Source organism: Taudactylus pleione, unplaced genomic scaffold, assembly GCF_031769625.1.
Source record: "Taudactylus pleione unplaced genomic scaffold, aTauple2 ptg000064l, whole genome shotgun sequence".
NCBI classification, from domain to species: Eukaryota; Metazoa; Chordata; class Amphibia; order Anura; family Myobatrachidae; genus Taudactylus; species Taudactylus pleione.
The window spans coordinates 9,621,636-9,693,724 of NW_028284466.1; the positions used below are offsets into that span (position 1 = coordinate 9,621,636).

At 43.8% G+C, this 72,089-nt stretch overlaps 1 protein-coding gene across 1 annotated transcript; it reads left to right on the forward strand.

The window, feature by feature from the left end:
- The first annotated feature begins 7,131 nt into the window (after positions 1-7,131).
- On the forward strand, positions 7,132-59,075 carry F9 (coagulation factor IX). Its single transcript, XM_088465813.1, has 8 exons — positions 7,132-7,198; positions 17,377-17,540; positions 25,461-25,485; positions 30,947-31,060; positions 43,523-43,657; positions 45,928-46,154; positions 57,511-57,628; positions 58,525-59,075. The coding sequence occupies exons 1-8, from the start codon at positions 7,132-7,134 to the stop codon at positions 59,073-59,075; spliced, it is 1,401 nt and encodes a 466-aa protein (XP_088321939.1).
- The last annotated feature ends 13,014 nt before the right edge of the window (positions 59,076-72,089 follow it).

The window sequence follows — 72,089 nt, forward strand, 5'->3', positions numbered from 1 at the left end:
GCATTTTCACCCCACTTCAACTTATTTGTCCACACAAGGTCTATCTTGGCTAATCCCTAACTTGAATTTATCTGTTTGGGTCGGTAATGGCATCCAAACCTTGTGGGACCTATATTTTGATAATACACTTCTGTCATTCGCATAATTGCAGTCCCATTATTCCATTACATCTGCTGACATTTATAAATATCACCAAACACGACACTAGATTCAGTTTTTCCCCTCTTTGGCTGTAACTTCATGTACTGTCCCCATCCCTATCTTAACTCAGGTATCCTCGGCTTCCTGTAGATACGGCACATAACAGATTAGTAACCCTACTACTGACATTTCGGCAACCAGATAAGACACTGGGCCAACTACAATTGGAACGGGAATTAGATATATGCTTAGATCCAGATGATTGGTCCCAACTGTTTATTCCTATAAAATGTCTAAATACTTTTCTCACATTGAAATGTACATGTTGAAGTTCTACCATAGATACTTGACTCTGGCCTTCCTAGTCTAGGTTATGTTGACGAGGTTGTGGTCAGGTGGGAAACATTTTACATATATTTTGGAGGTGTCCTATTATCTGGCCACTCTGACTTTTGCCAGACATTATAACTCGACATCATAACTAATAGCTTTCTGGTAGCAACATTATGAATGTTGACATAGTGACTACGTATTGGCTGAGTAAGTGTATAGTGAAAATAGTTGAAATGTAACTTCATTATTCTTTTACTAATACTTTAGAAGCTCCTCCTTCTTTCACTTTAATTATTCAATTTTTGTCCCCAATAATCCTAGTTCCAGTCCCATGTGTATCTATCCCCCGATACCGCTCTCTTATATATGCTATCACGACTTACCACAGTTACCTTATGAGCCATATCTTTATTGCTACACGCACTAAAGATATGGCTATAACTCAGTGCTGGAAACAGGACAAGACTCCTCAACTTGCTTTAGTCATGTCCAAAATTAAATACAGCTTTCTGATAGAGATATAGCAAATAAATGAGCACTAATATACTGAGTGGTACCTAAAAAAGAAATTGGTTAAGAAAGGCATATACAGTAAGTAATATGATCTTTCTAAAAAATTATAGCTCTTTTGAGAACAGCGTGGGAGATGTATGAAGAAGCGGTAGGAGGGAAACCGGTAACCATGCACGTTAAGTGATGCAGTTATCGCTTCCCAGCATGTAGTAATGCAGGGAATCGAGCAGAATGACAAGGGCACTATGGGTGCTGATATACCGATATGCTAGGCAAGCAAGCAGAGCACAGAGCTCATCCACTCCGGCCGAGGTAAAGCCAGAGACATTGGACTGGACGGTGAGTAGGGTGAAGTGTTTTGCAGTTAGAGAGTCTGCTATACTGGCGGGAGCCAGACAGACCAGGGAGGTGGCAGAGTTTGTCGGGTAGGGGCAATGTGTAAGAGCCCCTGGGCAACCGTCCCTTTCATCCTGCTTATAATCCTGCCCTGTCTGTCCATGTCGACATTCATGATGTCGACATTTTAACATTGTCGACATCATAACTAATAGCTTTCTGGTAGCAACATTATGAATGTTGACATAGTGACTGCGTATTGGCTGAGTAAGAGTATAGTGAAAATAGTTGAAATGTAACTTCATCATTCTTTTACTAATACTTTAGAAGCTCCTCCTTCTTTCACTTTAATTATTCAATTTTTCTCCCCAATAATCCTAGTTCCAGTCCCATTTATGTTTTAAATGAATTATGTGAGTGAGAAGTTAGCAGACAATTATTATTTCATGTGTCATTTCTTTGTATGAATATTTTTATCACTTCAACACTATGTGCACCTGGATAGATAAAATGTCATCCCACTGAAAGTCCAGCAGCAACTTCTGATTACTGGCACCTCCTAAGCACCCATAAAATCCAAACCTTTTGCAGCTGGAAAGAAACTCTGCAGCCACCAGCAAATCAGATATTTTTCCTGTTATGTCTAATTCATCCTTTTAATATATATAAATATATATATAAATTGACCCACAAAATGAAAGTTTATTTTAGTATGTTGAAGCATTTTGAGGGTCATATTGGTTGCATATATATTTTACTTGATTTTATTCTTAGAGAATATTAGATTTTTAGAAATGAGTTACAAATTTGTTCACTGAACACTGACCTGCACAAGTATTCCACAAGTTAGTAAAACTGTATATGCATAATATATGACTATACTGTAAACAAAGCCACTTTCACAATGTTGTTAGCCTTTTACCAGAGTGACCATCATCACTACTCTTCCTATAACCTACTGTTTGTAGTGACTAGCTCATTGCATTTACCTCCTGCCCATTTTTGGTTCTTCAAATGCAAGAAAGTTTTTTTTTAAAAAGACGACTTATGTTAAATTTGCAGAAAATAGTGAAATAAAGAAAAAAAAAAAAATTGAAGAGTGTAAAAAAATCTAATTTTTTTCACCATAGGAATATTTTTTTCTAAATCAGGTATAATAAAGTATTCTAATCCCAAACAATCTTATAATTAAATAGTATTTAGCTCATAAAGTTCTAAATACTATAATAATAATAATAATAATAATAATAAGATGAAGAATATATAAACTATAGTAGACTAAACTAGATGAAAATGGAATGTAGTTATGAGACAGCAAGGCTGCTGGTCTCAATCCCGACGCTGGAATTCCGACTAGGGCGTTAAGATAGGCATTGAAATACCGACGCCTATCTTAATACCGATGCCGCAATCCAGGAGAACACATGCCCAAATTACGGTAAGCTGGGGCGCCCTTAATGTTAGCTGCAGCAGGGGAGGGGGGAGGGGTAGGTTTAGGTAAGTTAGTGGGGTTAGCGTTAGGTTTTGAGGGGGAAGGTTAGGGTTAGGCATCCCTACGGGAGAGGGTTAGGGTCAGGCACCACTGTGGGGGGGGGGGGGGGTTAGGCACTAAGAGGCACTAAGAGGGGAGGGTTAGGTTTAGACATGAAGGGGGAACTTAGGTTTAGGCACAAATGGGGATTGTTAGAGTGCAGGGTGGGGAGGAATAGGGTTAGGCTACAAGAAGGGAGGGTTAGAGTTAGGGGGAGAAGGGGTAAGTACATACCTGACCCCTGTCGGGATACTAACCATCGGGATGCCGCTGTCAGAATTATGACAGGAGGCATCCCGACAGTCGGCATTACATACATACTCCCTCAGAAATAAATGCTAAAATACTAGATCACTAATGACCTGTATTTAATTTAAAGTATGATATAATATATATATATATATATATATACACACATATACGGTGCATCCGGAAAGTATTCACAGTGCGTCACTTTTTCCACATTTTGTTATGTTACAGCCTTATTCCAAAATGGAATAAATTCATTTTTGTCCTTAAAATTCTACTCACAATACCCCATAATGACAACGTGTAAAAAGTTTTTTTGAGATTTTTGCAAATTTAATAAAAATAAAAAAACTAAGAAATCACATGTACATAAGTATTCACAGCCTTTGCTATGAAACTCAAAATTGAGCTCAGGTGCATCCTGTTTCCACTGATCATCCTTGAGATGATCCTACAGCTTAATTGGAGTCTACCTGTGGTAAATTCAGTTGATTGGACTTGAAAGGCATACACCTGTCTATATAAGGTCCCACACTTGACAGTGCATGTCAGAGCACAAACCAAGCATGAAGTCCAAAGAATTTTCTGTAGACTTCCGAGACAGGATTGTCTTGAGGCACAAATCTGGGGAAAGGTACAAAAAAATATCTGCTCCTTTGAAGGTCCCAATGAGCACAGTGGCCTCCATCATCCATAAATGGAAGAAGTTCGGAACCACCAGGACTCTTCCTAGAGTTGGCCGGCCGTCTAAACTGAGCGATCGGGGGAGAAGGGCCTTAGTCAGGGAGGTGACCAAGAACCCGATGGTCACTCTGTCAGAGCTACAGCATTCTTCTGTGGAGAGAGGAGAACCTTCCAGAAGGACAACCATCTCTACAGCAATCCACCAATCAGGCCTGTATGGAAGAGTGGTCAGAAGGAAGCCACTTTTTGGTAAAAAGCACATGGCTGCCCGCCTGGAGTTTGCCAAAATGCACCTGACAAAATTCTCTGGTCTGATGAGACAAAGATTGAACTCTTTGGCATGAATGCCAGGCGTTATGTTTGGAGGAAACTAGGCACCGCTCATCACCAGACCAATACCATCCCTACAGTGAAGCATGGTGGTGGCAGCATCATGCTGTGGGGATGATTTTCAGCGGCAGGAACTGGGAGATTAGTCAGGATAGAGAGAAAGATTAATGCAGCAATGTACAGAGACATGCTGGATGAAAACCTGCTCCAGAGCGCTCTTGACCTCAGAATGGGGCGACGGTTCATCTTTCAGCAGGACAACAACCCTAAGCATACAGCCAAGATATCAAAGGAGTGGCTTCAGGACAACTCTGTGAATGTCCTTGAGTGGCCCAGCCAGAGCCCAGACTTGAATCTGATTGAACATCTCTGGAGAGATCTGAAAATGGCTGTGCACCGAAGCTTCCCATCCAACCTGATGGAGCTTGAAAGGTGCTGCAAAGAGGAATGGGCGAAACTGCCCAAAGATAGGTGTGCCAAGCTTGTGACATCATATTTAAAAAGACTTGAGGCTGTAATTGCTGCCAAAGGTGCAACAACAAAGTATTGAACAAAGGCTGTGAATAATTAAATTTTCAAAGATCCCAAAAAAACTTTTTACACGTTGTCATTATGGGGTATTTGGTGTAGAATTTTGAGAAGGAAAATGAATTTATTCAATTTTGGAATAAGGCTGTAACATAACAAAGTGTGGAAAAAGTGACACGCTGTGAATACTTTCCGGATGCACTGTATGTATATATATATATATATATATATATATATATATATATAATGCAGTATATATGTGTGTGTACAGTTCACCTTGACAAAGGGGCTTGTTTGTCCCGAAACATTGGTTTCCGGTTATGTGACTGTCTCACAGTAAAAAACGTTTCTAACCTGCTGGAAGACTCTCTCTCTCTCTCTCTCTCTCTCTCTCTCTCTCTATATGTATATATATTACAGAAATGCAGTATACTGTGTATAAATACAGTATATATATATATATATGCTCATATTCTCTGCAGATACCTTTCCTCTGGATACCTATGTGGACTGATTTAAGCTGGGTACACACCTGGGCGACCAGGCGACCTTGGGACGCAGCAATACGATGTAACAATATATCCCATCACCGTACACACTGCGTGATCTGCTGTATGATGGTGCTCTATATTGTTACATGTTTATTGCAATTATGCAGCATCATCTGTGTCATCATCCCATCTAATGTGCAGCACATCCGATGGAAAGATGCAACCACCTAATTCATTGTACAATAAATTAGGTGATTTTGAGGGTACACACTATACAATTGTAGTTACAACCTGTCACTTAGGATATATCGAATAGTGGGCCTGGGGCCTGATTCATTACCGATCGCAACTGCAATTACTCACGCAATCAGCTGATTGTTGCATTCTGTGCATGAGTATGCATCGCAGTGCACGTGTGCAAAGTCTCCACTGCGATCTTCGATCGTAATGTCTATGCAGACCCATCGCAGAGTGATTGATTGGAAGTACCATTTGATGGTGCTGACGGGGGGGGTTGGCAAAACGCATACGTAGCTTGGGCCCTCACTGCGTGCGATGAGGTTAGCAATTTCTGAGAAAGGTCAGAGCTTGTGCAAGTGTGCATGAGGCTCTTATTGTACTCAATGTTACCAATGGTTTCACAGTATTGCCAAGTATTACGGACGTGTGTAAGGTAAAGTGGACGTCCGTATGTTAGGCTGCGTGTGGTATTGTGATCGCAGACATTAGCATATTTTCACAGTGAGACTGAGTGCGTAATCGCTATTGCAATCACAGTAGCGGGCCTTACTGAATCAGGCCCCTGATTCAGAGATGTAGGCTAATACCATGGTGTCTGCAATCCTGTACGCAGCTCCTGTGCGAAAATATGTAAATGTCGCAGTCGCAGGCACGGCCGTGCCCTTATAATATCTCTCAAATCTATCGCTAGAATGTATTACAAATTGAGATATTTGACACGTGACTGTAGTGGAAGACTTTGTCATATGCATATGCGTAACAGTTCTCCAGTTTTTAGGACCATTGAAAGAACTTGCAATTAGCCTCTCGTAGGTCCTGACCAATGGCGGCTCCAGGGGCGGGGCTACAGTGCAGTTCAAAATTCAAATAGGGGAGTTACACCAACTACCATTTCAAACAAAGCCAAATGTCACTGGCTGGCAGTTGGTGTATTTTGAACTGTGCTGCAGCCCCACCCCTGGAGCCACCACTGGTCTTGACACATCGGTCCTTTGTCTGCAGCGGTCATAGAGGTTATGAAGCAGCATCACCATCACCACATTACATGTCTGACACCTTTCTCTGCAAAGAAAATCTAACTGTAAGTACTGAGCAAATCAGCATGAGATGAAATGCATGGTACAAAGTGGCAGAGCCTGGAGTGTCTCTGACACAGTATATATATATATATATATATATATATATATATATATATATATATATATATATACAGTATATACTGTATATTTTCCATCAGGTTATATAGTTACAGTCTTTATGTGTTGCGGTAGCACAGATGGATAATACGACTTTTGTAAAGTACTGTACACCATTATAGTGAAATGCATTGTATGCCAAACGTGCTAAGAACCTTATTTCTCTTCCATGTTAATTGTAGAGTTTGTCATAATTGTTTTATTATCAATAATCTTGTTGCTTAGAATGTGTACCTGCTTTTTTTTCTACATAGCACTACAAGTCTCAGCATGGTAGCACCTCCTATTATGTTTAAAATGAAGATGTGCAGTCCAGGCTCCACCCCTATTCCTATTTCCTAATGCAGTACAATAAATAATTTTTTTTGCAAGGATAAGGTAATATAACAGTGAAGGCGTATTCAGTGAACATACATCCCTTCCAAAATAGAAGCCCCCACTGCAATGTTACATTACTGTAGTTGTAAAGCAAAAGTAAATAAAGCCTCTGGACTTCGGAGTCATTGCCCTCGTCCCAGCTCCAGCCTAATTTCCAGTTACAGGGCTTTAGAGAGAGAAGATGGCATCTGTTCTAAGCATTCTCGTTATTTTTCTCCTGGGCTACTTCTGCAGAGCGGAAAAAGAAGGTTTGTTATTTCTAATTATGTTACAACATATCCTTTTATATGTAAGCAAAACAGTACGTTCAAATGATTATGCTGGACAAAACAATGTAGCAGGTTTGCTGGAACAATCTAGCATATTACTGAACCTAGCAATGGCGTGATATAATTGGTACGTATTAAATATTTCATTTCAGGAACTGTATAATTTTCCATTTTCACATAATGTCCTGTACTAAGATAAGCAGCAGTCATTTAACTATATAATGTAGTAAGACTAATGGAGCAATCACACGGTCAGATTTGTCAGACTTGTCAGATTTGTCAGATGAACGACTGAACGATTGAACGATTTGAACGATTTTACCAAAGTTTTGAACGATTTGAACGATTGAACGATTTTTGACTGCATTAAAATGAATGGAATCATCAAAGTCTGACTGCAAACCCATCAGATGTCAGATATCGTTATCTGACAAACGGGAACGCGCATCGTTGATCGTCCATCGTTCAGGCATGTCAGATATGAACGATTTTCCTTCAGATATGAACGACTGAACGATTTTTAAATCGTTATCGTTCATATCTGAAGGAAAAATCTGATCGTGTGTATACACCATAATACATACAATTTTATTTATTTATAATACCGTGTTAAAAGATAAATATTTTTAATTGCTATTTCACAACCTTGGTCATCTACAGCTATAGATAGTTTCATTTGCCAGTTATTAATTAATTTCAACATACAGTATTATCTACAGTAAGTGTAAATAGGTTATAGAACCAACAATGAACTAGAAAATTTTAGGGCAGAGATAGGCAACAGTCAGCTTGGGGGCCACATGAAAAGGTTAAATAGGTGACATACTACAGTAATTTCCCTCCTTTCTGTTGGGAGAGTACTACGCTCCGTGCTGTCTCTTCCACACTGCTGCATCTGAGACGAAGGAGCGCTGGCATCACAGCACGACCTCCGATCCAAGTGTAGAAGTTATGGAAGGTGACCAGTGATCCCGGGGAGCACCCCAACCCAGATGATGTAGATAAAATCATGGGGACCATAGACTTAGCTGTAGAGCAGTACATGTATTCCCTCATTCACAGGAAATGTGGTTGGCTTTACAGGTGGCTTATGAATACAAAGGCCTAATGAGAAGAATCAACCGAGACACCCTCTGTATGGCACAAAGAGCCTGATTTAGAGATTTATGTAAATCTGATATTTACATAAAAAATTCCAATGTTTAATGAACTGCGCATGTGCAGATCTGGCCCTGCAACGTCGTTTGCAGTGCTCCAAAAGCCACACCATGTTTGACATACTGCTGGCATTAGGGGGCGGCAACAGAGAACATTCCAGAATATTAGGGCATTTTGGCCCCGTTTTTGGTGTGCAATGAGCAGTGGCAGCATAATTAGCGTGCATCTCTGAATGAACCCTATATGAATGAACCCTATATAGCTAGGATGCTGTCTATCTCTCAGCAATTGACATCAGTTGGCTTCCAAGTAGATGAGGAGGTTGCAATGGTGATGCTGTAAAAATTTAAGCCAGAGTATGATTTTCTAGTAGCAGCTTAGCTTTGGAGTTATATGCTGCCAGGTTATCAGCGGAAACTATACAGGCCAAGCTACAGTAGTGCAGTTTCAAGAGCGCATTCCTGCTGAGCCCAATGCTGAGAATTCTAGTTTGCTATCAATGAGTATAAAACTTAAAAAGCCAAAGTAAAGATGTGTCCCTCAGGTCCCATGCGACTCCGCGAGCGCTGAGCATCTTTTTGTGTCTTTTCTGCTGAAAATGTGTTTAAATTGCAATGCAATGCAACTAGAACACACCAGGAGACTGCACTGACTAATTTGATATGCAACACTTGTATATCTGTGTGTGACTGAGTATCTGAATCTATATACAAAGTGCTCCAATGCAGCATTTAGCAGCATGGAACAGCAATTCACGCCATCATGTGTACAGACGGCGCAATGTATCAATCCATCGCATAGTGTGTACCTAGCATTGCACAAACTATTAGTGCAATAATTACAATACACACACTTGGTACCAAATTTTTGGGAAAGCCTAAATAAAGATGCGGGACAATTTATTTTAATAATGTCTTTCTTTATTGCACATTACTTAGGCTGGGTACACATTAGGCATTATTTTGGACAATATGTTGTTTTAAGGCAAATTGGAACAACATATCATTCACATTGCATAGTACTGTATGTGTACGCTCAATCATGCGTGCACGAGTGTCGTTCATCGCATCTTCCCATCTCCTGTGCTGCACATCAGATTGGACGATGTAATGAACAACACCATGCTGCTAAATGCAGCGTGGAACAGCACATCGCGCCATCATACATAGTATTGTGCAGTGTGTACAGATTAGAAATTAAAAACAAAACCCCATGTTTTGGTTTTGGATCCAGATTCGTCTTGTTTCAGTTTTAGTTTTGGAACTGGATTTAGAAAAAAAAAATCTAAAATCATGTAATTTGGCCAATTTGGACATGTTTACAAGCAATCCAAAACCCGAGTTCGGTTTTTAAATCCGAGTTCAGAACTGACTGCAGAACCAAACCGGGACTCTGGGCCTAATTCAGACCCACTCGCCAGCGCTATGCGCTCGTGAGCGGGTCGATGTTAGGCCGGCTCCGACGTGCACATGCGCGAGACCCGGCTAGCGACAGGCGCTCCGTCGCTCTGGGTCTCACACCAAAAGGGGGCGGCTGTCGATTTTGATCGACAGCTCACACCATTTTGGAGGTGTGGCGTGGGGGTGGCTTCACAAACGGAGGCGTTCCCATGCGAATACCTGCCATTTGTGGGCGGCCACACTGACATCACCAGTGATGTCAGTGGGAGAGCTTCCAGCTCTATTAGAGCCAGAAGCTCTCTGGGGCTTGCGGCCACGAGACCCTACCACAAGGGTCTCGTTGCAAGCCCGATGGTCGCGATAGTCTTGGGTGGACAGCTATGCGAGCGACCAGGAGGCCGCTCCAAAAAAAAACGCCCTGATTCAGAGCGAGCGCTTTCAGAGCGTCCGGCTCTGAATCAGAGCCTCTGTTCGACTCGAAAGCCCAAAGTGATTCTGAACTCTGACTCGGAACCCCTAAAAATGGTTGTTGTCGGTTCTCTGGGAACCAGACTTGCACTTCTCTAGTACAGACAGCGCAATGTATCGTTCCATAGCATGGCATCCCGTCACTAGGTACACACATTGTGTACTTGTATCCAGCCTTGCACAAACTATTTGCTGGTTTGTTAAAAATACCTTTTACTTTTATTATAAATACATTCTTTACTCCTACTCTACAATATTATTATTCATAGAGTACTATGACATTAGATTGTTTTCATGCTTTTATTATTATTTGTTATTGTTTCAATATATTTAAAAGACAAGATTTTACAAATAAAAGTTATGTTTTAGACATGTGGCTCTACAAGACAGTCCCTTTTCTTGTTTTCTATTAATGCTTTCATTGATTGTTGATTGCAGCACCCCCGAAAAGGTACACCATTGGGTATAACATGTAATACAGGGTTAATCATAAATTGATTGATACTATACACATGTGCAAAGGTTTTCTTTGTTTTTTTGTGTTAGCAATTTTAAATCACTGCTGAAAGAGAGCAATGGGCTGCTGTAAAATTTATCCTAAGACAGCAAAATTATTTAAATTCCTTGATACTAAAGTTTGTAAAAGATGGAAATTTGGAATTACAAGCCTTCTGTGATTGGTAAACAGATGCAGATGACATTCCTTCACCGGATACCCATCTGCTTTGGCAGGTGCAGCTATCATCTGGGCTAGTAGGAAACAGCCTACAGTTGCCTTATCCACTACTGAGGCGGAGTACATGCATTTGACACGTTGATGTGTCTTGCATTGCTATTTTTGATTTGTGTATACCCTGTGTTTCGGTTACAAATGAAACATCCAAAAATGTGGAATGTTGTGTTATGTACCCAGAGACAGCCTTGAACGTGTTAGGAGAGAAGTGCACACCATGCTGTCTTTCCCTCTCTGCCCGGTTCAGGACTACTTACCTGAGACAGAGGGTGATCTCATATCAAGCATGCTACTGCGCATGTGTGGCATCTCTGTGTGTCTTCTTTCGCTATCATCCATTAGAAGAGGAGGTGCCCCTGAATGCCTTGTTGCACCAGAGACTATACAGCGGAGATACTACATAAAGCAGGGATAGGATGCTGGAGTCCGTGACCTATTAACTTGTGGCTGCATCTGTAGACTGTTAGAAGTATGTCACAGAGAAAGATGTGTTATGGTTCAGCACACTGGGTGGTGTTATATTTGTCCAGTTAGAAAACAATGCACTTGGCCAGATTGTATAATGATGATAAGCATGTATGTGGGTTTCAGATAGCAGTTAGGCAATACTTAGTACAGCTTAACCAGGTCTTAGGTTTATTTAACCAGGCAGAAATAACATATAGCAATGAGATACAGGGATGTACAGGTATAGTAACTGTATAGAGGAGCCAGGAGGGTATTGCTGGGCATTGTAATGCACGGGGTGGTATGATGACAACACCCTGGTAGTTAGTGGCGCTCTGCCCCTCTACTAGGGATGTGCGCCGACCCTCGTGTTTTGGTTTTGGATCTGGATCTCACCTGGTTTTGGATCTGGATTGGTTTTGCCAAAACCTCACCTCCGTGTTTTGTTTTCGGGTTTTAGTTTTGGATCTGGATTTTTTCTTAAAAAAAAAAAAAAAGCTAAAATCACATAAAATTGGCCTTTGTTTGTTCCTACAGTATTAATAACCTCAATAACATTTATTACCAGTCAATTTTGACCACCTCACAATATTATTTTTTTCATCTAGTTAAGGTCAAAAGGTTGCATCCAGCTAGCTGGCTGACTAAGCTAAGTGACACAGTGGGTGGCACTAACATGTGGCAGTTCAGCTTCCAATTTCCAACACAGATACAGTGTGTTATACAGTGTGGGTTGGATACACCAACAGTGACAGCAGTGTCGGCAGAGCGGGATTGCTGACGATGTCCTCAGTACATGGAATGGCAGTGTTACGGTGCTGGCAGTGTCCTCAGTGAAGGGTACCGGCGATGTCTTTAGTGCCAGTGGTGTCTTTAGTGCAGGTTTGCTGACTGCGTCGGCAGTGAAGGGGTGTTCTCAATGCAGGGTGTCGGCAGAGCGGGGGTGCCAGCAGTGTCCTCAGAGCAGGTTTGCTGACTGTGTCGGCAGCGCAGGGGTCTTCTCAAAGCAGGGTGCCGGTGGTGTCGGCAGAGGGGGGTGCCCTCAGTGCATGTGTTCTGACAGTGACGGCAGTGCAGGGGTGCTGGTGATGTCCTCAGTGTGGGAGTCGCTGACGGTGTCCTCAGCACGTGGGGCAGCAGTGCAGGGGTGCCAGCAGTGTCGGCAGTGGTGGTGTTGGCAGTGGGGGTGCCGGCGGTGACTTTTGCTTCTTGACTGTGTGCATATTAACTGGGCTTAACGCTGACAGACAGCTCTCTCAGCCAATCAGCGTTAAGCCCGCTCAATACAAAACCTTGCGACCTGACAGCGGGATCGCAAGGTTTTGCCTCGGGTGAGGGATCCGGGGCAGGCAGGGAGATCCGAACTAGGCTTGGATCACCCCGGATCCCCGAAATTCGGGTGGGTTCGGGTCTCTGAGAACCGAACCCGCTCATCCCTACCCTCTACGGTAGCAGTGGTGATTTAGTGCACTTGCAGTCAGAGCTGTAACAGGGCTTAAATGTGCCCCATGCCAGCCCTGCCCCCTTAGCGCCTGATGTCATTATGCCATGCAGAGGGGACAGGGCTGGCAGCATCAGTAAGTGCAGCGCTGGCTTGAAGCATTCTGAAGATGCTCCAAATCAGCTGCACACACTGTAGGGTTCCTGTTTGGTGCATCTAAAGGACGCTATGGCAGCGCTGCTGTAGTGATCCTGTGCAGTGTGCAATTCCAGGCACCTTGCTAGCCAGAAGCAAGGGCCGTGGGGCGACGATGGTACAGAGCCCTGCGCTTGTTGTGGTGGCACCGGTCGCACACCCCTAGTTTTAGCCCTGCTTGCCATACTCTGTAGTCTCTATATGACACTGTAGTTACAGGAGTCTCTGAGAGCCCGTCCTTTAACATGAAATGCCGGGGAGGAAAGATGCGCCAAAACGGCGAGCATGTGCAGCAGCACCTGACGGAGGTCAGGGTTCCTGCTGAGCTCTGGCAGGTGCTAGAGACCTTTGGCTCAGTTACTTAGATGTAGTGTGGATGGAGGCAGTGCAGGAGCAGTCCTCATCCAACACTACCCCACTGTGTCATGCAGTGGCGTAACTATAAATTTTGCTCCCCCATGCCAAAAAAGTTTCAGGCGCCCCCCTCCCGCCCAACTCCCCCCCAGCCCAAAGATCGAACACACCCAAAGACGACGTTTAAGGTGTGTGGTTACATGACACAGCAACGTGCCTTACACATTATGACACACTAAGTAATGCCACTTACAACACAATGTGCCACACCGGAATGCCCCTTGCAACACATTATGCCACACAGCAATGCCCCTTACACATGCCACCCTGTAATAGTGCCCCTTATGCAGTGCCCCCTGTAGTAGTGCCCATTATGAAGGGCCCCCTGTAATTGTGCCCATATGCAGTGCCCCTTGTAGTTGTGCCCCTTCAAGTAGTGCCCCCTGTAGTTGTGCCCCTTCCAGTAATGCCCCCTGTAGTTGTGCCCCTGTAGTTGTGCACAGTAGTTGCCCCCAGTAGTGAGCCCCCTGTAGTTGCTCTCCCCCCCCCCCCGCGCGCACACAAACACACTAAAAAACAAAACAAAAAAAAAACACTTACCTTTATACCCGCTCCAGTGCTGCTGCCGCCCATATCCCAGCGTCCGTTCCTCGGCACTATTGGAGTGACGTCATGACGTCACTCCCATAGTGCTCTGCGGGACTCGGAAGACGGAGCTCACTCCTGAGCTCCGTCTCCGGCGTCAGCTCCTCGGCACTATGGGAGTGACGTCATGACGTCACTACCATAGTGCCCTGCGGGACCCGGAAGTCGGAGGGAGCTCCGTCCTCCGGCTGTCGCCGGGGGTTTCATTAGGAGCCGGGCGCCCGCTGGTAACACACTCAGCGGGCGCCCGGCAGATGGAGGGAGTCACGGGAGTTCCTCCACTGAGTGGCGTAACTACTGCCCCCGTCGCCCCCAAGCTATCCAGCGCCTCCAAGCCACCGCGGGGGCTGCGGGGGCAGTAGTTACGCCACTGGTGTCATGTCACCAACGCTTACTCTTAGCGGCCAACTGCCACCACTGAATGTATATACAGGTGTGTGTACATGGAGTATCACATTAACCCTATAAGCTCCTGTCTGGATCTGTTTCTAACTGTATGTGTAGTAGTAGTGGCAGCAGTAATTGCTAATGTTACAGTATACCATTTGTACACAATATAGTAATATAATGAAGTGTCATATTAATAAGACAGTATGGCTGTGTCTGTACACTGTTATAATAATTAATAAGTTGCATTTACTATATAAAATACATTTAAATATAGAAGCAAGTAAAACAATAAATTATTTTCAATTAAATCCAAACATCCCTTGTCTTCCCTTTTAAAGACAAATTAGAATTTGCTTTCCTGTCTGTAGACTGATTGATTGCAATTATCTAATAATTATTAAACCAATAAGATTGCAGCAGCAACAATAATAATGGACAGTGGCATCAGTGGGAGGGATCAAGAGGTACTTAGCCAAACAGAAGCAGCTGCTGATCGACATCATCATCAGTGTGTATTTTGCACTAAGGGTCGAGTACCCATAAAGTCAGCAACTATGGCTTGTGCTCTAATATCATGATGTGGCTGTATGTTTTTCTACAAAGGTAATGTGCACCTCCGGCTTTGGGGGCCAATGATCACTTATGAGGCCCTTGAAAAATATGATGTTGCCCCCCATTCGTCTGAAACCTCTCTCTCGCTCTGACAAAGAAAAATGCCTAGTAATTGGGCAGCTGCAGAAATAGGAACCACACTCCTTCTGTGCTACAAATTAAAATGCTTTTATTATGACATGGTTTTATTTCAACCATCTACGGCTACTATTTCTTCATATGTACATATATATATATATATATATATAAATATATATTCCCACTTCCAGTAACACATTAATGCTTCACCTCTATAGTAATGCATCACTGCTATAGTAAGACATTACCCTCCCTTACCTGTGCACTAACACATTTCACTCACTCACCTCTGTAGTAACACATTATCCTCACTCACCTCTGAAGTAACACATTTCCAGCCCTCGCCCCTTATTGTAACATACTCCCTTCCTTCACCCTGTAGTAACACATTTGACAGTTCCCTCCCTCACCTGTGTAGAAATACAATCACACCTGTATTATCACATTACACTCACTCACACCTGTGGTAACTTATTCTTCTCCATCACCTCTGGAGTAACACATTCCCCATCATCACCTCTATAGTAACACATTACCCCACTAACCCCTGTAGTAACACATTACCCTCCCTCACCTCTGTAGAAACATATTACCTCTGCTAAGCCCTGTAGTAACACATTCCCTTCCTTCACCCCGTAGTAAAACATTTGCCATTCTCCTCCCTCAACTCTGTAGTAACACATTACCACCCCTCACCCCTGTAGTAACACATTACCCAACCTCACCAGTGTAGTAACACGTTTTCCTCTCACCTCTGTAGTAACACAATCCTTTCCCTCACTATTCAAATAGGGGAATCACACCAACCGCCAGTGATGTTTGAATATGAACTGTGCTACAGCCACAATGAGACAGTCAGGTAGGACATTGCACAGGGGGAGGAAACATTTTAGCCCTATTTACCACCTCAGGAGTCCAATTGTAGAAAATCCCTTCTTATTGGGCACCTACATCATCAAATGAATATACTCCCTGATTTTCATGTTTCTAGGTCCAGGGGTTTGGGCTGGGCATTGATGAGTCAGTCAGGATATTTGATTTTATATATATATATAATATACTGCATATAGAATTATATATATTATCTGGGATCCAAGCATCCATTGAAATTCTTTTCAATGACCTTTAAAAGGAAATTGGTAGCTCACACAGTAGAGTATATTTCTCTGTGAAAGTCAGTGGCACCTAAAAAAGAAATATGCACAGACCCCCATGTTTTGGTCTTGGATCTGGATTAATCTTCGTGTTTTAGTTTTTGATTTTAAATTCTGATAAAAATTTATAAAAAAAATCTATTAAAAATCAATAAATACAACTAAAATGTCCAAATACAAAACCCGAGTTTGGTTTTTTAAATCCGAGTTCCGAACTGGCAACAGATCCGAAACAGGACTTGGTTCGAACCGTATCACAAAAGTGAATCCGAACCTTGAGCCGATTCTACTCAGAACCCTTAAGTTCGAGTGTGTTTGGATTTCAGAAATCTGGACCTGCACATCTCTAGTTTTAGGTATTGTATTTGAGCAGGCAACAACGACTCTCTCTAATGTACTATCTATATCGAATTTCAGCACTGATACCTCTTGATTTGAGAGCACTAATTGGACAGCTGAATGATCACACAAGAGAGCACTAACGTTTAGGGAAATAGAAATGATCTTGGGAGAGGAGTAGAGAGATAAAGTGGAAAAATTGCCCTAGTAAATAATCAGCTTCTCACTGTGATTTTATAGCCTGTGCTAGATAAATGACAGTTTGAAGCTAATTGGTTTCTATGAGCAACTTCTCCACTTTATCTTTCTTGAAGGTTTCATACTGTACATCTGCTCTGTTGTCTTCTCAGAATGTGCTATTGCAGAGACACCAGTGGGGTGAGAATCTGAGGAATGGACCCTGTTAAGGGGAGAACTGACGGAGGACCAGATACTGCAACACCCCTGCTAGTTGGGGTGAGAGGACAATTATCATTTAGGATCAGGGAGAAGATCATTAATATTTGAGGTTCATAGTTTGTATTGACATCATTTTAAAATAAACTATTGAACACTGTTATCTAGCTTTTGTAGATTTATTTTTATGTGGCAGTGCTTTTCTTAACACCGATATAAGTTGCTTAACACTGGAATCAATCCATTTAGAAACATTAAGGTCATACATTTCAGCTACTGTAAGTCAAATATTGACAAGCCTATTTTATTTGTTCTTTTATTTATGTTTTTTTTTGTTTTGTTCACAGTGTTTCTGACTGAGAAATCTGCAAGCGGTATTCTTGTGAGACAAAAGAGATATAACACGGGTCGTTTGGAAGAATTTGTTGCAGGCAATCTTGAACGAGAATGTATAGAGGAGAAGTGCAATTATGAGGAAGCAAGAGAAGTCTTTGAAAATGATGCAAAAACCGTAAGCAACCAATTAAACATCATTAGACTTTTAGTGAACACTCTGTAACTGCAGGTAAATACAAACTGAGCACAACGGTGAAACATTAACCTGCAGAGATTGGCAACAAATTAAGTTGCTGTTCTTAGGGACGGTGTGCCATAGAAATAGGTGGCATGTGTCTGTGGCTCCCAAATCCACCTAGTCTGTCCTAATCTCTGTCCCTACGTGCCTAGCTGGGATGTAGGTAAATAGCAACCATTGGCATGCCGGGTGCCGAAATCCCGGCGCTGGAATCCTGAATCGGGGGCAAGACACCGGCGCCAGAATCCCGACAAGAGGGGAGAAGCCGGCATCCCAACAACCGGCATGCCGATGGAAAGTACAGCGGGAGCACTTAGGTCTTAGCCGTGGGGGGGGAGGGTTAGGTTTAGGCACTAACGGGGAGGGTTAGGGTGTGGGGTAGGGAGGGTTAGGGTACACAACAGGAGAGTTAGGGTTAGGGGGTTAAGGAGGAAATATTAGGGTACTTACCGCTCCCCTGTCAGGATTTCCAGCTTCGGAATGCCGCTGTCTTTTGACAGCAGGCATCCCTAGTGCCGGGGTTTCATACCCAACCCGCCTAGCCAGGCCTACTTTCCAACATACCAAGCCTAATTTACTACCACATTATTCAGCTCTGAATAATTGATACAAATTTCCAGTTCATGATGTACATTTCCTTGGAAATATTATACCTGCAAACATAATTTTTGCTGTCATCTTTATATACTAAACCAGAGGAATACCTGTAAACAAGGGTTCAATCATTGTAAATGATGTTACCACTTTTCTTTACCAATGATCCTTTCCGTGTTCTATAAAGCAAATCCTCATGATGTAACTTTATATTTTCTATTGCAAAATAGCTGATCTGTTTTGAATTTGCATGCAGCTGGCTCTGAGTTTATATTATACCCACTGGTAGATTCCTGTATAGAGATCCCTGGCAGGGAGGTCCAAGCGAGGTGTTTGGGAACATCATTGAACTGTGGGCTTGATTCAGACCCGGTCGCAAGGCTCCGTTTGCACGCAGCCTGTCGATGTTTGCATTCTGCGCATGTGTATGCATCACAATGCGCGTGCGTGAACCGGCCGCTGCAATCGGGAATTGACAGCAGCAGAGCCTTCATACAGTGATTGACAGGAAGTGACCATTTGAGGGTGGTGATGGGGGGTGGTCAGAGAAACGCAGGCATGCCTGGGCGTTTAAACAGCATTTCAGGGGCGTGCATAATTAGTCCCCAGCGATGGCATAAGCATCCTAACGTCTAGTTACACACACAAACATTAGCAATGTCTGCGGAAGGGGTAGGTCAACCACAACTTGTGCGTGTGGGTCTGATGGTTCTCGACGTTACCGATGTTTTCGCTGTATTGCGAGAATGTAAGTGAAGGGAAGTAGGCGGCAATATATTGTGCTGCGGTTACATTGCGTATGGGGTCATTAGCATATTTTCACCTCGACAGGCTGCATGCGAACACAGCCTTGCGAACGGATCTGAATCGGGCCCTGTGCTCCCTGCAGTGCAATGCCTCAAATCACAGCATCACACAGCGGAGGGTGGGGCTAATTACATGATTCACCACAAATTGACAGCACAGTTCACTGGCAAAATAGGTGGGATCGTCAAGGTTGGTCTACTCTCCTGGGAGTCTGGAAGATCTTGACGAACTTCATGAGTCTCCTGGACATTCTGGGAGAGTAGGCAAGTGTTTCTTATATACAGACATAGCTATAAATTTACTTACATGGTAAATTACACATAAGCCTGCACTTGTGTCCACTGTATGCAGTCAGTGAGTGGAAAAGGTGTTGAGCAAAAATTTTTCAAAACTAGATCGTAAATATCACTAACAATAGAGGCTAAATTGCGTTCATGAGCAGGGGTGCTGGAAGGGGAGGAACGGGTACTGTTTACACAGGCCTGTTGAAGGGGCCCGGTGAGGGCCCATACCAGCTGCTAAGGGGTCCCTCTTTGCAGCTCGTGCTGCAACTTCGTGGTGTAATTCATTGTACTTTACATAATTTTGGAGGAGGTGTGGCTATGCCTCCTGGATTGGCCATGCCTCCGCAATACCTGGGCCGAGTGTACTAAAATGTCCACAAATTATAGATGTGCGCCGACCCCATGTTTTGGTTTTGGATCTGGATCTCCCACTGTAGGAGGATGCTAGTTAGCGCACTGAGGGTTTTCCAATTACATTTTCTATCCTTATCATCCTTGTTGTTATCGCCAACTAGATAAATATCCTCCTCATCCTCCTCGTGCGATTCCATAGAAGCATTCTCGATTTCTACGTCAGACACAGAAGGCTCACAAATGGTGGAAGGAGGATCCTCTTCAAGTACAGTATTAGAAAGGTCAGGCTCACACATGGCAACCGCGGACACACTTGGACAATCCTCGGGGATTTGTGATTTCTCTGAGCACACAATTGGTTACAGTGTCTTACTCATCTGAACAATTTCAATTTTTTTTGTACCTCTCCTACAAGCAGAGGGGCTTAAATTATCATTAGAACCATCAGTCATAAATACAGGCCAATGCCTTAGACTTTCCTTGCCACTTCGTGTAGTGAATGGCATATTGCCAATTTTTTGTTTCTCTAAAGCTGACTTAGCTTTAATTTTTTTTGCTTTAACAGGGTAAAAGTTGATTTTTTTAGCCTGACTTTTTGGTCTGACTTAAGCCCTGGTACATCGGCCTTCATAGATAACGTTGACGGGCTTGCATCGTCATCGTGACTACTGCCAGCAGCTGAAAGACTGGTATATGGATCCTGCTCTCTGGTCATGTGACTGTCATCCATACTCACTATGAACACAACCACACACAAAAAAAATGTTTATTTTGGGGGGGCAGCAGCCCCTTGACAGACAGCAGCACAGCACCCCTGCGCACCTACGCCGATGACAGGTGTGGCTAACATGCACACTAAATTTTTTTTAACATTTTTTATTTGAACACTGAGGTGAACCCCTGAAAGAGGCAGCAGCCCCATGACAGACAGCAGCACAGCACCCCTGCGCACCTACGCTGATGACAGGTGTGGCTAGCATGCACACAAAAAAAATTGTTTCTTTTTATTGGCCAGCAGCCCCTTGACAGACAGCAGCACAGCACCCTTGTGCACCTACGCCAATGACATGTGTGTTTTTTTTTATTTGACAACAGCCCCTTGACAATGAGCAGCCCCTATGGACAGGACAATAGCCAGCCCCTATGGACAGGACAATAGCCATCCCCTATATAGACAACAGCCAACCAGCCCTTATGGATAGGACAACAGCCAGCCCTTACGGAAAGGACAACAGCCAGCCCTTACGGACAGCACAACAGCCAGCCCCTATATGGACAACAGTAGCCAGCCCCTATGCACAGCGTCAGCGTGCAACAGCACAGATCACAGATCCTAGCTCCCTCCCTCTTCACTCTTCAGAGCCGGAATTAAAAAATGGCGGCAATCACGGGACCTTTATAGAATCCAAAACCCGCAAGAATCCGACAGCGAGATGATGACATTTTTCCTCGTTTTCAGATCCGAGTCAGGCGGGAAAACCCGAGCCGACTCGGATCTGCCTAGGATCCCCATAGTCCGGGTGGGTTTGGATCTCTGAGATCCGAACCCGCTCATCCTTACTACTGCGTGCTATCTTTCAGCAGGAACAAGCAGGAACGCAGTTCCTGAACCTCTCATTAGCTATGACGTAAACCCCGCGGCTAATTGGATATGCCCTATAGAGTTTAAGTTTTGGTTTATCATTAACACATGTTCAAAATGTAGACAGACATCCGACAATAGGTAGTTTAAAGCCAGAATGTAAATAAACTTGTTTAGACAGTTGACACTGGGCCTGATTCAGTAAGGATCGCTATTGCATTTGCAGCTGCAAATTTCCACGGAACGCAGCTACAATTGTAAGCTAATGAATGCCAAATCTCAGCCGGTATAGGGAGGCCCACTGCTCCATTCTCACCTGACATTGGCCCGTTATGCACAATTTACACCAAGTCTGACACGCATCAGAAACTAGAAGTCTCGTCGCTCACAGTGAGTACTCAAGCTACATATGCAATCGAGGTGGCTAATTTATGCACGCCCATGCAACAGCGTTCCAACGGACAGACATGCCTGCGTTTTTCCAACCACTACCCCGTCACCACCCCCCAAACACTCACAGCCTGTCACTCACTCTGCGATGGATTCCTCTGTGCGTGCAAAATCGCAGTGTGATTGCAACGCACTCGCAGTGCGTTTTATACGCATGCGCAGTAGTGAACAATCAACCGATGTGCATACGTAATTGCAATTGCATATGCTTCTGAATCAGGCCCATATTGGGCAATGTACTGTAGGTTCACATTTTAAAAGCTCCTTCAGTTCTAATTGTTGTACTGTTTCTTAATTTCTGTGGTCAATTAAGCCTTAGGTCTAATCCTCTGTAAAGTTTATCTAATTAGACATGAAAATGTCCTTTAATATTTATCACAAAAGCAACAGAACAAAACAGGAACACATTAGTCAACGGTTTAAATAGTTTATTTTAGCAGCACTATTATACGCTGACATAATATGTAATTTATTGGGGATGCAGTCAGGATGCCGGCGGATGGGATGCCGGACATCAATATACCGCCGCCACCATCCCGAAAAAGATCATACCGACGTCAGCATCGCGACCGCTGGCATCTTAATCATAAGTATGCAGGTTAGGGTTAGGCCGGGAATGGGGGGGTTATGTTTAGGGACTTTCCGGGGTGGGTTAGGGTTAGGCACCGACCGGAGAGGGGGTTTAGGGTTAGGCACCACCTGGGGAGGATTAGGTTTAGGGTGCGGGAAGGGGCGATTAGGCTTAGGCACTACCGGGCAAAGGTTAGGGTTAGGCACCACCTGGGGGAGGTTAGGGTTACGCACCACCAGGGGAGAAGGTTTAGGCTACTTACTCAACGCTGTGGGGATCCCGAATATCGGGATGCTGTCGGTCTTCTGACCTCCGGCATCCAGACTGCCAGTCAATCATATGTACTGTATTCCCATTTATTGTTGGGTGCAATTTTCTGCCATAATCTGGTCATTTGCCTATTACATGATAAACAATGTTCTCTAGCTCTACAGAGTAAAGAGACAAATAAAAAGATAGTATCAGCTTTGATAATATTTTTATAAGGCTTTTAATGCAAATGCAAGAAATTCCATATCTAAGGGGTCTATTTACTAAGCAGTGTTAGGAGACAGAGTGAAAAGTGATAAGAAAGTGATAAGGTGCCAGCCCATCAGCTCCCAACTGTCATTTTTCAAACACAGCCTGTGAGATGACAGTTGGGAGCTGATTGGCTGGCACCTTATCACTTTCTTATCACTCTTCACTCTGGGCCTGATTCAGAGCCGCTCGCTATTTGCGGTCGTTCGTTTAAAAAAAAGGGGTGGCTATTCAAATGAACCGTTCGCACTTTGCGGTCTGTTCACGCCTCTAAGTCTGAACGAGCGAGCAAAACTTGCGGTCGAAATTTTGAAAAATACGCCCCCTGGCCGCTCGCATCATACGTCATGTCCGCTATTTATTAGATTAATCGAGTACATCGACCAGCGTATGAACTGCTCGCTATTCTTGTGGTTGGTTTTTTCAACCGCTATTTTGCGAGTAGTTCTGACTAAAAATAAACCAAGTGACGTGGTCGCTGACGCTGCTGTATTAATTATGCACACCCATAAAACGCCCGTTTTGACCTTTAAGCACGCCTGCGTTCTGAATTCCACTCCCTGTTTTCAAGCACCCTCCCCTGTTACCACCCACATACGCCTCCTCCTGTCACTCAAAATAGCAGACATTCGCTATTTTGCAAACAAACGAGTTTCGGCCGCACTGACTGGTTCGCGCATGTGTAATACAATCCGTACGCATGCGCAGTTGTGCGAACATCGCTCAGTGTGAACGAGCGGCCGCTTACGAGCGGCTCTGAATCAGGCCCTCTGTCTCCTAACACTGCTTAGTAAGTAGACCCCTCAGAGAGGTAAATCTACATATGGCATTTAAGCACATTCGGAAGCAAGCCCTAGGATTGGGAATTTCTCCACTGCATCTAACCAAGTCAGACTTCCATAATAGCATGAGAGCCACCAGGACTAGTACAGTGTGATTCCATGCTATGACCCTTGTTCTTATGGCAATATATATTCCCCTGAATGGTTACTTACCAAAAAGAGATAGTTATTGGATTACCCAGCAAACACAACATGCCTCCCAACATTCCAAAATGCAAATGCAAATACAGTAGGTAATATTTTCTGCTAATATTGAACTTATCATTTCCTGTTACCTGTTATAGACAGCCAGATCCCATACATGTAGTGACCTCCCTCACAATCAAGACCCTCATTTCATCTCTCTTACACTACTCCCAACTTGACTCACTGCTACATTCCACCAACCCTAAACAACCAACAAACACTGAGCAAATACTTAAATTGTGGAGCACAATCCAAATGTTGGTTTTGTACATCTTTATTGAATTATATGTATTAAAAAATATTTTAAATTGAGATTCCAAAAATGCTAAATCTTAATTTAGAAATTAGAAAGAAATATGAGAAGACATATAGGTGATTAAATTAAAATTGCAGCTACAACAGTCATTATACATATATTATTAGGACATTAATATGCCTTATAAAACACCTGGAGAGGGTTATTTTACAAGTCTGTTATTCTTGTAACTGTATATATTAATTACATGAGAGTATATAGAACCTATTGGTGAAATATATCCTGCATACATTAAACAGAATACCTATTTAGATGCACCCTATTTAAATCATATAATAGATTTTCTTTGATGTGTCTGTGTGGCAGCATAATGTCTGCAGGCCTCAGTATAAAAATACAACCCACAGAATTCCCACCACTGGCACCAATATTCACAGTAGAAAGATCAGTCAAGGACATAAATAAATGCATAAGTGGGACTTATCATATCCTGTGAATAACAGACACTGCACTTGATCTTACCAAAAGGCCCAGAAGTTAAATAATACAGGTTGAGTCTCCCATATCCGAAATGCTCGGGACCAGGAGCATTTCGGATTTTGGATTATTACGGTTTTCGGAATACCTGTGGGGAGCACAGCGGGAGGCCTGGTGTGTGCTGCGGGTGGGTCCGGAAGGTGTCTCTCACGGGTGCTGTGGATGTTGCGGTGGTCCGGCTGGTGGAGCAGGTGTCGTGAGGGGTCCGGCGAGTGAGGCGGAAGGGTCCGGCGGGTAAGGTGAAAGGGTGCGGCGGGTGTCACGAGGGGACCGGCGGGTGACGCAGAAGGGTCCGACGGCTGCCACTGGGGGTCCGGTGGGTGCTGCGGGGGGTGGCCTGGCATGTGGACCATGCCCACGCCACTATTCATTGGCCACTATACTAGTGACGTCATGACGTCAGGTCACGTCGTGACGTCACAGATGCCCTGAAATATTCCGTTTTTTGGAATATTTCGGTTTTTGGATTTTCCGATATGGGAGACTCAACCTGTATACATATTGCCGCCCCAAGCTCATATATACCTCTCCAATGCAAAAGACCACAAGAGGCAAAAGTATATGTTAGGAAGTCACAAACTCAAATTAGGGAGACATGTATGCAAAGTTGTATTTCCATTGCAGGTGCTGTTACACCAAAACCCCTGGTAGATATGTGAGATGCTATAGAGGCAACTTTAGAAAGTCAGTGAGGATATAGTAACTGTTCCTTTACAGAGACAATATGCAAATAGGAACTTTCACTTTTTGGGTTTCATTTACAAGATCATACTCCCAAATAAGATCCAAAATAAGACTGGATTAGTATTATATAAATGTATTGTCTTAATAGTCATAAGCAAGCTCAATTGTTCATTGTCTTTTCTTCTCCTTAGATGGAATTTTGGAAGCAGTATGTCGGTAAGATACTTTTATATACAAAGTAAAACACATTAAGACAGTTTATTGTGTCAGCATGAAAATGTCAAGATGTGTTATTCAAAATAATCTAGTTAAAACGTATATATTCTGCAAGAAACCAGTTTCTGTGAAATGGAACAGATTCTCTAACAGTGGCAAACTGGTTTCAAGCAACACGGTACCCTTTATGGAGCTTGATAAATGGCATGGTTGCCTAAAATGTTGCTGCCATTTTGCTTTATGCCTAAACAACACAGTGGGTGTTTAACTTTCATCTACTTGAGTGCCATGCCTTCAGTTACCTTCTCACATTTCATAGATGACCATTCAGCAAATTGTTTTAAAAAAACGTTTTGCAACTAATCTAATATGGATGAATAAATCATTCAGGAAATGGGTTCATTAGGTTAAAAACATGGGTAAACCATCATATAAGATCACTATGGGGATAAATCTGAGGTGGATGCAGATGTCGCTCCGGCTGCGTCTTGTGCCGCAGTCCAGTATGCATGAGACGCCCATTTGCAGTGTCTTGAGACATTTTCATCTGTAGATGCTCCATCGCTCCAGCATCGGTTGCAACATGAAAACTTGCACAAGCTTTGTGGCCGGTGCAGTTCTACCTCTGAGAGGTTTATTTATCAAGCAGTGAAAAACTTAGTGAAGTGGACCAGTGGAGAAGTTGCCCATGGCAACCTATAAGCTCCTACCTATTATTTTATAGACTGTACTTAATAATTGTTACTTCAAAGCTGATTGGTTGCTATGGGCAACTTCTCCGCTTGACTAAGTTTTTCACTGCTTGTTAAATAAACCCCTCAGTATTCTCTTCCTGCTTTTCTGAGCTGCCCCAGCCCTGCCAGCTTCCACTCTCTCGGTCTGTCACTTCTATGCTCCCCCTGGCCGGCTTTGACAATCAGCATCAGCACTGACGCTGATCAGTGTTTGCAGGGGAGCTGAGAGGGGGGAGCAGGTACTAATTGGAGGGGCCCAGCGAGGGCCCAGGTCCAACGCTGCCCACCCTCCCTCTTACCTGTCTGCAGCCCAGCACACAGCAGCGTGGGACCAGGGAGAATGCAGCAGCAGTCTCCTCTCCTTTGCCTGTGGTGGGGAGCTATAACACTGATTGCGCCTCCGTCCCAGGATTTGTGCCTGGCTGAGGGTCTCACAGTGTCCCCCTCCTCAGCACACAGCTTTCTTTTCTAAGGGATGTGTCCACGCCTCACACGAATAGGCCACGCCCCTCCCCAATAGTAATGGGGCCTGGACCGGCTCTCTACGGCCCTGGGTGTATGCACAGAGCATGCAAACATCTTTTGCAAATGCAAAAGACGTGTGAAATCTCCTTGCTGGGACAGCTCTTTACTGCAAGGGCTGTTCCTGACCATAGGCACCAAGAGCTGTCATGGGCCTGGGTACTGAGGGGTGTGGCAAAATCCTAGTGAGATGTGGCTACATCCTCTCAAAAGAAAAATGTTTTCCCGTAGCTGCATTAGACTGCACAGGAAGCGCACGATGACCGCACAAGGGAGGAGGGGTGTTGGCGGCCGCCCCTTGGATAGGGAATTAAAAGCAAAGCCAAAAATGGCACTTTTGTTTTGTGCCGCTTTTGCTTTGTTGAATAAATAAACCCCTAAATATTTCACATTTAATAGTTTTCACATCACATTTCCCAAGTGTTGCTGTTATATTTACATCTGTAATGTTTGGAGATCATTGCTATTAACTGATTTACAACTTTTATAAGATTAGCAATAATAAAAAATAATCCCTCCTGTCACACCTTAAATTTGGGATAGGCAAAGGGGATGACGGCGCTTAGAATAACGACGCCGGAATACCGACACCTATCAGACTCCCGATGCTGGCATCCCGAAGATAAGTGGCGGGGTTAGGGAGGGGGGTAGTGTTAGGGGTTAGGCACTATGTGGAGGACTAGGTTTAGGGTGCGGGGAGGAGGAGATTAGATTTAGGCACTGCGGGGGGGTTAGGTTTAGGGTGCGGGGAGGAGGAGATTAGATTTAGGCACTAGGGGGGGGTTAGGTTTAGGCACCGGAGAGGGAGGATTAGAGTTAAGGGTAGGGAGAGGGAGAGGGGGAGGGTTAGGATTCCTACTGACAGGTGTCGGTATCCTAACCCTGTCGGGATGCCAGCGTCAGGATTTAGACCGCCAGGATCCCGGGCGCCAGCATGCCGTACCCAACCCTTAAGTTTTGCACATATATGTAATTAATTATTTACGTGTTTTGCATGTACAAAGAATTTGAATACTGTTTTAACATATACAGGCACATATATAAATGTACTTTCACGTGAGAAACTAGTGCAATATTATTATAAAGGGCTCAGTTATTGTTTTGCTCACAAAAAGAACTCTATGCAATAAATCATTTTCATAGTAACATGAATGCTTGGAATAAGTACTTTACATGCAAAGAGGTTTCTAGAATAATTGAATTGTGAGAGATAAAAAGTGCTTGATTGAAATATCACTGCAGAAATAGGAGTTTTAATACTATAATTAACTGCAATTTAGCATAGTTGGCATCCATTCCTATCAACGAGTGCAGTAGCATTAAGTGACATTCTGCCACTGGAAGACCTATGTGTGTTTGAATTATGCACTATAAGATTAATGTAAATATGGTATGTGACCATTTCAGTAGAGATGTTTAAAAGAATGTCTTTCCTTATTGTTTTCTTGTTACTAAAATAAGTCCTTCCCATCGGTTTTCATGGATTAGGTACAGCCTCTAGCAGAGTATGTTTACCATTACCCCAGCAGTGCAATAGCAGGTCACTTCTGTGTTCTGGGCTGGCCCGGGACCCCCTTTTGTGACATCATGACGTCACATATGCTGAGCAGGGAGCTGGGCTCTAAGCTGCTCTTCCAGGCACCCCACAACCCTAATACAGGTGCCCCCCTCCCCCTCGGCAGTGGTATTGATTGCATATCCCTAGTTACAGTCCTGATTGTCTATATTTGCAGAATATAGGCCCTGATTCAGAGCCGGACGCTCTGACCAGAGCGCTCGCTCTGAATCAGGGCCCACCTTCATTAATATGGAGCGTCCTCTTGGACGCTCGTATAGCTGTGGGTCACCACCCACAGCATATACGAGTGTGCAGAATGATGGTCGCGATGGTCTTGACCATCGCGACCATCGGAACTGCGAGTAAAAGCCTGCGGTTGGGTTTTTCAACCGCAAGGCCAGGAGTGATTTTGGCTTTATCAGAGCCAAAATCACTCCCACTGACATCACTAGTGATGTCAGTGGGGCTGGCTTCAGACGGTAGGCGTTCCCTTGGGAACGCCTCCGTCTGGCAGGCACGCCCCCGGTACGCCCACCAAAGGGGGCGTGCTGTCACTCACCATCGACAGCACGCCCCCTTTGATGAGACACTCCGAGCGAAGGAAAGTCCTTCGCTCGTCAGGTCTCGCGCATGCGCACGACGGAGCTCCCTCAGTGACAAGAGTATTGATACAGGTTTGTGCAAATCCATTTTTGGCTATAGTGATTTCTAGCTCACTGACTTTAACCAAATGGCACAGTCACAGAATTGCATGTTCTCCTTAACACCTGCAGAGGATTGTCTACATATATAGGCAAAGTTAAATATGCACATTTTGTGAAAGAGAGTAACAAGCATAGACCTAAACAGATGAAAATTTATACCTTCATCACTCTAAATAAGTAAATAAGGTATCCTCAAACTAACAGTAAATTAAGGGGGTCATTCAGACCCGCTCGCGAGCGCAGGACGCTCGCAAGCGGGTCGATGCTCCCCCACTGCGCATGCGCACGACGGAGGGAGCTCCGTCGTGCGCATGCGCGAGACCCGGCGAGCGACGGGCTCTCCATCGCTCCGGGTCTCACACCAAAGGAGGCGTGCTGTCGATGTTGATTGACAGCACGCCCCCTTTGGTGGGCGTGCCGGGGGCGTGTCTGCCAGACGGAGGCGTTCCCATGGGAACGCCTACCGTCTGAAGCCGGCCCCACTGACATCACTAGTGATGTCAGTGGGAGTGATTTTGGCTCTGATAGAGCCAAAATCACTCCAGGGCTTGCGGCAGCGAGACCCTACCGTAGGGTCTCCGTCGCAAGCCCGATGGTCGCGATGGTGAAGACCATCGCGACCATCATCATGGACGCTCGCATATGCTGTGGGTGGTCACCCACAGCTATGCTAGCGGCCAGGAGGCCGCTCCATTTTCATGGAGGAGGGCCCTGATTCAGAGCGAGTGCTCTAGTCAGAGCGTTCGGCTCTGAATCAGGCCCAAAGTCACCTGTTTAGAGGCAGAGCAGAATAATAATCCAATCAGCATTTTGGTGGCTCCTTGGAGACCTTTTTTAGTCTTCTTGAGATCTAAATCTGCCATTTCAGTAACACTCCTTTTACACCAACCTAAAACTCCCGGGTTGATGCGCATCAACCCGGCATTTTTGTCTGTGTAAATGGATCCACCCAGGTCCAGGGACCCAGGGATCCAACTCGGGTAGTTTGCAGGGTTGGCCAAGGGTCATTCCCGTGCTCCCCTGCAGTCTAAACGGCGCATTCTGGGTCACGATGACCCAGATCCTGCTGCATGTCGCCCGATTGGCCGGCTTCAGTGGGATTTGGAGATTACATCATCTCCAAGCATCCACTGTAACACTGGGGGGTCTATGTACTAAGCAGTGTTAGGAGACAGAGTGAAAAGTGATAAGAAAGTGTTAAGGTGCCAGCCAATCAGCTCCCAACTGTCATTCACAGCCTGTGTTTGAAAAATGACAGTTGGGAGCTGATTGGCTGGCACCTTATCACTTTCTTAACACTTTTCACTCTGTCTCCTAACACTGCTTAGTAAATAGACCCCTATGAGAGCCGGGTCACTGCAGACACGGCTCCAGTGTGAATGGTGCCGACTTGGGAATAGCTTGGGTCGGCGCCGCAATGTGAAAGAGGTAAATGCCGGGTCTGATACGGATTGGAACCTTGGTCCCACCCCCAGGTCAGACTCGGAACTTTGGTATAAAGAGGTATTACACAACAATCAAAAGGACTGAACAAATTGTGTAAGAATATTGCAGAAAAAAAAACAGATACTCTTTAAAGGTTGTTTCTACCATTTTCTATTAATAACTAAAGGGCAATATTTGGCTAGAGTATTTGAGTTATCTTCAGCCAAGCAGGCAGAATTGCAGTGCTCACTCTGAAAGACTTACAAAAATATATTTAAAACATGTAGGTCGTTATATTTTTTTCTTTGAAAAGGCAATCATGGAAATAATGTGAAAATGTACCCAGAGGAGGCAATACAGGTCAGACTGTGGCTATCTGGCTTTTGTGGAACTACAAGTCTCATCATACAATGCCTGTCTCCAACTGGATAGATGAAAGTGTGATTGTTTTATAAAGTGCAATTCTTCTGAATGTGAATGTATCCTTTTATATAAACACATTTTACTAACTTTTCTAGATGGAGATCAGTGTTTATCAAATCCTTGTTTAAATGGTGGAATGTGTAAAGATGATGTTAGTGCCTATGAATGCTGGTGCAGCGAAGGATACGGGGGGAAGAACTGTGAACTTGGTAGGTATAACCCATCTGTATTTACCTGCAATTACTATTATTTACTATTAATGTAAATAATATATTCATTACATAATTATGTGGATTTTCTAAGATAATTAAATTAATTCTGTGTGAGAGGTTTATTGAGGGGCCTATTCATCATCACTTAATTTTCACAAAAGCAGGTGCAAATGTACATTCATCAAGAAGGTAAAGTAGGAGATATCACAGATATCTTCTACTTACCTTCCTCTTGCGGAATGGCCCGCTGACCGCATACACTATTATCACAGATATCTCCTACTTACCGTCCTCTTGCGGAATGGCCCGCTGTCCCCATACACTATTATCACAGATATCTCCTACTTACCGTCCTCTTGCGGAATGGCCCACTACCCCTATACACTATGGTGACAGAATTCATCAAGCTCCGAAAATATAATATTTTCGGAGCTTGACTGCGGGAGCATTCACCATCTTCAGATGGCGAATGCTCCTGCTCCGGCATCACAATCCGTTCCTTCCCTATGGGAACGAGGTCCGCCGGACGTCGCATCGCTTGTTTGCATGCGTGACCTGTTGTTCACGCATGCGCAGTTCCATCACTCCGACAGGAGCAGTGAAAAGATTCACTGCTCCGAAAAGGAGCAGTGAAGCGGCTCGTGGGGACAGCTGATTTTGCATCAGCTGTCACCGCGTCGGAGCAATGATGAATTGCTTCGGTAGTCGCGGTGAGTCAGAAAGTTAATTATCGGGGTCCGGTCGGACCCCAATAATTAACATCATGAATAGGCCCCTGAGTGTATACATTGTGAATGTTGTGTAATGGTCCAGGTAGACATTTATGTAGAATCATATAAAATTAGCAATCCTATAATCACCCAGACAACTAAGTGGTCTATTTACTAAGCCTTGGGTGGAGATAAAGTGAATTGAGATAAAGTACCAGCCAATCAGCTCCTAACTGCCATGTCACAGACTGTGTTTGAAAAATGACAGTTTGGAGTTGGTTGGCTGGTACTTTATCTTCATCCACTTTATCTCTCTCCAAGGCTTAGTACATAGACCCCTAAGGCCCTTATACAGTATTTGCCTCCTTAAACTATCAGTGGGTACATACACCACATCAGAGAGCTGTATACAAGCAAAGTGATGTTTTAGCCAATACCCAAAAAAGCAAAGTCAACAGTCGCTCTAAGGTTCATCATTTTATAAGGTCACACGACTGCTGTCACTGCACCATTCAGATCTATAGCTGCTAAGAGCCCACAGGCCCAAATGACCCCAACAGTGACATTTTCGTGCTGGCTCATTCTGGCATGTTTTTACTTACAAGCTCTGGAGGATCCACTTCTATCTAAGTGACAGGGATAGGGTTTTTTTTTATCTACAAATAGGTGGACAGTTTGTGGGTATATGTGCTATCATCGCCATCTCTGATCATCAGGTATATGGGTATCTCTCCGCAATGTATGCTTCACAAAGGGATCTGATTATCATGCTGCGATAACCACTTTTCTTGCCAAAGAGAGAGGTTATCCCAATTTATTCCTATTTAGCAAGAGGGCTACTGCAAAGAAATCACAGACTTTTCTTGTGGTCTCTCTAATATTGCCAGTGACTGTAGTCCCTATTGGTGGCGTGGCTCAATTTGACAAGCGTTGTAAAAGCTCTGCTTGTCATAGCCGGGCAACGCCATTAGAGATGGCATTACATGTGCCCAGTGAAGCCTCTCTAACTTTACTGGATCTTTTCCAGGTCAAACCTCAGATTAAAGGGTTTATCTAATCTCAGATCAAATCAAGCAAAGTGAGACCTTTCTTTCCTTACTAAAATATTTGCCCATACAATTCTGATAGGCAGGGGGTTATTTTTTTTTTCTTTGCTTTATCAGTCCCTGCTTGCGCCCCGTTCCGATGTAGGTGAACCGGTCTTCGCTGGACTGAGAGGGATAGTCTTAAATCTATCATGAGCCAAATGCTTCTTTAAGTGTGACCATCAAAGAAAATTACAACTCAAAGGTTACAGCTGCCGGTATGTGGTATGCACTACAATCCATGCCATTTTCAACAGATATCAGGTCTATGCTGGCAGCAATATGGTCAGAGTGGTTTATATCTTGATGTCTGGGGGTATATCCTGGCACTTAACCCGTTCTGGACTATTGTCTTGTCTCCTTGTAAATATTAATGTATTCAACTCCCACAAATCTCTATGATTCTGCTACATAAACCACTAATCAATATTTATAAACATTTAGACAAACTTATTCGACATATTTGTAACGCAACCAAAATACAACTGGCTAAAGACTGTAAGAAGTCCACCCCTCTGGTCCTCCCTGCAGTTATCAATAAGAAGTAGTCCGTAGCTGCAATTAATTATATTACCATCTGATTACATGACTCAGGGGTCTATTTACTAAGCAGTGTTAGGAGAAGTGAAAAGTGATAAGGTGCCAGCCAATCAGCTCCTAACTGCCATCTCACAGGCTGTGTTTGAAAAATGACAGTTGGGAGCTGATTGGCTGGCACCTAATCACTTTTCACTCTTCACTTCTCCTAACACTGCTTAGTAAATAAACCCCTTATGCACTCCTTTCAGAACATCAGGAACCCCTGCTATCCAGTGTTATTACAGAGGGAATATCACTATTGACAGCCATGCCCTATCAAGATTAAATAATAGGTATGACATGCTGGGAGGAATGTGCGGTTTCAGCGAGTTATAAATTGCTACAATTTGCAGCGAGTATGCAGAGACTTTGCATTCATTGTTGGATGTAATAGGCGGCTATTTAGAATGTACCTTTGGAACTGGAAGGCTGCTTCCAATGAAAAGAAATAAATTACCAATCCGATGACGAGTTTCATTACATAGGGTTTTCCTATTTAAATCCATTGTATGAATAGAATGTCAGATGTCACACGAGTTGGACCTCATCAGTTCCTTATAAGCTATAGTGTTTTTTTCCTCTATCCTTCCCCCACCTTCCCTTCTGCCTCACCCTTTTTCCCCCTTTCTATCCCTCATCTCTTTGTCCATCTCACCCTTTCCCTCTGTGTCCCTCTCTCTATTCCATTTTTCGTCCATCTTTCCCCTGTCTCCCCCCCAGAGGTGTCACTTACCTGGGTGGCACCCGGTGCAGCAGCTGGGCTGGTCGGAAGTCTTCCTCGTGAAATGGGGGACGTGGCTTAGCTGAAGGGCGTGGCATCACTCTGCAAAGCTACGTCCCCGACTGTGTGCCAATCTTGGGGGCGTTACCACCCCCGTTCTCGGCACACAGCCGGTTTACCCAGCGCTCCTGCAGCTGCTGAGGCAGCCCACAGTCTCTCCTCTGCCTCTCTCCACATCTGGCTTCTCAGTGACACCATATGACAGGGTGACACCAAAATAGCAGAGCAGCTCTGCTATTTTGATGTCACGCCCTCGGATGGTGTCACCAGGTGCGGGCCGAACCCCTCTAGTGATGCCAATGCCCCCCCCACACACTCTTTCTCTCTCCCCCCTTCTTTTCACTCGTCACCATCTTTTTTTCCCTTATTTTCGTGTTTTCGTTTTGTACTTTTGGGCCTGATTCAGTGGTGAATGCAGTGCCGATATGTGCACCATTAACCAATGTTTTATTTTACTGACCATATGCCTGAGTCACACAGCACAAGCGTCACAATTGTCTGTGCAGAGAGACGCAACAAAGAATCAGATGCAGGGTCTTAGAATTTTAATGGGCATTCCTGAGAGGTAACAGGGCGACAGCGACGCTGAAGCGGGCGTGTCACTAAAAGCGGCTATGTTCAAAGACGCACAGCCGTTCACACAGGAGGCCAAACTCATAGAGAAACTGTACCTATCATAGGGCTGATGCAAGTTTGTAATTGCACTCTGTAGTGCTGTTGCATTGTACACAGTTTCTGGGAAAGTGAATGGAAGGATGTCTCTCCAGCATTATGTCTCTGGTGGCAATGACAGTTGCAGTATAGTAGGGTGCGGCAGCCAGGGGTGCCCCCAGCTTTCTGCCATCCAGTCCAGCATTGTGGCCACGTATTGAGGAGTGGGGTTATATCAGGATATTCTCCTTCTGCGGGGAGAACTGATGGGGAGGAGTGGCTATATCTATCAGCAAGTGAGAGTGTGAGGGGAGGGAGGGTGCAGGGGAGCCTTCTAGATCCCTACTTGACTTGCACTAGACATGTGATTGGTATGAATGACTGCCGGACCTATTTCCGGCAGTTCAAATTCTGACGCCAGAGGACCGGCAGCAGTGAAGATCCTGACAAGTATATTAACTAAACCTAACTCTCCCTTAGGGATGCCTAACCTTCCCACCTAGTGCTTAACCCCAACCCCCCTGTAAGTGCCGAAACCTAACCCCCCCGTCCCCACACCCTAAACCTAACCCTCCCGGTGGAGGGGGGTACCAGACCCTAACCTCCCCCCGGGGTGCCTAACTCTAGCCCCCCTGTAAGTGCCTAAACCTACCCCCCCCCCATCCCCCACAGCCTAATCCTAACCCCCCTGGGGGGGTGCCTAACCCTAACCTCCCCCCGGGGGTGCCTAACCCTAAGTCCCCCCCGGGAGCCCGTAACCTAACCACCCCCCCTGCGGCTGTCCGCGCCCGGCTTACCTTCGTTCGGTATGCCAGGCATCAGGCTCCCAGCATAGGGATAATGATAGGCGTCGGGATTTCAATGCCTATCAGTCCCCTGTCGGGATTACACAGTTGGGAAGTCGGCGGCCTGCATTTCGACAGTCGGCTTCCTGACTGCATACCCTAGACATACACCTTGCCTCGATAGATAATGGATTTGAGAAGGAGATAGGTGAAGGCAGGGCCATCTGTGTGACGGAACCACATGCACACCCCTAGTTATGGCCCTGGCTGAAGGAGGTTGTAGTGAAGTGGACTGTTTTGGTATTTGGTGAGGTCTACTCAATATCTGAGTGCTTTGCCTTTGTGTCTTAGTGACGTGTCTAGTTTTTGTTTACTTTCTAAGAAATGTTGTGCTTGTCTTTTGTGTCTGTTTACATTGTGTGTTAGTTTTTGTATACCAGTGTCTGTTTGTAGTGTATTTTTCTGCATTCATTGTGGTTAGTATAGTGGCGCACAAGAGGAGAGGCGATGGTGAGTTTAGTGAGAAGGAATAGACCACATGTGTGCTAATAGGAGTCATCGTCAGATTTCAGCAATCTCGCCCTAAATCTGTCTATTGTTTCTTGGATCAACCTGGTGCATTTTCACCAAGTTTTCAATTAGCTGGCTATTAGATCTGGTGACATATCTTTCACATTACAAAAATCGGGATGTTGTCTTGCATTGCCGTGAGATTGAGGATCTGATTCAGAGGTGGACGCAATGTCGCCGTCGAACGCAAGCAGCCAATGTTTTCAGACTGCGCATGTATCCAAGTCACACTGTGCATATGTCCCGATGGTTACCACCAAAGCCACAAAATTAATTTGGTTGCGGAGAGTGGCAATTTCAGTGGGCATTGTGGTCTTCGACTGCTTCTTAAGATGCTGGTTCACTGACTCTGGCAGCCATGATGAGATGGCGAAATTGCACCAGCCATAGGGCTGGAGCAATTTCTGATGATGTGCCCGGTATGGCCGATGGTGCACCTTAATAACGCTGCAGCGGTGGGTGTCTCCGTACGAATCCTATCAGTTGCGGCATTAGATGACCTCTGAGTAAGGCCTTCAGTGAGGTGGGTTTTTGGTGGGTTTGCATTTAGTCTCATTCTATTACTTATGGCAACTTGAAAATCATTTTTAATTGCATACTGTAAATTGGGCTAACTCCCCAATAGCCTGTCTATCCATTAGCAGAGAAGGTATTTGGGGACCATAACCTATTAACTTAGAGAATGCTGCTGAACCGCGTCCTGGTCCCATAACCTTTTGGCACAGTAGCCTAGCAATGGAGTGCAAAGGAATGATGTAAGATATACTGTATTTATTATCCAGTCAGATTGCTAACCAGGATGAAATACACTTGGCCAAGGTATATATGATGTCAGATGTGTTTGGTGCTGGTGTCGGTTAGTCCACAGGTGGTACAGCTTAACCAGTTCTGAGGTTTATTGAACAGGTAGAATAACAAGTAGCATAAGACACAGGGATATAACAGGTATAACAGCAGTGTAGAAGCAGCTTGAAGCTTATGTGTATTTGTTATGTGTAGTAGTGCCCGGAGAAACGCGTTAAGGCAAAGGGGATATCCTGAACCTCGCTGCAACACATAAGATGCTCTGCTTATTTACCATCTTCCTTTAGACTCTACACTGGCACCTTGGAAATCATCTCAGCTGTGATACTCAGTAGCCGCATACAGAGCACGTCCAGCGGCCGGTTCCTGTCTCTCCATCCAGCCCTGCTGGCCGTGCATGCACTAGAGCCCACCTGGAGGTAATCCGGCTATTAGCCTATTTTGGAGAGAGATAACGGACATTACTCAGGCCTCTTTGGCCGTTCACAGCAATTTCACTGTCACGGCGGGAGAATCTTTGGGAGTTTGTCACGGAGATATTATCCCCATTACAAGGGAGCCGCACGGACCCGAGAGGGAATTATACCACGGCATATCCACATACGGTTGTCTTTGTTCATCCTCCCTACTCCTGTGACGACAGGTAGATATTATTGGAAAATTTTCCTTGGTGCCCTGTGGATAAGACGCTGCAGAGCTTATATTTGGGTGATACATTTATTTTCCATTGTTCCCAATTCTGGACATACTTGTATTAGGGAACATATTGCAAGATTTTCCCTTATAAACAATTTTCATTATAGCAGCTTGGTTATTTATACCAGACATTGATCAGGCTTAACTCTTCTATGCAATCATTCATGTGCATGTATGTTTATTGTGTTAATTAAATTTATTTCTGTTGTCTACCAGCGCTACACTGTGTGTTTTTTTCTATTTCCATTTTTTTAGTGGGTTGCAGATCCCACTTTGTGTGGCAGCTTAGTAGTACAACTAAATTCTCACACAGACCTTACTGCGCACCTACCCTTTTTAACTGAAGTAGTGAAGCGGGCGTCTGGGTGGTAAAAGTACCAGCGGATGTTAGGACTATGCCTCCTCACTATAGCCGTAGCGGTGTAGTATACTTGCAGAAACTTTATAGGCTCTGCATACAGCAAACTAATGGAGAGTCTCAAGGTTGTATCTGTCCATGAGGAGAAAGACGTGCGGAGATGCCACACATGTGCAGTAGTGCATGTCAGAAGTCATACCTCTTGCTGAGCTCCGGTAGGTCCTGGAGACTGTCAGCTCAGTTACCTGTCAGCAGCAAGGATGGAGGCAGTAACAGGGCACTCCTTATCCACAAGAATCTCATCATAGCTACATTGGAGACAAGGAATATGTTCTGGATGTTGCTCTTACATGTCTCTGGCTCTAGGCTATACCGTTACAACCCACCACTATACTCACAGTCTGAGGAACAGGAGATGATGCCCCCCACCTCTACACCACTATCCTGCTCTGGGGTGGGGGATGCTACCAACAGGGAGGTATGTGTTGACATATGGTCAAATGGTTAAATGTTACAAACTATCTCTTTAATATAGTGTTATTGTGCAAGAATCATTAGACTCAATAACACCATGTCTCTTAATTGTGTATTATGGCGCATGACTAATCTGTCTGAATACACATTCCATGTCTGAGTAAATATTATTCACCAGACTTAAAGGTCAGGGTAATTAGACTGCAGTTGCAAGACTTATTTACTGTCACTGTGGTATTGGAGCCTCATAGTGCTGTACAGCTGTACAGTACTTAGCCCAACAGAGATTACTCCCTTATTATATTGACTGCTGTTTATCTTCTATCACCTGTATCTTGTTATCTATGTAATAAGCGAGAAAGCGTGTATGTGTGTCTGTCCTTTATTCACGGCCAGAGTTTTGAAACTAGCTCCACCAAATTTGGCATGGTGGTGTAGTTTGACCAGTATTAGCTTTTTACCTAGGTTTGAACTTCATCAGAGCCACACGCTGTCACACAATCCCAAATAATGAGGACACTCTTAAATTACACAGGTTCCGGGGCTGGCTCTAGTGGAAATTGGCAGTCTGTCAAAAATATGTGTGAAATCTACAAAAGTATCCTTTTAATCTCAGTCTGAGCAAGTGTCAAACTTTAAAACTCATGCAGGTTCATATTAAATCCAGAGTTTGTCCTTTTTAAAGTGACCATATATATTAGTCAGTTATCTGTGTTTGCAAGGACGTAACTATAAATTTGTGGGCCACATAGCAAGATCTTAAAAGCCCGCCCCTCCCCCCCAAAGTTCAAAAACACATACATTTGCACAGAACCCATTCATGTTATGCCACACAGAGCCCATTCAGGTTATGCCACACAGTAGTACCCTTATAGACATTATGCCATGCAGTAGTAGTGTCCGTTCTACATTATGCCACACTACACAGTAATGCCCCTTACACAGTATACCACACAGTAATGCCCTGTACAGATTATGCCACATAGTAGTATTGCCTAATATAACACATTATTCCACACAATAGTAGTGCCCCTTACACATTATGCCACACAGTAATGCCCCTTATAACATTATACAACACAATAATACCCCTTACACATTGTACCCCCCCAGCAACTCACCTTCCCATGTTCCTCTAGCAGCCTTTTGCTTCCCCCTGTGTGCCATCATCAGCTAGCAGGTGTGGATTTGGTGCCTGTTGCCAGCTAATTACAGCTGGCACACTGGCTGACAGCAGCAGACATGGATAGACAGTGCTGGTGTAATTTGAATCTGGCGCTGGTCACGAGCTAATCAAGAGCCACTACTGCTGACTGGCTGCCAGTCTGCGAGCTCTGATTGCGGTGGCGCTGTCTCTCCATGACTGCATGCCAGTGTACCAGCTGTAAACACAGCTGGCTGGTCGGCACCAAATCAATACCGCTGCACCTGGGCCACCCTCGAAGGCCCTGACTGGACTGGTCCACCTTTTGGGCATGACTGGGTGCAAGGGGGCCAAAGAGGCAGCTCGGGCAACATAGCAGTACACACTTTTCTGTTACGGTACTTACACCACTTTTTGCATGCATGTTAGCAAACAGTGGGCTCCTTTTCAAGATCAATGGAATGGGGTTATAGGCAAGGACAATGTAAACAAATAAAGGTTGCAGGTGTACTTTAGGCCTAGTGCCTGATCATGCCGCCGTGGGCCTTGTGCCAGAGCCCTGGTGGTCTATGCAAGGGTGTGGGGGGGAATGTGTGTGTTTTGGGGTAGGCCCTACAATTCCTTAGTGCCATTGGACCTAATGCCCACCTAACCAGGCTCTTTAGTATAACTATGGGGCCTGATGCCCCCTCAGACCTAGTGCCTGCTGGTGTCCAAGGGCCTTGTGCCCAACCTCTGGTGGTCTAGGGGGCCCTGACCTTACCTGTTCTGTGGGGTTGGCCAGCCTCCATGTATTTCACTTAAGGGTTAACACCCTCATGGCTTCCCGCTGTTTTCACCTGAGCAGCAGTGCCCAGTGTCAGCTCTTTTACATCGTACACTGCCCCCAAATGACTTCCAATCTCTTTGGCAACCCCGCTTCCATGGGCATTGGCTCTTCTGTCTTCACCTGGTGGACACCAGCCTGTTTAAGCTCTTTCTCATCGGCCACCCCCCCCAGGACTTACAGCAACGTCTTCTGCCTTCTTTATTTGGGAGCTCGTGTTTGCTTCCTCCCGGCCGCCGGACTGCCTCTTCACACCTCGCACTGGCTGTTATAAACCAGAACAAAGGGGGCGGTGCGATCATGCGGCAAGCCACAATTGACTCGATGCAGCCAGCATCAAACTTGGAGTGCTATGGGGGGATTGGCGGGTCCTGAATCCATGTGGATGCAGGCCCATCGCCATTAGCCATGTGGAGCAGCTGCGTCAGGGAGCCATCGCTGCTGTCCCTGTGGCCCTAGATCCAGTGACCCCCACTGAGCCTGATGATCACCCCGGGTCCCGCTATGTCAGTGGCCAGTATCCATCCAGATCCAGGCCTGCCTCTGATCTTCACTGCTAAGCCAGACACCCGAGGATCCAGGTCCGCTGTCAGACGCAAAGCAGCTGCTGTGATCCCGGAAGATGCAGACACTGGCCTCAGCACTCCCAGAAAGTGGGACATGCCCCTGTTTTCTGGAAAAGCAGGCAGCGCCGCTACGCTCCAAAACTGCCGCAGTATGTCAATGGCTTGGGGACACTGCGTACGACTTTGAAGGATCCTTTCAGCACATGCGCAGAGGTTTAATACATCTCTGAATCAGGCGAAAACAAACTGGATTCCAACATTTTGCTCATCTCTATTAACCACAGTCATTATAGTATAACTGCTTGCAGAATCTCATATCATTTATTCAGTACTGGTTGTCTGTTTGATCTTTTTGGATGTCTGTATCTGACTGAGCAGCTGTAGTTACTCTACATGATTTTACGTAGTCTGGTAATTACTGTTTGATGAAATACTTGTTAATCACATGTTTGAGTAAGCAGCAAAATTCTGGGTAGTTGGAGATTTATATTTCAGTATCTCCTGTAGTTGCCACATATATGTAATGTAAATGTATCATGCAATACGTGCTGCTATTTCAGATGATGAAGCAGTGACATTTAAGTGATTTATATATTTTTTTCATCTCCAGTTATAAATTATTTTTAAGGAATGAATCCCTATATAAAGGCTACAACTCATAGCAAACTAATACCCCTTTCACATCGCTAATGGCGGGTCGCACTTGGGATTTGAGCACGCGTCGATCCTGGGTACGACCCGCCGAGACCACTTTCAGACTGGCGGCCCGACCTGGCACTAATGCTTGGTCGATTACATCACAGCTATCGCTGCTGAGCCGGCACTTGGATATGAGATCATCTCCAAGTGCCGGCTCTCCATATGCAGTGAACGGGACCCGTGTCGCCTTGACCCAGGTTACCCATTCACTCTTTACCGCAAACTGGGTTAAACTCATTTTCAACCCTGCTTGCTACCCGAGTTGAAATGCCGGGTCACTCGACATGGGTTATTTCAACTGGCCCCTTTCACACTGTGCAGTAACCCGGGTTGCTGCACGCTTATGTGCAATAACCTGGGCTACTTGATGTCAGTGTGAAAGGGTTATAATACTCATATACAAGATTGATGCCATTATATCAAAGAGTTTAACACACACTTTTGGGAGTCAGGGCAAAAACTGACGTATTGGTGGATGGCTGACAACCTCTAGCCTAAAGGTCAAGTAATAGTAGGCTAATACTTTAAATAAAAGAACTGTGGTAATCCTTATGAAAACAGGCACAGAATTACCATGGTAAACAATCCAATTACCAAATTCCATGGTACTTTAAAGGTAAGTTTAAACATTTTCATGGTACTTTTCTTAATGCCTGTTAAAGATCTGTTTTGCACAAAAGACTATTGATAAATGAATAAATGTAACGCAACAAGAAAATACAAGAATACATTGTACAAACATATTAATGTTGGTAAACTTAGTAAATAGTAAAGGAAAATAAAACCCTTACTGCCACTGGCAAAAAAAACCCCACAAACACATAAAAAATACAGACTAAAAACATCACCATATTTAGATAACGATAATAAGACAAATACAAAATTGTCACGTACCACTGAACAACCAATGTTATGACCATTTTCCACCCCGAAGTCTTGAATTGAGAATAAGGAAATTATACCGGTACAAGATATATTTACCCTTTCCATTGCTGGTTGCACTATTTGTAGCAAGGAAGGAAGCCATAATAGTACATAGCAAGTCAATATGTTCAATTTCATTATAGAGGAAACAAATCTTATTCTTTATTGTATTTTTGTACAATATGAAATTATACAATCTGTCTAGATATGGTATAAACTGTGATTGTTTACTTATTATTATTGATATGAAAGCCCCACCCTTGTTTGTACAGTCTTTTTTTAGTGTGATTGTTATTTATTATTATTATTATTATTATTATTAGGCTTTATATTTAAATTTTTATTTCATACACTCATTACCATTATTACTATTGTGTCACGACTACTAGATTATGGCCCCATTTAACAACTAATTTTAATATCAGCTGCATATTTATTTTAGTATCGCAGTTATACTAACGAATATATCGCTGAAGCTGGAAAGACTGTTTCTCGGTCCCCACTGCCGGCAATGGGGACCGTATCGCTCTCTCCATCTATAGATGGTGTAAGCAATACACGCACGAACAGCTGTAATCTTAGTTTACCGCTATTTTTTTAAATACTGAAAGGAGGACATAACCCCTTTAGTGAGTACTAAAGGGGTTATGTCTCATTGTTACATATGGCCCTAAATCTTTAAGATTATATTTGCTCTAGTATTGCTGATGTATAAAGTAATTCCCCAGTGTATTTATTATGAACTCAATGCAAAAACATTGGAAATTGATAGTATAAGCTTTGTCTTTGTGTATCATTGTCTTCCAGCTTTGCCTATCACCTGTACCATTAACAATGGGGGTTGTCAACAAATGTGCAAGGAAGAGATACATAAAAAAGTTGTTTGTTCCTGTGCTTCTGGATACAAATTAGGAGAAGATAGAAAAACATGCGAGGAGATTGGTAAATATAACATAATTTTGTCCACAATAAATCTTACTATTGTTATGTCATATATTGTACACGTGGCTGACCTAGATTTTGTATAGACATAGACTGAAGTCTACAATGATGTCACCCAGAGATTAAAGATTGACTGAGTACTGAATGTTCATTCTACAATACTGAATTTTGTAACTCATTGGGGCGCGTTCAATTAGCCAAAAGCTACATTGAAAACACACCAGGTAACACTACGTGAGATAGTAGATGCTTATTTTGCCTTGAGTCACATAGAGGCGCACACTTAGAAAATTGTGCAATGTTCCAACAGAACTTGGCAGATAAGTGAATCTGCCCCATTGTATCTTATTTGCTCTTCAATACAAGCAATGTTTAATAATTTGTAATGCAATATTATCCTTTAATCACATCTAGTCACCGACCAACATCCATTTTTTTGTGTGTTAAGTGATTACTTATTCAGGTGTTGTAGGGGATTCTGAGCAGGTGATGCCATTATAAAGGTGAGCAAAGCAGGGTTTTTATTTTTTCCTTTGAGTGATTAATCTCTATACCAAAATAATTAACTACAGAGACTAAGGGGTCAATCCAATTAGGTGCGAGTTGCGAGTTTGAAACCCGCAGAGTTGGCATGAATGTGCACACCCGAAAATTATTTTTAAAACCAAAAAATTACATATAATTATTGGACTGATTAAGCTAAATGGAAACTTCCAATTGCCTACTTAGTCATTAGGGGGGGAGGAGTGTCCAAGGGGTTCTGCATGGTGTCCTGAAAACTTTAAAATAAAATTTTCCCTACCTTCTCTCAACCTCAGGGAGGTGCGAACAGAAATATGTGAGCTTACTCTGACTGGTTTAATGCTTGTTGCTAATTGGATTGCAAAATGAAGTCACAAAGCGAATTTGCAGAGAACATAGCAACTTGCACCTTGCAACTCGCACCTAACTGGATTGACCCCTATTTACAGTCAGGTGCATAAATATTGGGACATTGACAGAATTTTCATATTTTGGCCTCTATTCACCACCACAATGGCTTTGGAATGAAACAAACAAGATGTGCTTTAACTGCAGACTTTCAGATTTAATTTGAGGGTAATTACATCCAAATCAGGTGAACGGTGTAGGAATTACAACTGTTTCTATATGTGCCTCCCACTTTTTAAGGGGCCAAAAGTAATGGGACTATCAACTCAAAAGCTATTTCATGGACAGGTGTGGGCTATTCCCTCGTTATTTCATTATCAATTAAGCAGGTAAAAGATCTGGAGTAGTTTCTAGGTGTGACATTTGTATTTGGAACCAGTTGCTGTCGACTCTCAATATGAGATCCAAAGAGCTGTCACTATCAGTGAAGCAAGCCATCATTAGGCTGAAAAATCAAAACAAACCCATCAGAGAAATAGCAAAAACATTAGGTGTGGCCAAATCAACTGTTTGGAACATTCTTAAAAAGAAAGAACGCTCCGGAGAGCTCAGCAACACCAAAAGACCCGGAAGACCATGGAAAACAACTATGGTGGATGACAGAAGAATTATTTCCCTGGTGAAGAAAAACCCCTTCACAACAGTTGCCCAAATCAAGAACACTCTCCAGGAGGTAGGTGTATATGTGTCAAAGTCAACAATCAAGAGAAGACTTCACAAGAGTGAATATAGAGGGTTCACCACAAGATGTAAACCATTGGTGAGCCACAAAAACAGGAAGACCAGATTAGAGTTTGCCAAACAACATCTAAAAAAGCCATTACAGTTCTGGAACAACATCCTATGGACAGATGAGACAAAGATCAACTTGTACCAAAGTGATGGGAAGAGAAGAGTATGGAGAAGGAAAGGAACTGCTCATGATCCAAAACATACCACCTCATCAGTGAAGCATGGTGGTGGAAGTGCCATGGCATGGGCATGTATGGCTGCCATTGTGGTGGTGAATAGAGGCCAAAATATGAAAATTCTGTCAATGTCCCAATATTTATGCACCTGACTGTATTGTATTTTTTCCCTTAGCCTCAGATATCTTGGCTGTTATGTTATTCTAAATACACATCATGGTCCAAGGTTGTTTTAGTGACATGTCATTGGCTTATTATCTATAGTGTTAGCCTGAGAGGCACCTACTTCACCAGTCCTGATGTTCCATAATCTTTGTGATATGAATATTGTAGACTCATGAGAGTATCCCTATTACAAATGCTTGTTCAGGGCTAATAGTGCTGCCATTCATCTGTTCTCAGTTTAATGTCTGACTGTACTTCTTTGCACAGTACAATATCCTTGTGGGAAGGTCAGTGCACCAGAAGCTTTACCCAAAGATGTCACCCGTTCCTTGTTGGATCCAGAAGATTTCAGTCCTTCCCCCATAGAGTACAGCAATTCCACTGAACTTACACCAACGGGAAAAGCTTCAGATGATATTGTGCCTGTAACTGTCAATCCAAATGTCAGGATTGTTGGCGGGACCGACAGTCTAAAGGGTGAATTCCCATGGCAGGTATACTACTAATACATGATCTATGTCAATATGATAAACTTTAATCTACTGTAACTTTGTGCAACCTCTGCTTATCATTTCTTGGTGAACTACAATTCCCAGTGTATTCCACTGCCTAAGGATGGAGTAAAAAGTTTAATTTGAGTATTAGCACTATTCCAATAAGATAAGCACTAGGGTACACCGTTATCATCAATTACTTCATCGATGACAGGTTAAAGTGAACGGTAAAATGCTTCACCCTGTCACATGGTAGTGATTAAACTGTCAAGATGCTGAAGGTGTTAGCCTTCAAAGTGCCCATGCCATGCCACCCTAAGAGATACAGCTATTTTAATACATGGCACGGACGAGCTTTTATTTTTAGCATTAGAGTCTATTCAATGCAGATCTGTCACATTGCTATTGTTTTATTTTAAGCGGAACTTGTCAACATGTTGGAGAATGGCATTTTATGTATTGTATAGTGCCTTGTGTAGTGATCCCCTGTCAGCATATTGGGACACATTGCGTGTTTTAGATCACAGCTGTAACTGAAATGTACTATATTTTTACTTTGTAATTATCACATTCTTTTAATGTGTGTCAGGCGTAAAAAATTGGAAGCTAGCTATGTCAATAGTTTGTCACTGATGTTCAATGGTTTTGCCATAGATGGCAGAGATCCGGCGGTGTTCCGCCATTGATTGCAAAAGCAAAAAACAATGTGGGTTTTTTAACCGCAGCAGGGGACACAGAGCTTAGCCCTGCCCCCTGACACCTCACTAAGTACACACTCCCTTCTATGACTGGCCCGCCACCTGCTACAAGAGGGATGTCTATCACTTGGTGAAACCATCGATGGTTTGCCGCTGTTGGTTTCATGCTCTTGTTGCTAAGCACCGATGGCATCATTGATGGAGACTCTCTGTGCTTAGCTCTCCAATGGCCATCCCTAGGTATATTACAATAAAAAGGTAGGGAAACAATGAATTTCTAAAACATACAGACAGGTTAGGGGGAACACAAAGTTATATTTTGTAGGCATGTACACATAGGACCTCATTCAGAGTCTCTCGCTAGCGCTGTGCGCTCGCAAGCGGCCCGATGGTTTGAAAATGCGCATGCGCACGCTTCGTTATGTGCGAACTACTCTGTGCGATCGCAGCCCGCTCGCTCGTCCAGCAAAGACAGCCCAGTGAAATGAGTGACAGGAGAGGCTGTTTGTGGGTGGTAACAGGAGCAGGACACTAATAACGGGGGAGTGGTGGTGCGAACGCAGCCGTGCCTGAGTGTTTCAACGCCGTTTTCAAGGCGTGCATAATTAACAGGCAGCGTCATAGTACACATCACATGCCTGTTTTTTACACTGAAGTCCTCGCAGTGCTTGCGGCAGGGTAAGGCAACCACAAGTGCTGCGATCGCTACCGATGGTGCTCAGTGTACCAATGTTTTAATACAATTCCTGGAGATGACGTGCCCTAGTGGGCGTCTCTACATAGGCTAATGGGTGTCTGCATACGCAGAGCGATCGCTCGCACAGCCAAAGTGGGTGTGCTTATGCCTTGGCGAGCGATCACTTCCCATGGCGTCACTTTGAAAAATTGGCATATGCTGGATGTGAGCGATCGCATCTAGCGAGCGGCTCTGAATGAGGTCCATAGTGCAGCATCTGTCCCGATTCCAGCTGGACAATCCCTATGCACAGACCTGGAGAGGAATGAGCTTGCAGTGAGTGTGGATGGGCTTTGCCAGAAAGCAGGCATGACAGAGTTTTTTGGGGGTATATTTATCTATATCTATCACTCTGGCTGGTTAGTAAATATAGCCTTTTATCAATTGGAGCAGTGTTTTCTGCAGATTGGGATGTGGCTTATTTTTGTCCCAATGAATATTGTGAGGTATGCAGTAGGTGTCTATTGAAATTTGAAACATCTTTTATGAGGGGAGACTTGAGCTGGTACCTTAATAAGGGGTTGGACCGACATATAGCTATACATAGAGAAAGGACAAAATCAAAAGACAGGAATAAAAAAATTGCACTGATTAGCACATTCAGATAAATATTTCTCCCTGCACTGCTGTCCTTATGTGGTTACCACAATCCTGTTTTGGGATCACATGAAAAATCTTTTATTCAAAGCAATAAGGTATGGAGAAGAATGATCAGCTTGTCCTGAGGAGACATAATCATCCATTTTGCTCAGAACATTGAATAGCTGTACAAATTGTTTTGTCTTTCTATATGCAAAACAGAGCATGCAAAACAGAGAACGGTAATCTTCTACAGATTGTATATACAGCAACCTACGCTGCCCTCTGGTGGATGAATGACAATATTTGACTTTCTTCATCTATTCACACTTCACAGGCAGAAAGAGCTATGGGATTACATTTTGGCTGACATGTTTTTATATAATGTTCACATAATAGTTTCATAATTGTGTGTATACATTTATTTTCAGTTGTTCAGGAATCTGTTGATGGTCTCATCATAGCTTTACGCTGCTGGGCAATGTCCTTCACCTCCCAAGAGTACAGTTAACAATTTACAAATTAAAATATAGATGAAACACTGCACTGTGGTCTTGTACTGTATAGTTGTACTGGCTAATATGTCACAGCGCATGTGTTCCACGCAGTTGCGATTGAGAAGCACGGTTTCCGGTCTTGGAATTGTGCTGGGCGGTGACTGGGGGTGGCTGGTAGGTGGCTATTCAGATGCACAAAAATGGACCATCTTATGAGCATGTTATGGGAGTGACTTGGCATGTCACTGAATTGGTTCACAATTCTGATGCTTAATCGCTCACTGGTTGGGAAATGCGAATATGGTAATATAGTAATGCCACAGGATGCATATCAATGCAAAAGACACTCACTGGTGGCATTACAGATCCGAGTGCTGCGTCCGAAGACACAGCATTTAATCACCATCGGACAGTCCATGCTTATTCATAATGGCTGCCGGAACTCCGTGGCCAGGAAATCTGAGTCTATAGATACAGACCCTAGCTTTTACATGCCTACAAAACAGGGGCGACATGCCGCATATTGTAAAACGCTCACAGTCGCTGCGCCTGACCTCAAACGACTGCAGCCTGTCAATCTTGCTGCTAATTAGGGGGCACTGCGATTGTCGTCACAGACATAGATCGGCACATGCTCAGTACAGATCCATCGGGTTTATGTACAACTCTTTATCAGCCCTATTTCAGGGAGCCCTCGTTATGACCCTGCTCCTATATGCACTTTTAGTAACTCTCCACGCCTTGAGTATGGTCACTTTCACTCACCATTATCTTCCTGAGCAGCTCTCCTGTTTGCCTGTCATCATTTCAGTTGCTATACGCTCAAACATCTCAAGGCCCTAACACAAGACATAGGGGGCGGGATGCAGCAATGTCAGAAATGCGGTCAAAATTGCATTTTCGGGAGTTTGATTGCATTTCTCATATGCACCAAGCCCAAGAATGTGATGTGGTGGGCAACATAATCTTTAGACTATGGGCTTCTATTTGCAAAGCCTTCCTGACAGGGATCCAATTGGATTATTGAACGCTTTCTCCATCTGCAATGTTTCAACATGAATGGATAATTGTATTTATCTTTTTAATAAGCAAGAAAGTCTGTCTGTCTGTTTAACCTTTATGCAGGGCCAGAGTTTTGGACCTAGCTCTACCAAATTTGGCATGGTGGTGTAGTTTGACCAGGATTAGGTTTTTGCCTAGGTTTGAACTTTGTCAGGGCCACACATTGTCACACAATTCCTAAAAATGGGGATACTCTTAAATTACACAGGTACTAGGGCCGGCTCAAATGGAAATTGTCAGTCTGCCAAAAACCTGTGAGAAAGTTACAAAATTATTATTATCATTATTATTATTATCGTTTATTTCTATGGCACCACAAGTGTTCTGCAGCGCCTTACAAGGTACATAACCAAAAAGTGACTTAAAGAAAAAAAATACAATACAATGAAGGACAAGGACATGGATAATATACATTGATACATAGATGGCCATAACACCCAATTAAGCAACAAAGCATAGGCACCAAGTGTTAGGTGTCCTAGTGGTGAGTAAGACGTAGATGAACATAAAGTAAGGAGAAGCAGAAGAGGGTAGAGGGCCCTGCTCGCAAGAGCTTACATTCTCAAGGGGAGGGGAATTATCCTTTTAACCTCAGTCTGAGCAAACTTGATGACTCATGCAAGTTCATATTAACCCTCCATCAGGCGCAGCTGGCCTTATAGGCGCCACAAGCTGTTCTCGTTCACCTCTCCACCACAAGGGAGCGCAGGGGTCTTCCCCTCCTAGTACCTTGCGTGGAGTGCAGTAGTGACCTTCCTGGCCTCTCAGGCACATTGCGCCCGAACTCGTCCGACTTTTGAAGGTACATATTTCTTTTTATTTTCTCACAATTTAGTGTATTTTGCTCATTTTATGAATGAAAATTACAAAGGTTGTGGGTATTTTGCGGAAATATGTAGGTTTGTCCAAGGTGGCCTCTTAGGTACACTGCGCCTCTTAAAATTTTGTATTTTTTGTTTAACTTGCTTTAAGGTTAATAAATGTGGTTTTGTGAATCAAATTTCCATATATTATTATCTCTTTGTACATCCTAATGAAGGTCACTGATGACTTTAAGAATGTTAGAATTGAGTTAATTAGGTACTTGATGATTTTATAACAGGCGCCTGTCAGGCGCATTGCACCCAAACCTGGGAGTCCCAGAGGTGCGCCTGACACAGGGTTAAATCCAGAGCCTTTATGTTTGCATGTAAGGGGGTTAATAGAACTTTCTGGGGCACATAACAAGATCTTAAAAGGGCCTCCCACCCAAGGTAAAAAAACCTCACACATATATTTCACCCACACAGAGCCCATTCATGTTATGCCGGAAAGACCCCATTCAGGTTATGCCACACTGTAGTACCCCTCATACACATTAAGCCACACAGTAGTAATGCCCCTTATACAGTACATTATGCAACACAGTAATGCCCCTTACACATTATACCACACGGTAATGCCCTTTACAGATTATGCCACAAAGTAATAGCACCGCATATAACTGAAATTCAGCAAGTATCTAACAGCATTTATAATACTATGTACAACTCTATGGGGTATACTCAGTAACACTATTTTGTGGGAAAATGACATATGACTGAAACGTAAGTAGGGGGGCCTGGGGTCCACTGCAGATATTTATGTTCCATCCATTTCGTTTACAAATGCAGCCCCATAGGTTTCGATGGAGACTGTTAAAGTGTGTGGCTTGGCCCCAGTAGCTTACACCATCTTTCGATTTGCATGCACAATAGCTATGCCAGGGCTGAGCCAGGAAGTAAAGTGTCGCTTCTTACTGATTAATGGGATGGGCTCTAATCAGGGCCCATCCCCGGGGTCTGTAGCTTAATACATTCTCCTGAAAAAAGATTCCTTATTGCAGTGATATCCAGCAATAAAGAATCTTAATGTTCGGGGTAGAGAGCACTTGATGAAAATTATTTCCTGTTATATTTTGTATGAGATTGTAAGTTTTGAGAGTATGGGGTTGGTGCAGAAAGACTGATACTGGAGTAACTGATTTTAAAAATAATAATGTCTTTTTACAACGATAAAAATGGATCTTTCATCACTAATCTTAGGCTATTAAAGTAATTATAATTATGTGGGTTTTTGCTAAAAGTTGATTCCCAAAGTGACTAATGAATGAATTAACCTAGGGATATTTAGTTATTGCATTATACTTATCCACTGGGTTTTCCATCTAAATTTAATTAGGAAATGTGCTCCAATTCTATCATAAATGAATTTCTACTGTCTTATATTGTAGAGGATGAGAATATTAAATCTATCTACTAGGGCAGGGGTTCCCAACGACGGTCCTCAAGGCACACTAACAGTCCAGGTTTTAAGGATAGTCATACTTGTGCACAGGTGACTTAATTAGTACCTAGTTATTTTGATTTAACCATCTGTGCTCAAGCCTGGATATCACTAAAACCAGGACTGTTAGTGTGCCTTGAGGACCGTGGTTGGGAATCACTGTACTAGGGGGTATATTTAATAAAGAGAGGGTTTTTAGAAGTGGAGATGTTGCCCATAGCAACCAATCAGATTCCATCTGTTTTCTTCTAGAATATACTAGGTAAATGATAAGTAGAATTTAATTGGTTGCAAAAGGTAACACCACCACTTCTAAAAACCTGCACTTTAGTAAATATACCCCTAGTACTGTTTCCCATTACACATACCGCCCAACATTTTGGACCCCCTAGTCGGGACCCCTGAAAAGGGGGTGTGGCCTCGTTCCGCTAGTCCACACTATGATGCATTTTTGTGCTCATGTCCACAAGTCACACCCCTGTCAGCTGCTGGGCTGCCCTCAGCCCTCACCCTGCACACATGCCATTGGCATTCACTCAGCTTCATGACAGAGCTGCGGCGGTGCCTGAGTGTCCCCAACCTCCCAACACTACGGCCCGCAAGGATCGGTATGAATGACCGCCGGACCTATACCCGGCGGTTCAAATCCAGACAGTGGATGCCCGATGGAGGAGATCCCGACAAGGTAAGTATTTTACCTGTTCCTACCCCCCCCCAACCCTCCCTTAGGGGTGCCTAAACCTAACCTCCCCCCCTAGTGCCTAACCCTAATCCCCCCTGTAAGTGCCTAAACCTAACCCCCCCTTTCCTGCAGCCTAAACCTAAGTCTCCCGTGGGGTTGCTTAACCCTAACCTCACCCGAGGGTGCCTAACCGTAACTCCTCCTTCCCCTAGCCTAACCCTAACCCTCCTGAGGGGTGCCTAACCCCTAAGTCCCCCCGGGAGCCCTGAAACCTAACCCTCCCCACCTCGCGGCTGTCCATGTTCGCCGCCCGACTTACCTTTGTTCGGTATGCCGGGCATCGAGCTCCTGGCGTAGGGATGATAGGCGTCGGTATTTCGACGCCTTTCATTAGTCCCCTGTCAGGATTAGGCAGTCGGGAAGCAGGCAGTCGGCATTGCGACCGTCGGCTTCTTGACTACATCCCGGCCCGCAGGTAGGACAGTGGGACAGTGCCCTAAAAATGGGACTGTCCCACTGGAATCGGGACAGTCGGGAGGTATGCATTACAGTGTGTATATGGGGCCTGGTTTATAGATGTATGCTATTGCTACGGAACAGCCACTCGGACTTGTACTGAGATGCCCACAACTGTGTACACATACGCAGTATCGGATGCAGATCATGCAAACATCAACTCCTTGAGTGAGTCAATGGTTACTGAGAATGGCCGCAGTAACTGAGATACCGGAATATTTTTCCTGAGCTCTTAGATCGCAGGCGCAGGATATGACATGCCCCCAATACAGTCGAGATACGCTTGCATTTTTAGCCGACAGTGTTACCTCCCTCGAATGCTCCCTGGCTGTCAAACACACTGTGAATAACAATACAGCATGTTTGTATTTTCTCTGACCGAGCTGAAACTGAAATGTTGAGACGTGGCATTGGTGAGTGCCCTCTTTCCAGACTGTGGGGCCTATTCATTAAGCGTAAAAATTCAATGGAGATAATTAGCTTTAGAACTCTCATGGAGTTCTAGCTAATTATAGGTGGAATTCATAATTCCACCTCTCCATAAGTATCTATTCCGAAAAGCTGTTATTTTTGCGATGACAGCTTTTCGGGAAATAGATACTTTTCCCTGCCTACACTACCTTATCGCATCTGGAAACAGTGCTGCGCATGCGCTGTTACATCTGTAAAACCAGCGCATGCGCAGCATTGCCTACAGATGCGCTAAGTTTGGGACACCCCCCCTCCCCCCTCCGCTCACCTTCCCCCCCGACTTACCTGTCCGCGCAGCAGCCTCCGGCTCCATCCTGCTGGTCTGTCATGTGGTTTCCCAGCAGACCACATGACAGATTAGAAAAAAATAATAATTTTTTTTTTCTTTTTCTAAACTTTCTTGTGCTCTGCCGGGGAGCACACATGACAGACCAGCCTCCGGAGCCTGAGGACGGAGCAGAGCGCCGGAGGGACTCGCCGGGGGACCTGCACACGCTGATACAGGTAAGTCGATTCTGCTATTCGCCACCTCACAGTGGCGAATAGTAACTGCATCAAATTCCGAAAATTGCCAATTTTCGGAATTTGATGAATACCACAATTTCCACATCCCCATACTAATGTACGGGGAGTGTAGAAATTAACGCAGGGGAACTTAGCAAGGAGATCTGTGATATCTCCTGTGTGAAGTCTGTTCATGAATACCAAAATAACGTTATTTAAGGAAAATGTCCTTAAAAACGTTATTTTAGTGTTGATGAATAGGCCCCTGTGTGTGTGTGTGTGTGTGTGTGTGTGGTCGCGCCCTGATACACGCACGCCTTTGTGTGGAATATGTCCATTACTCAGGCTGCAATGAAGTTGGTTGTTTGGGTTATGTGGGGACTCACAAAATTCCAAAAATATAGTGTAATGGTCCGTACACACGGTATGATCAGACTACGATCAGATATTGTTGTCTGATTGTCCTGCATGTGCTGGATGTTCGATATCAAACATCCAGCAACATGCACCAACACCCAAACAACTTAATGAATCGCGGGTTCTTATAGTAAACAGGCTAACCTGGTCAATATTGACCGGGTTGGCCTGCATGCACGGGCGATGGTCGATATGGATATTGACCATCCGTGCCCGCGCATTGACGGTCGTTTAGTCATTGGAGGGGGCTAAAAAAAAAGGACGATATAAATGATATCGTTATCGTTTATATTGTCCTTTTTATCTGACAGGGTGTATGCACCATAATACTGATGTGATTCAATTAAAGTCCCTAAGTGCTCATATACAGTACCCGCGAACCAGATTGCCAAGTAATTTGTACCTATCGTACTAACTTCTTGCTTCTCACAGGAAATAGTGGAACGAAGAGAGCTTGTTCTTTCTCATGGCCACTTGCTATACAGGTTAACACTGTGTTGAGGGTGGGATTTTTTTTTTCTATGACAAATGTACGGTATGTTACATAGCTCGCACAACGCAGAATATATAACTAGCACAAGCGATTTGAACTTTTTAATTTAATTGCATAAATGTTCTAATTTTTATTGCTAAAATATTAAACTATGGCCATAGATCAAATATTGCTCAGAATTGAATGTCACAGGATGTCTGGGCACATCACAGTCCTCTGCAGCCTGAGCCCACTGTGATACTCATTGGGACTCTTTGATGAAGAGCAGAGATGCCTGTAAATGACGTAGAATTCAATGGTTCAGAGGACAAGAAACATGTTCATGGTATCACATTATTAGTGGGATTTTTTACATTTAGAAACTGTTAATATTTTAAAATGAAAACATTTATTTCATCATTTTTTAAATTCAAACATTGAAAGTTCTCAGTTAAAATCTGCGAATATGTACCAGTACTGTATATATACTTGTATCTGTTAAAGGAGGTTTGTAATATATTTAAGCAAACAGGCTTGGTTTAGTGCTAATTTGACACACAGGCTTGGTTTCAAACCAATTCCACAAACCAGTTGGAGAAATAATATTTGGCTGGTTCAAGTGTTAAAAGTGGAGCACTCCATTGCACAGACTCCATGCTGCTGCTCCTTCAGGCAAGCTCCATTTCCTCTACCAAGATGACCGCCGACCTAAGTACTGTGCATGCGCGGCACCATCTTGTCACTGCGTAAGAGCCACTTAGCTCCAGTGATACCCGGTATTACTCGTTATCCAGACTCTGTTCCAGCATCCTGCACTGCTACCCGCATCCAGCATACACTCACCAGCTGGTGAGCTATATTACACCCCGCTCCGCACAAGCTCTGTCTCCATCCTGACCAGAGTGTGTATAACAGTGAGTACAGATGTACACTGTGCAACTTCAATAAACCATTTTACTGGTTAAGCAACTGGGTTGTTAAACTGTAGTTTTGAGGCATCCGCTGGTGTGTATAAGAACTCTGCTAAATCCACAAGGCTGTACACACATATTTCCAACATAAAGCACATAGTAAAACCAGACATTAATCAGATACTGTATGTGCAAATGGGGACTATTTATTCTGAATCATTATTCTGTTGATGCTGATCGCTGATACTAATGCAATGTAAAGTAGTCATTTAAATGAGAAAAGCTGATTGGTTGTTTTGGGCAACGTCTCCACTTTATCTCTTGGCAAAACTTGATACATCTCCCCGTCATTCTTTTCCAATTTCATTCTAGTGGAGACTGAGAACATGATAGGTCTGTGGCAGACTAATGGTGCATACACACGGTTAGATTTTTCTTCAGATCTGAACGATAACGATTTAAATAATCATTCAATCGTTCATATTTGAAGGAAAATTTTACATATCTGACATATCTGTCAGATGAACGATTTGAACGATGCGCGTTCCCTATGGTCAGATAACGATATCTGACATCTGAAGTGTTTGCAGTCAGACTTGGACGATTCCATTCATTTTAATGCAGTCAAAAATCGTTCAATCGTTCAAATCTTTGGTAAAATTGTTCAAATCGTTCATCTGACACTTCTGACAAATCTGACCGTGTGTATGCTTCATTAAGCTCAAATGTATAATTTGACACCACTGAGCTTTGTCTCTATAATGAATATGGTTGAGTGTTTGTTCAGGTGACATTGCACAGATATACAGGGCAAAGAGGAGTGTGCTACTGCGCAGACTCCAGTCTTCCTGTTCTCCAGGGAGGCTTCATGCCCTGTCCCAAGATGGCCACCAAGCTCACTACTGAGAATATGCAGGGGCCATCTTGTTTTTACTCTGTATTGTGTAGAGTGACATGGTGGGAGACAGAAGCCTTCTGCTCAGCTCCTATGAGACACCCGGCTAATTCCTGCATATCATACTGTTCCAGATCCCTGCATAGCTGCCTGTTTGCAGCATACACTCACCGGCTTGTGAGCTATATAGAACCCTGCTCTGCTTAAGCTCCACTACATTGCCAGTGTACATGTAACAGTGACTACGGCTGCTATCTATCAATAAGCCAACACCACTGGGCTGTTCATAGTTTGTCATCCGCTGGTGTGTGCATATATAACCCTGCAAAATTATCACATGCACACACATCATTTCCAACACTTTATATCTTCCATAAGGTGTAACTATATCAAATCACTTGTTTTTGTTGAAGATAAAAAACAGATGATGAAGAAAAAGCAAATATGTGATAAAATTGTGACGGAATTCTCATTATAAACTATTTAAGCACAATAGCATACTTCTTGGTGTTGAGTTTAGCAACAATAAAGCAAAAATTACCCCAGCACAGGAAATGTAAATTTACCTTTGAAGCAACATGACATAATTACTTACCTCTGTTGCATTTATAGGTTCACCTCATCAATCAGAATAAAGAGGGCTTCTGTGGTGGATCCATAGTCAATGAGAAATGGATAGTAACTGCGGCCCACTGCTTCCTCATACCTGTTCAATTCAGCATAGTTGCAGGTAAAGTTCCATTTCCTTCAACTTAATATATTTGCTTATTTTAATCACAGGGTTTTTCTCTTAGCATTTTAATCACAGTGTTTTAGAAATAAATGGTTTTATATGACAATCCCAATTTTTTTATAAATACAAGGTAAACAAACCATTCCATTTACGTTTTTCCAAACCGCTACCTATTAATTATAATACATTCAAGGTGTAACAACTGGGACAGCTCAGAGTATTATCCTGGAACCCACTGGCCTTGGATACCAGGAGGGTGCCTGATGCTTCACAGCATTTGACCTGTACGCACTAGGTGCATGGGCTCCGCCCAGAGTACAGTGCGTGATGCTGAGTAGTACTGAGCTCGTACAGAATGTAAGGGGTAATAATAAATATATTACAATACGGTGAGGCTTAACTCTAATAAGCTAGGGTATACAGGTTTGCAAAGAGCAACACATTGAAAGCAGTATTATTTTTCAGCCAAATCCAGTGTGTGGTAGTTTTCAGACCACACACACAAAAGTGAAAAATTAAACATAGGTGTATTGTATTGGTTCCTTCATTCAGTTGTGGTAGAACGAGATATCCTGTCAGGCCCAACTGCTTACGCTGTTGCTGTGGCATCCTGGGGTTAGTACATCCATACGATCTGGTGGACCACAGGTTGCCTATCACCTGACTATTCAGACAGACAGACAGACATCATTTTATTCAGATTTAAAGGAGCTACAGCCACAGTTCAAAAGTGGGTGCAGTCCTATGATAACATTGGTCAGTGTCTACTGGGATGTACTTATCTTCTGTAGAGAGGAAATGAAAGCCTCCAAACTCTACATGGACTGTATAATGCCTATTGTCAGAAATTACTGGGGGTTTTTTTAAAAAAAAAGCTATTTTTCATTCAACAGGTGAACACAATACTAACATTGAAGAGGGGACTGAGCAATATCTGAAGGTGGCAAAAGTGATCATCCACCCAACTTACAACTTTAGCAAGAGTTCATACGATAATGACATAGCACTTGTAGAGCTAGAAAAACCAATGATATTAAATGACTATGCAAGGCCTATCTGCATTGGCAGCAGAGAATTCACAGACAAATTGCTGAAGATTAAATCTTATAGCTGGGTGACTGGTTGGGGCCGCATCATTTACCAAGGAATATCAAGTATAAAGCTGCAGAAGCTATCGGTTCCATACATTGACCGAGCCGTCTGCAAAAAGTCGCACAGATTTTCCGTCTCTACGAACATGTTCTGTGCCGGATACTCTGACCAGGGAAAGGATTCGTGTCAGGGAGACAGCGGCGGTCCTCATGCCTCCGAATTTAGAAATACTTGGTTCCTGACTGGAATTACAAGCTGGGGAGACAAATGTGCACAGAAAAATAAATATGGAGTATACACGAGAATCTCTAGATACACTGACTGGATATTGAGAACTACAAAGTCTATTTAATCCATTTTGGGATTACACATATAACTGCTACACTTTTCCTGGCGTCAGAGCAAGGTATTATGTCTAAACGAAAGTCCCGATTTATCCTGAAATCTTTTATTTTAAGCAATAAAAAATGTTAAAAACAATCTTGTCACTTGGATTACTAGAGAGTCTCTTGTTTTTACTTATTTCATTATTATTAATAATAACAAAAGCAGTTGATGCAAGCGACACTTGGGGTTCTCTTCTTTGCTTCACAGTGCCTGTAGGGTGACTCCCACATGGAGGGGTCCCAAGTCCCAGCCAGACCGTGGTCCAGTGCGGAGCCAGTGAAGGGGAGCGGTAACAGCCTCCTGCATTTATTAGAGTTATATTTTTGTATCATTTTGGCAGCTGTTATAGGCTTGTGCTTTATTGCCACCATATCTAACCAATTAGGTAAACTGTACCTTTTACCACCAAATATACCTGTGTTGTTTTTCACTATTTAGTTGCGCTTACAGTACTCTGCTCTGTACAATAGATATAAACATCACACTTAGGTGTTTCAAGTTTATCATGTTGTCTAGACAAATAATAAATGCTCACAGCCCACCTAATGTTATACAGGGATGTAGTCAGGGCCGAAACTAGGATTTTTGTCACCAGGGGCAAGACAGTAATTTGGCGCCCCCCATGTAATTCCCCCTGCAGTAGTGCCCATATTGTAATGCCCATATGTTAATACCCCCATAGTAATGCCCCTGTAGTGCCCACCATACAGTAATGCCCCTGTAGTGCCCATGCTCCCATATTAATGCCCCTGTAGTGCCCATGCTTTCATAGTAATGCCCCTGTAGTGCCCATGCTCTCATAGTAATGCCCCTGTATTGCCCATGCCCCCATAGTAATATCCCTGTAGTGCCCTTACAGTAATGCCCCTGTAGTGCTCATGCCCCCACAGTAATGCCCCTGTGGTAATGCCCCTGTAGTGCCCATGCCCCAATAGTAATGCCCCTGTAGTGCTCATGCCCCATTAGTAATGCCCCTTATTGCCTATGCCCCCATAGTAATGCCCCTGTGGTAATGCCCCTGCCCCCATAATAATGCCCCTGTAGTGCAGCTTATTAAAAAAAAAAATACTTACCTTGAACCCCGCTCCTGCATCCAGCATCGCGTCCGGTCCGCCGGCTGCTCCTTGGAACTATGGGGGAGATGTCATGACGTCTCCCCCATAGTGCCCGTGGGGAGAGCCGGAAGCTGGAGTTCGGGAGAGAACTCCAGGCTCCGGCTACACCGCGTCGCTGCAGATAAGGAGCCGGGCGCCCGCTGGTAATAAATATTACCAGCGGACGTCCGGCTTGGAGCCTCTCTGCAGTGCCGGGCTGGAGGTCACTGGCACCAGGTACAGCGGCTCACCCGGTGCACGTGCACCTCCAGCCCCCCCTAGTTGCGGCCCTGATGTAGTCAGGACACCGGCGGGCGTTATCTCACCCGCCGATATCCCGCCAGCCGTATCCCGTCATGGGACTAAAGATAGACGTCAAAATCCTGACACCTATCATTAGCCCCACTACAAAATCCCGACACCTGGCTTAACAAACTAAGGTAAGCTGGGTGTCTTAACGTGTAGCCGCGGGGGGGGAGGGTTAACTTTAGGGACCCCCGGGAGGACTTAAGGCTAGGCACCCCCTCCGGGAGGCTTAGGGTAGGGAAAGGGGGGGTTAGGCACCACTAGGGGGAGTTAGGCACCCCCCCGGGAGGGTAAGGTTTAGGGTGCGAGGAGGGGGGTTAGGTTTAGGCACTAACTGGGGGAGGTTAGGGTTAGGCACTAGGGGCAGAGGTTAGAGTTAGGCACCACTAAAGGAGTTTTGGGGGGGGGGTTAGAGGTCTTAAATGCTGGTGTCGGGATTCCGACCCGTCGGGCTGCCGCTGTCGGTATTTGATCCGCCGGCATTACATACCGATTCCATTATATATATATATCCCAGAACAGGCTCCCCGGGTCAAAGTTCTGCCCAGCGTACACGAACAGGAGGTCCGACCAGGACCCTAACCCCGCTAAAACCTGGTCAGGATTCAACTGGACCACCTTGCATTAGTATCATCCCAATCACTTCAGGGGTGTCCGAATGCATAACTGGGCAGACAAACAAACAGACTAATGAATTTTAGATATACAGTATTTATATATATATATATGTATGTATATATAGCAGGTAAAATAAGTATTGAACACATCAACATTTTTCTCAGTAAATATACTTGTAATAGAGCTATTGTAATGAAAGTTTCGCTAAATGTCAGCAACAACCCATGCAATCCACACATGCAAAGAAATCAAACCATAAATGTCCTTAAATTTAGTTATGTGTAATAATGTGAAATGACACTTGGAAAAAGTATTGAACACGCTTTCTGAAATGTATTTAATACTTCGTACAAAAGCCTTTGTTGGTAATGACAGCTTCAAAACGCCTCCTGTATGGAGAAACTAGTCACATGCATTGCTCAGTTGTGATTTTGGCCCATTCTTCCAGTGGCAAACGCAGGATTTCTAGAGGGGGGTTTCCAAATGCTTGATTTTAGAGCGAGTGTGTCCATGAAGAGGGCAGAATTAGTACTTATCCAGCTTTAACATGTTACATACAAATTATATTGTGTTGCATAATGCCAGCATATACAGGACCAGCGATCACAGTATGCCATTAGATTCGGCAGTAGGTCCATCCTGTCTGAGCAGAATGTTTTTCTTCAGATGTAGGGCATCATTCCAGAGCATTGGAGCAAGTCCGGGAGTCTGGAGGAGCAGCAGAAGAACTTAGCACTGCCCTGGACATATATATGTACATATTGGTCTCCTTATGTACTGGATAGTGTATTATTATATAGTATTAATAATTAACCCTATTGATGGTCTACAGCAGTGTACCCCTAACAGTGCATGTTTTCCACATGTCCTAGTTGGTGCACAGGTATATTTATTACTATCTGACGCATTTTAAAATATCCACAGGTGGTGCTAATCATTTCATTTGTGATACTGAGAAGAACATGCAGCGCTAGTAACATTCTATTATATTACTATTTCTATTGTGGTCATGGTGTGCGCTGGGGAGGGGGGTTTCCAGGCAGACGGAAACCCCCCCTGCGTTTGCCTATGCATTCAAATCTTGAAGGTTCCGTGGGCCTCTTCTATGAACTCTGATCTTTAGTTCTTTCCATAGATGTTCAATTGGATTCAAGTCAGGTGATTGGCTGGGCTATTCTAGCAGCTTTATTGCTTTCTCTGAAACCAATTGAGAGTGTCTTTGGCTGTGTGCTTGAGATCATTGTCTTGCTGAGATGTCCACCCTCATTTCATCTTCAGCATCCTGGTAGATGGCAGCAGATTTTTATCAGGAATGTCTCGCTACATTTTTCCATTCATCCTTCCTTCAGTTATATGAAGTATGCCAGTACCGTATTCTGAAAAACAGCCCCACACCATGATGTTCCCACCTCCAAACTTCACTGTTGGTATGGTGATTTTGGGGTGATATGCAGTGCCGTTTCTCCTCCAAACATGCTTTGTATTATAGCATCCAAAGAGTTCAATTTTGGTCTCATCTGACCAGACTATGGCCCTCATTCAGACCCACTCGCAAGCGGGCGCACGTACGTTAGGCGTACGTACAAAAATATTTAAATTCAATGGCTCGCTCGTATTTTCGTTCGCATCTAAAATTCCTCCCTAAACTCTGACGACCCCTCCTCTAACTAACGAGCGTACGAAATAGCGAGCGTACATCCCCGAAATGGCTTGAAAGGAACGCACGCACACGTATAAACAGGAAGTGGCCTTGTCAGATGTCGATTACCTGCTCCTTTATTCTGCCTACCTCCATCAATCGTATCATGCCAATCAATGTATCAATTAGCTTAATTGTTTGTTTTTTTTCAACACAATGCAAGAAACTTTACTCTTGTCCGTGTTTGTGTTTACCCGCAGAATACGTACGGATGAAACATTCGCTTTTATTGTTCAAAAAACATGTGAACCACAATTAAACAATTGTACTATTGCTGTGGATCCCCGCATATTTCCCTGGGTTCATTTCTTTATTTAAATTTGCTTACGCATGTCACTGCATCAAGCCTATCCTAACTCTCCAGAGATTTCTGGCCCTGTCGAACACATGACTCATACACTAACCAATAAAATTGCTCCTGTTAATTTCCAAAATACATTAGCCAATCAGAAAATTTTTACACACTTTATCAAAAATGATTTTTAAGAAAAACACCATTGCCATCATGAGAGCCTCCGCATTCACCAGGCGTGACTGGTGCTTACGGAGGTCATGGATCGCCGGATCACCAGCCAGCCTCAACCCATGACCAACCGGCAGAAGCGCTCCGCGTATGCGGAGGTACGGTCCCGCCTGCGGTCCTTCGGCTCACGCCGCAACATCGGGCAGCTGGAGCGCAGGTGGTCCGACCTGCAACGGCGAACGCCCCGCTTGCTGGCATGCTTTCGCATGCAGATCCTGGCAAGTAAGTGTTATGTATTGTGGTTTTAATGTTTGTGTTTGTGGGGCAAACTGCGTGTGCATGTTTTCCTGTCTGTTCTATTTATTATTTGTACTCATATCTGCGTCTGCATGTTTTCCTGTCTGTTCTATTTATTATTTGTACTCATATCTGCGTCTGCATGTTTTCCTGTCTGTTCTATTTATTATTTGTACTCATATCTGCGTCTGCATGTTTTCCTGTCTGTTCTATTTATTATTTGTACTCATATCTGCGTCTGCATGTTTTCCTGTCTGTTCTATTTATTATTTGTACTCATATCTGCGTCTGCATGTTTTCCTGTCTGTTCTATTTATTATTTGTACTCATATCTGCGTCTGCATGTTTTCCTGTCTGTTCTATTTATTATTTGTACTCATATCTGCGTCTGCATGTTTTCCTGTCTGTTCTATTTATTATTTGTACTCATATCTGCGTCTGCATGTTTTCCTGTCTGTTCTATTTATTATTTGTACTCATATCTGCGTCTGCATGTTTTCCTGTCTGTTCTATTTATTATTTGTACTCATATCTGCGTCTGCATGTTTTCCTGTCTGTTCTATTTATTATTGGTACTCATATCTGCGTCTGCATGTTTCCCCTCTTTTTCTGACTTTTTAATTCTGCTATTTTTTTTGGTTTTATTTTTTATTATTTTTTTTTTTTTTGTTTGGTTGCCCGGATTTGTCCATAAACTAAACGCAATTTCTTTGACATATTTTAGGGGGACAGCCAAGACTCCGCCATCAACGTCCGTCCAGACGGCGTTCCCGCCCACTCTCCCCAACCCCCAGCCAACACTCCACCCCAAATCTTTCCCCTATTCCCCACTCCTCCCCATCCTTCCCAGACCCTCTCCCGGAAATGTCGGGCCTCCTTCCCCTCCGTCCCACTTCCCCCTCTCCTCCACCCACCCCTCTTCCAATTACCCCCTCCCCGGAGTCCAGCATAACTCCGCCCCATTCTTTGGGGAATGACGGATCCTCCGAGGAGGATCATGGAGGTTTGGCCGGAGCTCCCGATTTGTCTCCCGGTATGTTTTTTTAATTTTTTTTTTAAAGCACAAACTGTTTGTATGTAATCATGTGTCGTGCCTTTCTTCGTGTTTTTGTGGCTTGACTTTTGTTGATTGTGAAGGTTTGCCTTTACCTCTTCCTGGTGATTTAAGCATACACATATCATACCTGTGGGAATTTGTACCTAGGCCTTGTATTTTTGCCAGCCCACCCTTTTTATTTCTGTTTTTGGGTTTAGGAGTGATTTGGTTTTTTTTTTATGTTTTTCTGTGGATTCCCTATTGTTGTATTAACCCACACACTTTTCTCACCCACAGAGGAACAGAGGCGTCGGCAAGAGGTGGCGGATGTTGTGGGGCAGATGCGCCACCATGTAATCGGCCTTCTGGTGGCCCTCGACCGGCTGTCTGGCCTCCTTCGGCATTAGATTTTTTTTTTTTGTTCTATTTTCCAAATAAATTTATTAAGACAAATATACGTTGTGGCTCATTTTTCAAAACAAAAACCAAGATAGTTTAGCCTGACATAAGTTCCTGCAAGGATTTCCCTTTTTTAAAAGTTAGATTGTGTTTTGTCTTTGTATGTCAAACAGACACCAGAAACACATAACAGTAACAATGTCATTTCCCTTTTTGGGTGTAGTGTCAATTACAGATTTCTACATTTTCCAGGTTCCTACTTGGTGCGCAAGCTGCTTAGGCCAATCTTACAAATCCCAAGGTTGGGCCAGGCTTCCTTTTGGTGTGGATTGGGAAGCTGAAAACATATTTCAGTTTTGCTCAACTGGCGTCAGTACTGGTTTACCCCTTAGTCAAATGTAACTTGTGTTAACCTGGTTACACTTGCTGTTAACGTCCCAAAAAAGGAAGACCATTTCACTCTTCAAACATTTATTCACAACATAACAGAGAAAACAAAGTGGTCACTCCCCAAAAAAATACACAGTGATAAATTCAAATACAACACATACCAAGAAATAATTAAATAAAAACACAAAATCAAGAACTGGTTGACGAAGGACCATGCCAACATGATTCCACAAACATGGCGTTGCGATATGGGTTCAAGAATATATGCCCAAAAGGACCAGATCCAGGTTTGGTAAGGGTAGCAGGAAGTAGTGAGCGTTGGAGTGCCAAAGATTATGTGAACAAACAGAAGATGGTGAGAAAATTAAAAATAAATTAGATGTTCGCCAAAAAACACAAACACATTAGGTATAAACACTGGAGTTTTGTTCAAACTTACCTAAAAAATCTGGCCACCACATCATCGCGTATGGCCCCCCCACATACTGACCTTCGACCAACCTCGGGGGGGCCATCCTCAGGTAAGGCATCCTCTGGCTGCATTGGGACACCACTCCTTATGGCAATGTTGTGAAATATCCCACACAGGACCACAATTTTCGACACCATATCCGGCACATACATGAGCTCGCCACCAGAGCGGTGGAGGCATCTGAATCGGCCTTTTAAAAGGCCGATACAGCGCTCCACCACTTGCCTGGTGGCTGTAAGTGCGGAATTATACGCACTTTGTGGCCCTGGTGTGGGAGCCAAATAAGGAGTGAGCAGCCAGGACATGCAAGGGTATCCACTGTCTCCTGTGAACAAAAATAGACGACATCAGGAACACTGTGTATCAAGCTTAACATTGTTATGTACTAAAGGTCTCCACTTACCCAGAAGCCACGCATCACCAGCTTGTAGGTTGGTTAATTTCTGCCATATCCCTGATTGCCGGATGACGAAGGAGTCATGAGCACTTCCGGGTAATTTAGCATTCAGGGACAGGATCTGTAGGGAGGCATCACATACCACCATTACATTCAGGGAGTGATAGTGTTTCCTGTTTCTAAATATTGCCTCCAGCCGTGCTGGAGGCTGAAGTGGTATGTGAGTACCATCCACAACCCCTATGATGTGTGGGAAGCCAGCTATTTGGTAAAAATTGGCCTTGGCCACACTAAGGGCACCCATATCCAAAGGCATTTTAATAAAATGATGGAGGTGCTTGAAAAGTGCCTCCATCACTGCCCTCAGGATCCTGGAAAAGGAGGATTGGGAGATGCCCGCCACTATTCCCACCGTTGTTTGAAATGATCCTGAGGCACAGAAATGTAACACCGCCATAAATTGCGTCAGTGGTGGTATTGCTGTTGGACTGTCAATTTGCCGCTCAAGATCACTTTCTATTAATGAGAGAGTGTCTATGATGATTTTGGGAGGTAGACGGTAGCGTCTTAAAACCTCATCATCGGGCATTCCAAAAAGGGTGACACGTGTTCGAAATATCTGGGGCCTTGCATGCCTACGATGCCTACGCCTGGGACGAGTTTGAGGTTGGTCGTCTTCCGGGAGCAGGGCCAGAACAATTCGCCCCAGATCTACCTGAAATTCAAAGTTTACAATGTAAGGCTTTTGACCCACCCCAAAAGTAAGAAAAAACAACTTAGCTTTCTGATACCATCCATAGCTGCTTACATGCCGGGGTATTGTCATGATACGTATAAACTGTAAAAAAGCCAACAATGAGACTTCAAAAATTTAGAGGGTGTTTTTTTTGTTTAAAAATTGTTGCAAGCCAACACAGAAAATAGCGGAAAAACACATTTGGCCATCGATGAAAACGACATTGCACACCGTACGTCAAATAGGGTTCAAATGGACCCAAAAAATGGAAAAGGGAAAAGCAAAACTGGATTATATGATGAATAAGCCGTCAAAAATGCGGTAAATAATTCGCAAATGCAAGTCGCTACACCAACAGTCAAAAATGCGGTAATTAATTCGCAAATGCAAGTCGCTACACCAACAGTCAAAAATGCGGTAATTAATTCGCCAATGCAAGACAAAAAATGGACTTACCCAAATCGAATATATAAGATTTCCACAAAAAACTTCTTTGGGTCCGAAAACAAAAAAAAACTAAAAAAGATGAAATGAGTGTTAAACAAATTAACGAACCACAAAACAGAAGAATACACCAATTGGCCACAAATTTGAATGCACAAAACTTACCAAATCAGGAAAGGATGTTGAAAAAATGAAAAAAATGCGAACGGAAAAACCAAAGAAATGTAGCAAAAACAAACAAAAAAACAACTCTGCCAAATCCTCCAAACGCAAACAACCAAATCCAAACCACTTAACCGACAACACTCCAACAACCCCACCTCGAATCCACACACACCAAGCCATAAATAGTGTTTATTTTCCCGCACAAATTAAGGATGAATCATAGGGACGCACAATCAATGATGCGGCCGCAAACTAAGGACGCATGTATAAATACGTCACGAAATCACATAGAATTTCTGGATGATTTCATGCTGGAAGCAGAGACATGGCTTCAAACCAGGGAAACAATGGTCAAAATTGCGGCGGTAAGGCCTTCATGCATTTTGTGTCAATGATTCTTTTAAAACATAATATTGTGCAAGTTGTGAAGTGGCTAAATCTGCATATTTACCCAAATAGGTGAGGAGGATGACATGGAAGAGACTGCTGGCCCCAGTCAACCCGCCAAAGCTGCCAAAAAAAAAAGGCAGCCACATTTCACAAGCAAGGAGATGGAGGTTTTGATCCAGAAGTGCGTTGACATCCTGCCCCAGGCAGCCAGGAATATGAGCCAAAGCCAGAAGTGGAGAATGTGGGAGGAGGTCGCCGTTGCTGTCAATAGGGTGGGTGATTATGTCCGTCTAGCCCGGGATGTCAAACGGCGGTAAGTAAACACTTTCCCATCCTATAAACAAACCCCATTGTAAAAAAAAGGATAATGGTTCCAAATTCATTCCACAGATGGGCAGACTTCAAATATCGTCTCAAACAAAAACTTGCCGACAGGGCTAGGCATGCAAGGGGGACAGGTGGGGGTCCCACCCCTGTGTCATTGGAGTTGACAGACTTAGAAGAGATGGCACAGGGGTGTGTGCAGGCTGTGGAGGTGTTTGGCGTGTCCAACATGGATACGGACATGCCAGACTTTGCGGCTCCTCATGTTGGCCAAGGTAAGTCTTGTGATGTCACCAACTCAGAAATGCTATTGTGCCAATATGTAGATTCTAATGTGAGTCTTTTCTCCAATTTCCTAACAGAGACAGAGGCGGATGAGTCTGCTCCAGAGGGGAGCCTTGGCCGCAGAATTTCTGCTGGCTCTGCAGGGGAGGAACCAGTACATCCGGCTGAGGACCCTGCAGAAGCCAGTCCAGGGCGTGCCCCCTCGCAGGCAGTGGGCCTCCTCACAGAACTCAATTTTAAATCGGATTGCCATACGGAGATTCTGCAGAGGATGGACGCCAGTCTGATACGGGTGGCTGAGGCCCTGGAGCAAAATGCTGCGGCCAACGTGACCATTGGTCAGGCCCTGGCGGAAAATACCAGGGCCAACATCCGCATCGCCGATGCCCTGGAGCAGCTCGTTCGCCAGCACATGGTGGAGCCGACCTCCCTTCCTGCCGGAACATCCGGATCCTCCACCTCTGGCACAACATCAGCCAATCCTCCAAATGTGCCTAGCCCTGTGCCTAGTCCAGAGGCCACAACATCTGCCTCTGGACAGGCCAGCCCGATGGCATCCCGGACCCGGTCTGGCGCCCACCCTCACCCAGCCAAACGGGCGAGAAAACGGTGACAGCAATGGCCACTTTTCCCACACTCCTTCTGTGCTTGGCTCATATTCCTTTCTGGTCAAAACTTCCCTCTCCTTTCTTGTGAAATGTTTTTAAATTTTGTATTTACGCTTATGTTAGTAGTTATGTTATATTTTTTTTTGGATCAAATATCTTGGCCACAAAAAAAGGCAATACAATATTAGGCCAATTTGTTTGTGTGTAAACAATAAATTAAAAACAAAACACTGACATTGTATTGTGACATTATTGTACAAATGGGTTACATTTAATCCTGGCCTTAAACGCAAAAACTGACCCTCTTTAAAAAAAAAAAAGGCCTCTTTAAGGAACGTTTAAAAAATCACATAGCGATGCAAATTCCACAGTAAACCAAAAAAAAGGGGAGCTAATTAAAAGATGATGACATTATTGTTACAATAGGCCATAACCACCAAATTGTGGCCAAAATAAAACCCCAAAAATGTACGCTAATTGATTGTGTAATCATGACATTAGCAGCTCTGATTTCCACCTGCGTACGCTTTTGTGCTATCCCAATAAACTGCTTTCCAAACACATACCAAGCCGGATTTCAATCCAACACTAATTACTTTACTGACCAGCCGCGATTAATCGCTGCACCATCGTGGAGTCCCGGGACGGAGGAGAAGGCCATCGCCAATGTGGTCGAGTAATCCTGACCCTAAGCTGTGCGAGCATTTTGAAGGGAAAGCGGATGTTTCAGTGACGTATGAGACGGTCCGAACACATTTGACGTTCGCATCTGCTAATGTATGTACGCCCCAAAAACGCCTCGCCACGCCTGCGTTTTTTCATCTCCACCCCCGTCAACACCCAAAAACGCCCTGTTCTGTCAATCACATTTGACATGTCACTTCCTGTACGCTATTTTAGGAACGAGAGAAAAAAAGCTCGCAATCTGCCGTACGCACATGCGCAGTGTAACACCGACGCATGCGCGGTTAGTCAACATCGGAACGCAACGAGCGTACTGTTGTTAACGTGCGGCTCTGAATGAGGGCCTATATTCTCCCAGTATTACACAGGCTTGTCCAAATGTTGTGCAGCAAACTTTAAACGAACTTCAACATGCTTTTTCTTCAGCAATGGAGTCTTGCATGGTGAGCATGCATACAGGCCATGGCGGTTGAGTGCATTACTTATGGTTTCTTTGAAACAATTGTATCTACTAATTACAGGTCTTTCTTAAGCTATCCACAAGTTGTCCTTGGCACTTGGATAACTCTTTTGATAATTCTTTTCACTCCTCTGTCAGAAATCTTGCGAGGAACACCTGGTCATGGCAGGTTTATGGTGAAATTATGTTCTTTCCACTTCCGGATTATGGCCCCAACAGTGCTCACTGGAACATTCAGAAGTTTAGAAATCCTTCTGTAACAAATGCCATCAGTATGTTTAGCAAAAATAAGGTTGTGAAGGTCTTGAGAGCTCTTTGCTTTTACCCTTCATGAGATGTTTCTTGTGTGACACCTTGGCAATGCGACACCTCTTTATAGGCCATCAGTTGGTACTGAACCAGCTTATATTAATTTGCACTGACAAGAGGCATGATTGCTTTCTAATTACTGATTGCAGCTGGTGTCTTGGCTTTCCATGCCTTTTTGCACCTCCCTTTCTTCATGTGTTCAATAGTTTTTCCCTGTGTCATTTCACATTATTACCCATAACTTAATTTATGGACATCTATGGTTTGATTCATTTTCATGTGTGGATTGCATGGATTGTTGCTGACATTTGGTGAAAATGTAACTACAATAGCCCCATTACAAATATATTCACCGAAAAAAAATTTGATGTAATCAATACTTATTTTATCTGCTTCCCTATATATATATATATGGAATGTCCCTCCATGTAAACAGTCACACAGGTTCACAGGACTCCAGCGGTGGTGCTCTTCCAATCCCTAAAACTTCCCGCCCCCAGGCTTCAGCTCTCCTCTCCTGCTCCCATTGGCCAGGCTGCCTGCATAGTGTGCAACTGTGAATGTACTGCACAGAAGATTACAAGCACGATCCTGCTTCTTTTGGCGGCTTGGAGCGTGGGGTGTGTGTCCTTGGAATTCCCCTGGATGAGGGTTGGTGTTTGCCTGGCTATTTTACATTCTCGCCATGTGGTAATCAGCCACAACGTTTTTTCACTTGGTACGAGTACATCTCTTACTGTGATTTTTATTCATTTCTGCTAGCAATTTATTAAATACTTTTATGCACTATGGAGCGCCCCTCCTTGTTTTGTTTTTATCTCCACTAGAAATTCACCCTGTGGGATCCGGGATTGTTTACAAAAGGGAGCCGCAGTCTTCATTGCTGGACATTGGTGCTTCCACACGCTGCACTTGTTGCACGTTGTGGGTGAGCTGGACTGTTCATTCCAGTCTCACTATATTATATAGTGTGAGCGCCTGCCAAAATCATTTGATATATATATATATATATATATATAAGGAAATACTTTGCACCTTATATTTGCACTTTTAAGTACAGAGACTGCTCTTACATATGAACTAATGTAATAGACAAATGTTAATGAAGACATGGATGATGTATAGGTTTGATAAATCACAAACATTTTTAATATGTTATAAAAAAAAAAAATATATACTGTATAAAACATCACTCATGAGGACTAGCACAAAAATTAAACACTTCGTGGTATAGGAACCCCACTATAATATATGTAATAGTAATGCCCTTTAGTAATAACCGTGGATGGTACCAGTTCTTATGGTGTCCTGTTTTTTTCTAAGCAAGCAAGTTGCATTTTATAGGAAATACAGTGAGCAGACACCAATGGAAATGGTGAAGCGTGATTCACAGTGAACTGGAA

Excerpts from the sequence above, each read along its gene's own strand:
- F9 (XM_088465813.1), top strand. The coding sequence starts at position 7,132 with ATGGCATCTGTTCTAAGCATTCTCGTTATTTTTCTCCTGGGCTACTTC. Across the intron at positions 43,658-45,927 it reads AAAAACATGCGAGGAGATTG|TACAATATCCTTGTGGGAAG; the intron begins GTAAATATAACA and ends TTCTTTGCACAG. Across the intron at positions 46,155-57,510 it reads AGGGTGAATTCCCATGGCAG|GTTCACCTCATCAATCAGAA; the intron begins GTATACTACTAA and ends TTGCATTTATAG.